Genomic DNA, 72089 nt, shown 5'->3' on the forward strand with positions numbered 1-72089 from the left:
ACAAACTGAATTTGGAAGACATGGGTCAATTGACTGTACTATTAACATACAAAAGACAATGACAAAGGCAAGGGAGTTCAAAAGGATGTCTATTTTTGCTTTATTGATTATACTGGGGTTTTTGCATATGAAAAGCGATGGGTTTTTGTCCTGTCACACCTAAATCCTAACAGGTAAGTAAGGAAAACAATAGGCAGAAACACTGGTGAAAGGAAAGATAAATATAGGGTGAATATTTCAGAAGTTTGGGTTTATTACATTGCTTGCTTGCTTGTTTATTTATTTATTTCCTTTATTTTTATAAATAGCTCAAGGTGGCAAACATACATAGTACTCCTTCCTCCTCCTCCAATTTTTCCAATAACAACAACCGTGTGAGGTGGGTTGGGCTGAGAGAGAGAGAGACCAAAGTCACCTCAGTCAGCTTTCATGTATAAGACCCAACTAGAACTCACTGTCTCCTGGTTTGTAGCCAGGTGCCTTAACTACGAGACTAAACTGGCTCTCAAATGTTACGAGCTTGACATCATCAGGCAGGAGTTATGGAAGTTGAAGTCCATATGCATCTGGTTAGGATTGATGACCTCATGGAGTCTTTTTTTTTTTTAAACAAAGTTTTATTGGTTTTTTAAAATTTACAAGGAAAAAGGTAGTGGAAAGGTATGCAAATTTTGGCAGTTGCAAAGTGTGGTAGGCGCCCCCTCCCTCCAAACTCATAGTATACATCTGAATATAGGTCATTAATACATAGTCATATATAATCAGCATATTAATTCTATTGGTACTTTCAATCAATTTAATACATAGTAATATATAATCCACATGTTAATTCCATTATTACTTTCGGTTAGTTTATATCAACAAGATTTTCTTATTCATTTTTGTGATCTGAGCTTTCTTGGTATTGCCCCTTCTCCCCCCGCCGACATAGCTCCGGCCCCTCCCGTGTCCTGCATATCCGTTGTAGGATCTTCTGTTTTTTCTAGGTGTATTTTGTTTTTTTCCATAAAGGTCTGTGCCTCTATGGGTGTGTTAATTCTAATTCTTGTCTCCTCCCAGAATATCAACATACCTTCAGGCATCAACCATCTAAACCACACACCCCTTCTGGTATAATTTATTCGCTAATTGTGAATAATTTTTCCTTTTTTCCCTAATTTTCTTGGGGATCTGCTTCAAGATAGTTATTTCCCTATCATGGTATGTCAGGGCTTGCCCCCTTTGTACACCCAGAATTTCGTCTCTTGTGCTTTTTCTAAGAAATTTAATATGTACCTCCCTGGGTACATTGTGTGTTCTAGCATAGGCTGAGTTCACTCTGTAAACCAGATCTATCTCCCATTCCATCTGTTGTTTTTCTTTGTGGGTATATTCAGCCAAGATGTTTATCATGATGTCCCTTATGTTTTCATCATCTGCTTCCATCACGTTTTGAAATCTAAGATAAAAGGACATTCTCTCAAATTCTGTTTTCATTTGTTGGGTATCAAGTTCTTTGTTTCCCTTCTGCACGGCCTCTACCCCCCCCCCTCACCTCCGCCACCCCACCCTCCACAAGGTCCAGTCTCTGTGAGTTCTTATGAATTTGGGCTTGGTTCTCTTTAATTTCTTCTTTCATTTCCTTTAATTGTTTCTTAATTTCCTCTTGTCCCTGTAAAAGTTGTTGAAGCATTTGTTGCAAATCCATCTCTGTACTTTTAGGTTGCATCAGGTCTGTTATCTTTGATTGTGTAGCAGGACTGGAAGTTGCTGATGTCGGGGCATAGGTAGCAAAACCAGGCTTTCCAGGGGGTGGTCTTTTAGGAGACATTGTTTATAGAATAAAGAGTTCAGTCAGTGTAGAGAATGGACAGCTAGAGCGGCAGAGCAGCCAGATGAGTCCAGGAGGCAGAGGATCCAAGCAGGAGAGAATTTCTCTAATCAGCCTGGCAGTAGAGTAAAGTTTTTCACCCCAGAGAGTTCAAAGAGTAGCAATCCACAAGAGATTCATCTGGGTAGCACAGAGACAAAGACCGGAAGCCTGAGTTTTTAGAGGTGGAGTCAGGTTTCACAGTTCATGAAGACAACGGAAGTGTGCCATCTTGCCCTGCCAGCTTCGGGTTTAGAGGCATAACAAAGTTTTCAAAGTTCCCAAAGTCCTCAGATCATCAGTAAAGTATGGAGTTAAGTTCAATGAAAATCACTTTAAGCAAGGGTATGGCATCATTGGTTGGCTCTCCCCCCTCCTCCTTCCCCTGGGGCTGAGAGCAAAATTGTTCCAAGCCGCTTGTCCGAGGGGGGGGGAAATCCCCCTCCCTCCAGCCGCGCCTCCCAAGTTAGCCGAAAGAGAAAGTTTTAAGCTGCTGAAAAGTTCTTCAAACCAACAAAGGGGGGTATGCGCCTCACCACACCGCCGCTGCTTCCTTCTACTTTTTCATTCTCCGTGCAGCCTGTTGTGAAGACGCTTTACGCGCCCTCCGATACTGCTCCCCGATGCCTTGAGCGCGCAGGGGACCTCCCGCCGGCCGCCGCCGATGCAGGGATCCCCTGCGATGCCACCCCTCCGGCAGGACGCCTCTTCGGGGCGTCCTGTGCCCCCCAAGGAGTGGGGAAGCCCACCGGGGAGCCGGAGCGAACAAACGAGTTGCCCGTCGCCGTCAGCCACCGGAACCGGAATGACCTCATGGAGTCTTCATGCAGTGATGGGGAGAAAATTGTGCGGAGGTTGGACTTGGCCTCTTAACTCTTGTTATGTACAAATTGTCGGTAGCCTTCAAAGATATGGGTATATAAAGTCATCTGCCAATTTCTTTGATGATAAAAAAGCAACAGTTAAGCTAGAAAATGAAATAAGTAGTTCAAAATTGGGAAAGGAATATGCAAAGATTATATGCTTCTACCTTATTTATTTAATTTACATCTGGCGTTTATCAAAAGAAATGGTGGATTAGAATAGAAATTGGAAGTAAAATTGCAGGGAGAATTACCACTGACCCTACATAGGTTGATGAAGGCAAGGGAGACATAAGGAATCCCTTCCAAGATTTAAATTGAAGAATGCAAAAGCTAGTTTGCTGTTCATTGTTAAAAACTAAACAGGCAGTGTAATGCAAATAGGTAGAGAAGAATTTGAAGCAATTACAGATTTTTATTTTCTTTGGCTCAAAAATTCACAGGGATGGTGAATTGGGAGAAAGATAACGATAAATCTAAATAAAATATTAATATACAAAAACATCACTCTTCCAATTGTGAAGGCTATAGTTTTCCCAGCTGTAACTTATCACTGTGAAAACTGGACCATTAGAAATTCTGAATGAAAAAATGGATGCTTTTGAATTTTGTTGTTTAAAAACTGTCGTGAGGGTCTTGGACTGTAAGAAAAATTATTATCAGATGAACTGTACTGCTGACTATTAAGCGCTAAGAATGAAGCTAAAATTTATTTTCAAAATCATTAGAGAAAATATTGATGTTTGAAAGGCAATTGAAAGATAAATTAGCAGGGAATGAGATGACTAAACTTAAGCTGTAACAACTCAGATATTGGCAGACAATCCTTGCAAAATGATTTCCGCCAGTTTATGGGAACAGTGAAACTGAACAACAGCCTAAGCCTATTTCTCCTTTTCCTTGGAGCCTCCTCTCATCTCTACTGCTGAAAATTTGTGAAAAGTCATGCATCCCCTAAAATAAAATCAATTGTAGTTTAAAGTAAAATAAAAATCACAAACTCCAGGAAAAATGCAAGATCTCAATTCTCCTTTTAGGTTAGCATGGTTCTGGTCACTTTGTGTCATTATCCCATACAGGTCCTTTGACCCACACATAGCCTTAGGCAAAATCATTCTTTGGATACCAAACAGTTTCCCACAGCTATCCTAGGTATTCGAGGCCCTTTGTTATAGAAAGAGGCTCAAGCAAAAGCATGATGAGCATTTTCAAACTAGTTGAACAACTATTATAAGGATATGCCAAATAATAAACAACTTGTTAAATAGCCTTTTGTTCTACAATAAATAGGCTTTAAGATGTTATGATCAAGTAGTAGATGAAGGATAACAATGATCTTTGAAGAATATTAAGAGAGATACTTTGGTTTGGTAGCTGAGATCAAAATCCTACTCCTATATTAAGACAATTATGGACTTTTATTGAAATATCTCTCTTAGTTGCTGGTGTTCCAGACTTAGGTGTCAATTAAAACTGTTAATGCCCTAAAAGGCATAGCCCACAGTTGTTTATGGGATAGCTTTACTCCTATGAGAGCCAGTTTGGAGTAGTGTTTGGGGCACCAGATTAGAAACCGGGAGACCATGAGTTTTAGTCCCACCTTAGGCACAAACGCATCTGGGGAATCTGGGAACAATCACTTCAATCTCAGGAAGCAGTCATTTCAGTTCTAGGAACCAACCACTTCCAAAGTCTTGCTAAGAAAACTGCAGGGATTTGTCCAGATAGTTGGCAAGAATCAAAACTGACTAAAAGACATAAAAAAAATTCTACTATCAGAAAAACCTATCAGGTTATTAAGGTCAGCAGGCAACACCCTTTTCATGATGCACTCACTGTCTGGGACCCTTTTGTTGGATACAAAGCAAGTCTACTCCAGTGTTGCTCCCAAACTCTGAAATGTTCTCTCTGAAGTTGCTCCAACCCTCCACCCAAAATGATCCTGAAAAATTACTCTTCAGCTAAGACTTTTCTGTTTGATTTGGTTTAAGAATGACTCTAACTCTTTTGTAAGATGTTTAATTGTTACTTTAAAAAAAGACAGGATATAATTTGTCAAAATAAATGTAATTTAACTCTTTTCTGTCTCTGGCCTTGGAAAAGGAACCCGTAATTACAGGTTGTTTACTATTTTATGACAAATGTTTCATGCCCTTCAGCCCTCTGTTTATTGTAGCTCTTAACTTCTCATCATTGAATAAAAGGGCTAGTTTTAAAAGGATGTTAAAAATGTAAGTAGAAGAGTGGGACTTTCTAGGACTTTCCTAGATTTGCTTTGTTGGCAAATTTCTCTAAAGGATGGGTGACTTTGGGACCATTCCCTGGTGTCTATAAAAATTGGATAGCTGCTCTATATGTGGACTTATTGTTTATGAATAAACAATATCCCTTTTAGTAAGAAGCAAATGATGTACAATAGTTAGTTGAAGATAGGAAAGGTACTTGCCTATATATGCTTTACCAGATAACCCAACAAGTTGTAGCCACAACTTTTTTGAAAATACGAAATACTCCAATTTGGGGAAGAGCTCCCATGGTTAGAATGGGGAATAGTTGAGCCTCCCCCTCAATCTATTTGTGTTCCCATTTCAGCTCTGTATAATATGCGGGTGGCAAACATAATTATGGAACAGGGTGGCTCAGTGGCTAAGATGCTGAGCTTGTTGATCAGAAAGGTCGGCAGTTCGAATTCCTAACGCCATGTAATAGAGTGAGCTCCCATTACTTGTCCCAGCTTCTGCCAACCTAGCAGTTCAAAAGCACGTAAAAATGCAAGTAGAAAAAATAGGAACCACCTTTGGTGGCAAGCGTTCCATGCACCTTTGGCGTTTAGTCATGCCAGCCACATGACCATGGAGATATCTTCGAACAGCGCTGGCTCTTCAGCTTTGAAACAGAGATGAGCACCACCCCCTAGAGTTGGGAACGACTAGCACATATGTGTGAGGGAACCTTTACCTAAACATAATGATGAGAACAATAGGACAACTACAAGCAGAGTGGTTCACGTCTTGAATCTCTAGACTCACTTCAAGTAGTTGGAAGAAGGATCTCACTATAAATTATTCCCTCTGGATTCTAATGTTGCCCAGAGCCATGGTTGAGATAGGAAACACTACAATGCAAATGTAAAGGTCACATTAGGTGCAACCATCTTATGGTTCAGTGTAGCCTGAAACCTGCTCTTCGTTTAATACTGAGGGATTATTTACTATTTTGACATTTACTTTTTTTTTTCAATCACCCATTTTTCCTTCATATTTAATATGAGAGATAGTTTGGTTCTCATATTGGTGAAGGCATCAGACTCGAAACCATGTGCTTGAGTTGTTCCAATCCCACCTCAGGCATGAAGCCAGCTGAATGATCTTGTGTAGTCATTCTGTCTCAACTCTAGGAAGCAGGCACTGGCCAACCACTTCCAAAATTTTGACAGGAAAATTGCAAGGATTTGTCCAGGCAGTCATCAAGAGTCAAGCCTGATTCAAAGACAAACAAACTTTTTCAGGCTTTTTTTCATGCTGAGCTGCATCCTTGTAGTATGATACCATAGCCTCCCTCTGCCTCTTAAAACTTTTTTACTGTTTACTTTTGTTTTAATTCTGTTTTAACTCTGTTTTTTGATTCTGTATTTTTTCTCTTGTCTTTTTAATATGATTGTATAATTTTATTTGGAAGCTGCCCAGTGTCACACAGATGAAATTGGCAGTATAGAAATTAGATAGGCAGGTAGACAGACAGACAGACAGACAGACAGACAAACTGAACAAAATACTGCCTCCTCTCCCCACCTTGATTAAACCATTCACACACAAAGTATAGTTCAATTTAAAATCATGCTATTAGGAGGCAGGTGCCTTCATACTAGTTACACTTAAAAAGGCCATAGTCTTCCTAATTCTGGGCCAAGAGATCACGTGACTAGAGAATTCTTTGTTTAAATAACAAAGAAAGCTTGGCTGGTTTTATGTTTATAGCAAAGGATATTTTGAGATCAGCATTCAGTTTCATTTTAGCAGACGGTCACATCGGCAACGTATACAAATGCTGTCTCAGAGGCTAACCATTGCCGGTACAGTTTTGCAAAATGAAGAGCAGTTTGACCAGATGGATGCTGTCTATACCTTGAGGTTTTTTTTTTTTTTGCTTCCCATCTGTGAGAAATTACAGCAGAGTTTTGTGATAGTTCTTCATTTCCCCATCTCTGCAAGTCTCTTATTATGCAGTTTTTAGACACAGCTGCTGCACCAGCTGTTCCTCCTACTGTCACAAAAGATGTCATTTTTGTGGTGGTGGGAATGAGGCAGCCCCCATGGCAAGTTGATCAGAAGCCCCCAGTGGAATTAAAAAGTTTAAATTACGAATTCACAGTGTACATTTATTCAGGGTTAATGAGTCTGCTTAACTATGTCCAGAATAAGCAGACAGGCAGGCCAGTGCTATTCCCTCCTGGACCACAGGGATTGAATCTTTTCTTCAGCACCATTCTGTCAATTTCAAAGGTGATGGTAAAAGATAACCCAGAGCTGTACTTGGAAGTCTTGGAAAGATTCATCCAAAGCAGAATGGGATCTTTTAAATTCCACTAAGTCCTTCCAAAGCTGCATAAATGATATTGAATCAAAAGAAAGGCAAATAGTGTGCTCCCAATGAATATATTTCTTTTCAGAAATCGATAAAAGGAAAATGGCATGAGGGAGAATATGTAGTTTGGGGTTTAACAAGACTAGCTGTCAATCCCATAATATTTTCAATTAGTGTATGGGATGAAAGGCAGGCAGGACATAGAAGTTTATCAACTTGCTTCCAATCTACGGTATTTTATGCTCTCCTAAGCAGGAAGATTAAAAAGATTTGAGTGGAAAATTGTACATATATTTCTTCTTTGTTTGCCAGTACACAAACCAATTTCTTTCCTTCCTTAATACCCTCTATATTTATTCACCATCTTATGTTACTGTGTATATTAGATGTTTTCATCTGGCCAATTTTTGCTATATGATAGTGCAATATAGCTATTTAAACTTATTTTTACATCACATTCACTCTCCCGTTCAAAGTTTGATTGTATAGATGGAATACATTTAAAAATTGGTATTAGCTGTTATGCTCTGTGTTTTACTAGGTTCTGCACCATAATATAAAGAACCCCAATCTGTGTTTTGAAAATGTTATTTGAGTTTCCTTCATTTATAGGAAACTAAAAATTTTATGATTGTGTAATAGATTGCATACATGAGCAAGATTTAGAATCCACAAACAACATATTAATAAAGCCATAAAATGACTTTGATGACACAAAAGCAACAATTTAAAAGCCTGAAGTTGTTTTTCATTTATTGTAGTTCCTAAATCCTTTCCCCCCCAAGCTCTTTATTAATTCATTGCTCTTGAAATAACTAAAAGAAGAGTCAATGCCTTTCATCTCAAATGTGCAGAATTTTAATTGTAATCATTTTGAAGCTTTGTATATTTAAAGAATATAAAAAGAATGTGTACATTATGTGCATAATACAAAAATATTTTATAAAGGAGAGAAACTTTAATTGACAAATAGCCTTGGGGAGTTACAATGTTAAGCAAGGAGTGGCAGAACTGTTTTTTTCTTTCTTTCTGGTAGCTATTCTACTTAGTATCACACAAATTACAACAAAATATTTCTTGCCATGGGGATAAAGTCAGAGAAATTATTTTAAATAGGCATACGTAATTGTTCATGTTGGTATTACCACGCAATAATATCTTCCTCAAATGAACAAACAAAACAAGGAACATGTTTCAGACAACTCTATGTAATTGCTCAATTTGGCCTTTACATTTAAGAAATTCTATAGAGATCAAGGGCTGTTCCTTTAATGGAAAATGCATGTACTTCACACAGCTCTAATATGTAAAGCACACTGTCTTATGTTTTGCTTCACATTTTCTATCTACATTGAAACATGTTTTTCCTTAAATTTTTTGCAAGATTTAAATTTCTAAAAATATTTTTCTCATAAAGCCTTTAAAGGGCTTATATGAAGACATCATAGCTGAATAATAGCAAGTAGTAAGGTATTTGCATTGCCTTTGTGCTTATACAGGTAGGCCTCAAGTTATGACTGTAATGGAGCCTGCTCATTCCATTCATAACCCAAGGATTCATAGGAGTGAATCTTGTACCTTGAACACAATCACTCCCTCCTTTCTCCCATGCATTTGCTAATTGAATGCGTGGCTCTTTAAGTGCACATGAAGTAACTCAGGATAAGGAATACCTGCTTAAGACCACTGAAGGCCTCCCCTGACCCATTGAAATACCTCCTGCTCCCCACAATTGCTTTCGCCCCTAACCTGCCGCGCTGATTCACTTACTGTGTGAAGATCTAGCAAGCTGTCTCCTCTCCAGCCTCTCAGCCGCTCACACACCTCTGTAGCTCCGTTTTGGGCTACAAAGTGCTGAACGAGGTCTGCGCACGCCGAAACGGAGTGCAGAGGGCTGCCCCTGCCCCTCCAGAGCTCTCTTTCCGGCTGCAAAGGTTTTTTTTTGCAAAGATGGCAAAAGGATTCGCAATCAGAAAGAAAGCTTTGATGTTTCAGGCCTTCCCTCCATTTGTAAAGCCTTTTGCTGCAGATCTCGTCCTAGCCTCTGTTTGCAGAGAACAGAGGCCTAAAGTACCGTGAGATCATGAGACATCAATAGTGTGAGATCTTGAGCTACTGATCTGGCGTGATCTTGTGGTACTTTAGGCCTCCATTCTCTGGGTACTCACCAAAGGCCCGAAGCACCAAAACAGGCCAAGAAAGCAAAGGATTTCTAGATCTTTGCAAGAGGAGTATCCACAGGTCTAGTTCCTATGAACATCCGGCATTGGGGGGGGGGGGGTGTTTGTCAGGGAGAATGTTGCAGAGTCTCTGTGGTTGTTCATAAGAGTGAACAACTGCATGGTGCTGCAACATTTGTAATTCTGGGGCTTGTTTGTAAACCCTAGAGAACGCGTATCGCGTAATTTTGAACATTCACTAAGGAAACCCTTGTAACCCAGGGATTACCTATACTAGCATTTGTAACTGTTCTCTTTTGTGCTATAAGATAAGCTATTATTTCATATGACTTATCCTTTCCCTCCTGTTAAGAATGTATACAAAAATAAGTTTCATACAATATTGCGTTTTTTTAAAAAGATGGCTCTTTTAGACCAGTGATGGCCAACCTTTTCGGCGCCGAGTGCCAAAAGTGCACATGCGCACACCCATAATGCAGTGCATGTGCACCCTCGTGCGCCATGCATGCATGCGTGACCCCTCGTATACATGATCCCCCCACGTGCGCCCTACCTCCCACAAATGTGCGCCTGTCTCCCATATGCACCCCACATGTGCTGCAGACACCTGAAAATCAGCTGGGAGGCGGAGGCGCATGCACAGAAGAGCAGAGCTGGGGCAACGGCTCAGGTTCCTGCAAAGAGGGCTCGGCCATCACGGGCTTAGGCTTTAAGCTCAATTCATGTCAAGCAGATAGACTGTGGCTGGCTTTGAAGGAGAGTTGGTGCCAATCTACATTAATAAAAGTTACTATGTTTTCTTTGTAATTTTATATTTCATATTTTCATTCTGGATGTTATTTTGGTAGGAGATAAAGCGTATAAAATTATACATTAAAGCAAATTTAATTGACAGCTTCAGTCATTTTGAATAGAAGTAGATAATATGGTTAGTGTGTGTGGCTATATTGCAGAGTTTTAGGCAGGACAGCTGCTTCTAATGTGGACATTCAACTGCTCTTTATACTATTTTAATGAAGGCAGCAGATGCTAAATTATAACTGATATTCACATTACAAAATTATACAATAAGGATCTTGTTCAAGTGTCTTTAATTTTAAAAGTTTAAAGTACTGTGGAATTTTTATATGCCATCCCAAAAACTTCATTTTAAAAAAATGAATCTAATCTTTTGAAATATCCTTTTCCACTCAACTTTTCTTAGTTTTCCACATTTGTAAATTCCTATAATGTGGGACAGAGTTATTGTTTTCATGTTTCTTACATTAATCTCTAAACTGCAGGTTATTCATCCTATAAAAGTACAATTAAAATATAAAAATAAACATGAATTTCACAGAATGCAACTTAAAACCATTTATATTTACTACACACCACTCTTGATATCAAACAAAGGTACCTATTTAACTTATTTTTCTATTGCACTGATTAAACCTACATGAAGTCTTTCTTCTTAAGCAAACTGAACAAGTCATTAGCCGGTTTACATATTGCATTAGACCAGTATTTCTTAACTTTTAAGATATAAATAGTCCTTGACATACAATAATTCAATTAGCAACCATTTGAAGTTACAACAGCTTATGGCCAGTCTTTACACTTATGATCGTTGCAGCATCCCCACATGATCAAAATTCAGGCGCTTGGCAACTGGCATGCATTTAGAACAGTTGCACTGTCTTGGGGTCCCATGATCACCATTTACGACCTTCACAGTTGGCTTCTGACAAATAAAGTAATGGGAGAAGCTGGATTTGTTTAACAGCAGTGTAATTCCCTTAGCAACTGCAGTGATTCACTTTCAATAGCAGAGTTGGAAGGGACCTTGGAGGTCTTCTAGTCCAACCCCCTGCTTAGGCAGAAAACCCTATACCTTTTCAGACAATGGCTATCCAACATCTTCTTAAAGACTTCCAGTGTTGGAGCATTCATAACTTCTGGAGGCAAGCTGTTCAACTGATTAATTGTTCTAACTGTCAGGAAGTTTCTCCTCAGTTCTAAGTTGCTTCTTTCCTTGATTAGTTTCCACCCATTGCGTCTTATTCTACTCTCAGGTGCTTTGGAGAATAGTTTGACTCCCTCTTCTTTGTGGCAACCCCTGAGATATTGGAACACTGCTATGTCGTCTCCCCTAGACCTTCTTTGCATTAAACTACACATACCCAGTTTCTGCAGCCGTTCTTCATGTTTTAGTCTCCAGTCCCCTAATCATCTTTGTTCCTCTTCTCTGCACTCTTTCTAGAGTCTCAGCATCGTGGCGACCAAAACTGAATGCAGTATTCCAAGTGTGGCCTTACCAAGGCATTATAAAGTGGTATTAACACTTCACGTGATCTTGATTCTAACCCTCTGTATATGCAGCCTAGAACTGTGTTGGCTTTTTTGGCAGCTGCTGCACACTTAATTGTGGCAAAAAAAGATTATAAAATTGGGTGTCACTCACTTAACAACTGCCTTGCTTGCTTGCTTTATTTACTTATTTATTAAACTTCTGTGTTGTCCATCTTGCTTAGGAGCAACTCTAGGTGGCTTACAATCAGCATGTGAAAATTCTCTTCCTAATTATGGTCTTAAGTCAAAAACTATCTGCACAAAATTCCTAAGTGAGCCATACGTTAAAATCTACCCATCTTAAAATTGCCAAGCATCAGACCATGTGCCATGCTTATAAACCACAGTGGCCATATTCACATATTGCACTAAACCAAAATCAAACAAGATTTTATATAACTTAATGTATGATATACCATGAAATTTTTTTTTAAATATACATTTCAATAAAACTAATTCAGTTAATTATCAAAATGAGCTTGACTGCATGAACTCAGCAAGCCTAATGAATGATGTTACATTTCTATATTGGTATGTAGTGCCCATGGCATTATTATTTCAGAATGAATCATTTAGATAACCCGCACAGCTTTAAAAACGTTTAGTTTGAGAGAAAAAGAGTTCAGTCCGGACTCATAATCAGTATCTTTTTACAGCCAAGATTATTTTTTTAAAATGCACTTGCTGCACAAAATATGATCAGTCTTGTTTTATTGCAAGAGAGGAAGAGAATAACTAGGTAACACCCTGGATATCCCACACACTTCAAGAAGATAATCTGTTCTGTGAACTATTTAAGGATAGATAATTTACAGGTAGTCCTTGACTTATAACAGTTCACTTAGTGACCATCCGAGATTGCAACAGCACTGAAAAAAAGTGACTTATGACCATTTTTCACACTTAGGACCATTGCAGCATTCTCATGGTCGCATGATTCACATTCAGATACTTGACAACTGACTCACTTTTATGATGGTTGCAAGGCCCAGGAGTCATGTGATCCCCTTTTGCAACTTTCTGACAAGCCAAGTCAATGGGGAAGCCAGATTCATTTAACAACCATGTTACTAATTTAAGAACTGCAGTGATTCACTTAACAAATGTGGCAAGAAAAGTTGTAAAATGGGGCAAAACTCACTTAAGCAAATTTCTCAGTTAGCAACTTCTGGGCTCAATTGTGGTTGTAGGTTGAGGACTACCTGTACTGTATAGCCATTTAACATTTCTAACATACAAAAATATGATTAGCTTACAACAGCCTGAAAAAGCTTATATTGGAAATTATATTTTAAAAATAACTTTGTAGCTATCCATATGAAAAAGGGAACAACAACAAAAAAAGAATAGAGACTTTTTCAGTGAATGGGGAAAAAACACATGGCTATTTTCCAAAATTTCTAAATTCAGCAATACATGTAAAATGGCCATTTGCTGTTGCCAATATGTAGTGTTTTTAAAAAAATCTAAGAAACTCATGATACCCACAGGAAAGCTAACAAAGAAGTACTTACACATTCTTTATACAGTTAAATGATTTGTTCCATTAGTTTATACTGTTTGAGACTCTGCACCTAACAATATCAATTAAGATCCACAAACATGTCAGGGAGCTTATGTTAAGTAGTGTTTATAAATAATTAAGTGTAAACATTGATGGGGAAAACCATATTGTGGGCTACCTTTGAATTATGTAGGACATTGTACTTTTCCAATTCAAATTTGGATAATGATTTATCTTCCTCATTTTCTATTTTATTTTTTAAAAAGCTGCCTCTAAAGCATTTCTAGATCTATTTCATTCAGTTTAAATAGTATAAATAATTCATTCAATTTATATAGTATCAATATAGCATAGATGCTTTTTATATTATTATTTTTTTGGAAACATTTTTCAGGCTTAATAAAATTATGGCATGTTAAGTAAGGATGGATATTTTCTCAGATCAGGAATCCAGATCTCCTGTTAAAATGTTCTCTGTGTAAAACCTTTGCTGAACTGCTTTTAACACAATTCACATATGCATCTGTTTTGATCTTCAGGGCTGAGATAGTTGGTACTTGGTTAATTTTGATGGGACAGGCTGCCTGGGAGCTGGATTTCCAAACGGTCGCCTTATTCTTTTTTGTGTTTCTTTCTTATTAGCATGAAAACCAAACAGAATACTTAGCTTGCTAAACAATACAATTTGAAAGAGTGAGGAATGGAACTTATGTATCCAAGAGTCTTTGGACCGACCCATTACTTCTAGTTCACTTCCCTAGCACACACTGGCATTGTTCAGTCACATTAGTGGCAGAAGGGATTCAACCTCATCTGTAAGCTATAGGAACAGTAGTGGAGTGATCACATATGATTTGCTTTACAGTCCTGTGCTTTGTGTGAGTTCAGACAGGGTCTTAAACAATATGCTTAAAAAAAAGAGCTCAGTATTGCTGTTTGATGACTGCAGCCCAAAAGAAACACAGTAAAATCTAAACTCTATTTGAAGTACTAGTTAAAAATATACTGATCCTTCAACTTTTAGAAGAAATACTGCCCATTGTTTAGGAAGAAGGCAGCAGAAAGTGTCACTGCATGAAAGCACTGATGTGAGAAGAGAAACAATAAAAGCTTAGGGCAGACGTTGCCCAAAATATCAATAATATTCTGAAGCAGATTGGTATTTATTCTTTTGAACATAAAACATGATATGATTTTGGCATAGTGGCTTTCAAACATTTGTATGAGAGGATTTCAAAAAGGAGGCAATAGATTTCCACAGATTATATGATGAGAACAGACACTTAATGGTGGAAGATGACAAATATATCAAACGTGAAATAAAGACATGCGATAAAAAAAATTAACAAGCCACAGCAATATCATAGTGCTATAAACTAAATAGAAAACTTCCTTGGTTCCCAAATATATATATATTTTCAATGATAAATAAAAACTCAGTACAACAGAATAACCAATAATTTTTAAAGCCTTATAATCAGTCTTGTTTTGTCTTTTTAACCAAGGTCCTATTAAGCATCCTATTTCAAATAAAACTCCAACACATGCAAAAGTACATTTGTTTTCTTCAATTTAAAAAAGCTGCTTCAATTTGTGTAAAGGTGTTTAAAAACCGATTCTTCACTATATTCATTGTATTGAAAGTGATTACTCTAAAATGAGATTAGGATAGCAGACATTTTAATTTATAAACCTAGCTTTTTAGCAGCAGTAATAGTAGTAGGAATGTGTGCGTGCAGTGCATGAGGCCAAGTGTAGTATTCATGACACAGAGAGCAGGTGTGTCAAACTCGTGGCGACACATCTTCGTGTGACGTGTTGCAACTTTTTTCCCCTTTGCTAAACCAGGGGTGGGCATGGCCAGTGTGTGACACATTTGGCTTGTGGGCTGTGAGTTTGATAACCTGATACAAAGGGATGAAATTACCAAAAAAAAAAACCAAAACATTTTAGGAAGATCTATGCTTGGTATGCAAATAAATTTTGCAAGATCTTCCATTTCATCTAGAAGTCCAATTTTTGTTCTTTTAAAATAAGAAATAGACTGTTTTTCTGTGCATCTGTACAAGATTGGAAAAGACACAGAAAGACTAGCTTTAGCCAGTTGACATGATTGGATGATAAATATTTGGAACATCATTCCTCCAAAGATAAGACTGACCTCTACCCTGATGTTTTCTACAAGGTCTTGAAGACATGGTTTTGTCAGAGGGCTTGAGGATCCCTTTCGGAACCAGTCAAATGGCTTGTCTGATTTTGTTGTTGCTGCTGCACTAGGTGGTTTTCTTTAAATAAAAAAATGTGGATTTTTAAAGTTTGTATAACTCACAGTCACTGTGAGAATCAGGTGATCATATAAATTTGTTTAATAATAAATAAATTTCAAAAAATGCAATACATAGTTATTTGTATTCATTAATAAAAGAATGAGGTAAAATCTAATAACCCATTTGGCACTTTTGGTGGATTTCTAAACAGAATTATACCTGTTGATTGTATGATTAAAGTATGACAACTGCAATAATAGTTCTAGCTATGTATGATTGCATCATTTTCCATCTGGTAGAGCTTCAATCAAGGAAAAGGTTTTTTAGTATTCCCCCCTCATAACACAGGATTTCATAACAAGAATAACCTATTTGACACCCTTCCTATATTCACCATACTATCTACTCTCTTCTTTCATTTTAGAAACCCAAGAAATAAAACCCCTTTTTCCTCTATTTGTTAACATTACTAAATCTTAAGCATTTTGTAAGATGGTGTACTTAAATGCACCCCAATTTTTGTGTCATTATTTATGCAACTGAATTTAAAAAGTGCATAATTTTTTTAAAGCCATCTTTAAAATTTGTTTGATCTGTTATCTGTGCTTATAATCTAGAAAAGAGGTATGGATAAACAAAACATAAGCAATAACACTTCCAACTACAGATCAAGATCATTATCAAATGATATCCATCATGCAGAAAATTTGTTTGCTGAAGAAATGCGTTTGTTGCCGCAGAAATTGTAGATGATAGATACCTAGTTGCAAAAGTTACTTGTATCATTTGATCCTTTAAACATTTAATTCATATTTCTTGATTTTAAAACAATTAAAAGATATTTTCCTCAGCTGATAGTATAGAAGGGGAAACTGGATATCTTGAAGAAAAAAGGAAGAAAACATTTTGCTTGTAAAATACTCAAACCCTAATCAGCAGAAATCAGCAATCTATACTAAACATTGTGGACAGACTTCAAGTAGAAATTCATATCCAATGTTAATATAAATAAATGCAGTATTGCAAAGGATGTTCAGATATACATCTTTTCAACTGCCATTGGAATGTGTTATTATTCAAATAGTTGTTAGGATTATTTGGTAGTAGATCTTTTATTATGTACAAGGAAGTCAGAAACATCATGCCAAACATTACTGTCGTCATATAAGTAGGTCATGGATGATTGTAGTGATGGTTGTAGAGTGTGCCGGTGATACTCAAAGAGCCAAAGAACAATCCCCCAAACCACAGCAGCAAAAAGTGGAAAGGGATCTTGTTTGGGCTGTGGGATATAACCCTTCTCTACTGCCAATCGAGACAAGCCAAACAGGATACGAGATAATAGATACATATTTATCTGTTCAGGAAAAAATACTGAATTAAAATTAGGCAATTAGCACAACAGGAAAATTAAGATTACTTGAAACAACTTTCAATTTAGGAGATCATCAAATGCTTTCATACCAAAATCAGTCTTAATTTTAACCAGCCTGCTTGCATTTTCATAAGGTTCAGCAACAATTTACATCTATTTCTAAATCTAATGCTAGAAATATTAGCTGTAAATCAATCCTTTTCCAGTTGCATGAAAACTGGTTTCAAAAGAAATGAAACTCTGTGCTAAGTACATTTCCTAAAAAGCATCCAAATTATACCAGGATTTTTTACAATGATAAATCAACATAGATAGGCATTCTTCTGCCACAATTATATACCACTGTGAAGTATCGATTGTATTTTTTTTCATCCCAGAAGAAATAATGCTCCTCTAAATGAGTTACCATTTGAATAACAATTTTGATATTTTGTTAAAATGTTCATTGAGTGTGGTTAGCAAATAGATAGCAGATGTTCTTTATAGCAGAGCCTGCCCTCTGGAATAAGATTGTCCCCAAGACCCAAAGAGACCCCAGTCTACTATTATTTATATCAGCTGAGAAGACTTGGTTCTTCACCCAAGCTTCTGGTACAGGAAAGTGAGACCACTCGCTTCATTTCACTTTCCACTTTTTATCTTTTATTAATGTTCTTTAATGTGATTATTATGATCCATCCAGAGTAGTTGAGAATTGGGTAGCATACAAGCTTAAAAATTATTACGATTACTAATTCCTTTCTTACAATTTGCTAGAGTGAAAGAAAGAAGCAAAAGAATTGTATTCAGATAAATTCACTACTACATCTGTGGCAGATATGCAAAAAATAATAATGGAAGAATGTGATGGTAGAATTTACTAAATTTCCCCAATTTCTCTTTCATTCTTCATTAGATCAGTACAACCATAAATCTAACACAAAACCACACAGTTGCTTACCTGGCTGTTAATATTATTATTTTCCCCAAACACTAACCAGCCCACAATGAAGGCTGCGAGGAAAGAATGAAATGGAATCTTCTTTCCTTGTATTCGTGACTGCATGGCCATCAAACCCTTATAAGTGAATACAAAGTAGGCCAGGTTTTTGGAATGAGTATAGGTAGCGTGAAGAATTGCTTTCAATTTTTCCTTTAGGCTGAAGGGAAGAAACAAGGAACAATTATTACACATAACGTTATTTCCCTGGAAATATTATAAATCAATTATAATATATATTGGTCATTGCTTCTGATGTACATTAAAAAGTAATAATGATCTTCATTTCACTTTCAGAAAATATTAGAAAATTAAAGCCACATAAATCAATCTGTTTCTAATAAAAGAACATGAATATGTTTTCTCATCAATGTAGAGATGTACTCAAATGTTCATAACTTTTAAAATGACACTTTTAAAAACATTTATAGTTGTATAAACTATAACATTGGAATTAAAATTGCATTAACATGCAAAAAGTGGCAGTTAAGTTAAATCTGACACGACTAAGATTGTTAAAATTATTGAAAGTTCAAAGAAGGAAATTCTATTGATATCTACTAGCTCCCTTCTATTATATTTAGCCAGGAGAACATCTATACATCAAAGAATCTTCAACTACAGAGTTACATTAACAAAGGATAAGATTGCAATGTTATTTCTACATAAGGGCTGATATGATTACAGCATAATCTGCATTGGACCTAGTGAAACTTGCTTGAGAATATATATGCAAAATTGTATTGTTAGATTGCATTCATAACACCCCCCTTGATTTCCTAGAAAATGTTGTTTCTATGGATAAATATCCATAATATTAAATATATTTATGATCTGATTTAAGTATAAAAAGGATGACAAACTCTTCTTTTTCTGTCCTAATATATTTAATTTAGTAAAAACATGCAAACAGAAATATTAAGAATGCAGAGAAGAAATCACAATTTGTATTAAAAGATTACAGATAGCCCTCGACTTAAAAACCACAATTGAGACCAGAATTTCCATTGCTAAACAGGATGTTTGTTGAGTCATGCTCAATTTAATGCCCTTTTTTGCCACAGTTGTTAAGCAAATCACTGCACTTGTTAAGTAACTCAAAGGATTGTTAAGTAAGACTTTGCTTGTTGGAAGCTGGCTTCTGCTTCCAGAAGACTGCAAATGACGATCAAATAACATAGATACATGTTGGTTGCCAAGCACCCAAATTTCGATTATGTGAGTGTGGGGATGTTGTAAGTCGCTATGATGATTGTAAGTATGAGTACCAGTTGTAAGTCACTTTTTTCAGTAATGTCACTAATGGTTGTAAGTGGAGAACTACCTATATTTTAAAAAAACATGCACACAAACATGCACACAAACAAGGTAGGCTTCTTCAACTTCTATGGGTTTATTATGTAAGATGATGTGAGGAATGTACCTTCCACTTTTGAAGAGAAATGTCATTACCAAAGCATGAGGGGCACGGACTTTGGCTCCATAACTGTCAAAAATAAAGAAAATGCATAAAATTGTCAGTAAAATAAACTTTAATGGGTATTTGAATGCAATTATTGCAAGTAAGCAATACCCTCAATTAAGAAACTGCCAAAAAGCCATCAGTAAACAGTCCTACCGAAGAATCTCTAAGACTGCCCCCACCCACACAGGCAGGCAAGACACCAGAATATACTGTAAACTGACAGCAAACAGTACTCCTTACCTGCACTGATGAAGTTGTCTAGTTAGGGTAATGAAATACCTGCAAGAAAAACAAGCCCAGAGAGCACCAAGGGCCCCTAATTTATGTAACTTGAAAACAGAATCAGCATCTTTCACAACTCCTTTGCCATGTATGTTGGGATATAAATTGCACAAACAGGTTGAGTTTGTTCTACATAAAGACTTAACGTGCTTGCCTAATTTGGCACATAAATCCTCAGATTTAGTGTCTTACTAAAACAATGTTCTTAAACCTCCTCACTTTTAACTTCTTAGAATACTTATTATCATGGGGGAAATGATAACTAATGCTTTGAAAATATAGAAACAGCCAAGGACAGGAAGATAGTCTTGTTCATTAAGAGAACCACTCTGATGAGAGCAACTTTTGCATCTCATTTGGAAACCAAGGACCCAGAGTATGGAGGAAGAATGGAGAGGCCTATCAAGCACAGTAATCCCACGATCATTGAACTGGGTTTTGGTGTTTTTGCTCTCATCAGAAAAGAGGACTTTGGACCACTGAGCAACAAGACTTTGGACCATTGTGCTTCATTAAGACCAGGATCAATGCAGCCGTCTACCAGGAGATTTTGGAGCACTTCATGCTTCCTCCACAGACGAGCTGTATGGGGATGCTGACTTCATTTTCCAGCTGCCCACACTGCCAAAAGCACCAAAACCTGATTCAATGACTGTGGGATTACTGTGCTTGATTGGCCAACAAACCCACCTAACCTGAACCACATAGAGAATCTATGGGGCATTGCCAAGAGAAAGATGAGAGACATGAGACTGAACAATGCAGAAGAGCTGAAGGCCGCTATTGAAGCATCCTGGTCTTCCATAATACCACAGCAGTGCCACAGGCTGATAGCTTCCATGAGGCAGTAATTGCTGCAAAAGGGGTCCAAACCAAGTACTGAGTACATATGCATGCTTATACTTTTCAGAGGTCCGATATTGTTCTATGTATAATCCTTGTTTTATTGATTGCATCTAATCTAATTTTCTGAGATGGTGGATTTGGGGTTTTCATGAGCTGTAAGCCATAATCATCACAATTATGACAAATCACGGCTTGAACTATCTTGCTTTGCATGTAATGAGTCTTATCTCATATATTAATTTCACCTTTTAAGTTGCATTACTGAAATAAATGAACTTTGAGTTTCACCTGTATACTGAACCAATACTGTCCTCTAAAAGGAAATGAAAGCTCAATCTAATAGCAGACATATTATCACTTGGTCAGTAATACTTCTTTGAAGTCAACCATAAGAATTTTGAAATGAAATGCAGATAAAGCATAAGAAGCAAACGTACTGATATATAAATAGCCAGGACCACTTTAAATTACCGGTATTTAAGTTACCCCAGATTGACAGTCTGATGTGTCACTCAATTTAGCTTGTGTCTATAATTTGAAACTTTTATTTACAGAAGATTGAGACAATCTGCCATTATATTAAACTCTTATAGCTGCCCACACAAAACGTCACTTACACCTATAAACAAAACATATCAGTAAAAAGGGTCCAGTTATTATTTTCTCACCAAGCAGCAGACACTACGAGGCGATCTGTATTGCAGCATCCCACAAAGTGGGGGGCTGTAAAGAAGAGCGAAAGCAAAGTTGGAGACAGCTCAGCCAAGAGCAGTCAAGTGCAAATCTGCTTCCTCCCACTCAATTCTTAGTGAAATCAGAGTAAATACTCGTCCATGATCGCCACTTCGGCGATAGTTTCGAACAGGAATGCGAAAGAAAGACGGTTTCCCAGCTCGAACTTACACCGCTCCGTTGCGGAAGCCCTTGAGCATCGCCAGCGTGGTCTGATATCTCCGCTGCTGCAAGAGAGAATTGACGGTGTAGAGCAAAGTCTTGAGAATCGTCTGATCGCCCATCGCCTCAGCGTTGACACCTGCGATCTAGCAGCCGGTCAATCCGGGGAAACAACTCGACTGAAACACAAAAGGCATAGGAGCAGAGCTCCAGGAAATAATGTCCAAGCGGAAAACCAACCCCTGGATTTTAGTTCCGCTCTAATTTTATAAACTCGCGAGAAGATTTAAGTTAATAGACAAAGAAAAGCGTACCGTACCGTAATTACAACTTTTCCTTTCCTGGCTGCTCAAGGGGAAACTATTTCTCTGTATGTCTGCACCTTTAAAAGAAAGCGTGAAGTCGGTCGTTTAAGAACCAGACCGAATTGCAACAATAGTATTACTAAAGTACAGCATTTTCAGAAGCCATGTCATCACAACTATCATGAATATTATGGGAAATTAATCTGTTTTGCAGAAATGTAACCCCTTTGTCTTACATCCCCAATTTTACAATATGGACTAATAATTATGTTCTATATTGTCAATAGAAGATTACCAAATCCCAGGGGTTCAAATTAGATTGGAAATTTAAAACACACAGAGAGAAATACATACACACTAATGCCCCAAGAAGGTAGTGATAAACCATTTTTAAACAGTGCCAAGAAAACTATATGGAACTGTCTTATGACTTTTAATAAAAAAACGTTTGTTGGAAAATGTTCTACCAGACTCCTGATCCCCCCCAGCCCCCCCTTCAATGAAGTTAACCAGAGACTTCCTTTTCTGTTTTCATATTTTCACTTGTGGCAGAGTTTGTTTTCAAAAGCTTTAAAGTATTATTTTACTACAGATAATAACATGAATGAAAAACAATACAAATTCCTCTCTTTGCTTTATAGATGGAGCCAGATCACATGACACTGAATTAATGTTTTTCTCATTATTTATGAGTATGTTTCATTCCCCCCCCCCCTTAAACAATATTGTGTTAAAAGTAAACAGGTAATTTATATGAAAATAGGACATCAGTTTTACTGCCTTTCTTGTCAATCAGTTACTTGGTCTCCCTGGTGAGCAAGTGGATTTTTTAAAATGTTGGCTTGAGAAAGATTTCAAAGCAAAATATGTTTTGACAGAGGATAGAGTGAGTCCCTAAATCCCTCCCAGTGCCCCCACCAGTGGATTAAGCACCAAGAGTGTATAAATTTGTCAATCTGATAAAAATAGTTTTTAAGTGCAATTAGTCAAAAGGCATTATAGAAAAAGGCTGGAAGAAAAAATGGAGTATAGATTGGACAAAATGCAGATCCTACACGAATTCATTGAATTTTATAGGGTCTCTTGGTTATAAGGCTGAATTACTTTATGGATTAAAAGTCAAGAGATATGGTCATGTCACCCTGCCCTCTGATAGATCACAAAGATGTTAACAGTTCCTGCTGACTCAATATGCCTTTATTAATAAATCATGCCAGATGCTACATCAAAATGTAGCCTTTGCTTTGATAGGGTGCATTTCCATTTTCTGGGAGGGATTTAAACTTTCTGATTCTCATCAGTGTTATTCACAAAGATAATTTCCCCACTGCTCTTTAACACTTGGATTTCTTTTCAGGGCTGGCTCCCTTCCCATAGAGGCCATTGCTGAGGCTACACATAGTGTAACATGAATATTGTCTTATAGCAGTTCTGAAATATCATAGCTGAAAGCTAGGGTGGTGAGCATGATTTAGAGTTGTTGAGCATATCTGAAATTTTGAGAACATGTTCTGGGTGTTTCAGAAAATTACTCCCATAATGAAAATCTCATCAGGTTTGGTTGTGGCTAAATATCTGGCAGAAAGTGGCAACGTACTGTAACTCTATTATCCTACACCCCCCCTTTGGTGGCTGAGTCTAAACATTAAACTGAATATATAAGTACCCTATATTACATTCAGCTACAGGCTGCACATAGGTCCTATTGGATCCTTAGTTGAATAATACTTTTATTGGGACCAATAAAAAGGTACAAAGTATCATAGGAACTTCTAGGTTCTCCAATGAATGAGTCATGCAAGATACAATAATACAATACAATACAATACAATAGTAGAGTTGGAAGGGACCTTGGAGATCTTCTAGTCCAACCCCCTGCCTAGGCAGGAAACCCTATACCATTTCAGACAAATGGCTATCCAACATCTTCTTAAAGACTTCCAGTGTTGGGGCATTCACAACTTCTGGAGGCAAGCTGTTCCACTGATTAATTGTTCTGTCAGGAAGTTTCTCCTCAGTTCTAAGTTGCTTCTCTCCTTGATTAGTTTCCACCCATTGCTTCTTGTTCTACCCTCAGTTGCCTGATGATGATTCAAAAAGGAGGAATGGATGAAGAAGCATGGAAACCCCCAAAATTTGGACAAAGGTTCCAGCCATGGGACTTCCTGTTCAAATTCAATCTGAAATGGAATTTGATGTTGGTAGCAATATCACGGATACAACTTTTTCCTCTTGCCAACCGGGACAAAGAACAAGATTGGCCCTAAGTTCAGATCGCAAAATGCAAAATTTTCCCTTTGCTTTCCCTTTTTGCGCTAGACACCAAGTTTCCTGAAGAAACTCTGACATTTCTTCTACATAAATTAAAAGATTTTATGTACACTGAGAGCATATGCACCAAAGACAAATTCCTTGTGTGTCCAATCACACTTGGCCAATAAGAATTCTATTCTATTCTATAAGGTCCCCTCCCTGAACATGCCGAGGGACAACGCAGCAGTAACCCCGCTGTCTAACACTACGACCGGCAGGCCCCGCCCCTTCCAGCTAGGCTATTCCCTGAGCCAGGCTCCCCCCCCCCCCGCAACCTCATCGCCTCGCGCTCCCCCTAGCGGCGGAGCGACCCTCCCTCGTCTTCCCATAATGCCCGTTTAGGTTGTTCTGCTGTGGCTGCCTCGGCTTCAAGATGGCGCAGGCGATATTCGAGGCGCTGGAAGGTATATCTCGGGGAGCCGGGCGGGTTGAGGCCTCGCGTGTGGGGAAGTCCATTTAAAAAAAAAAGCGCGGCTATTCCACGCCGGGCGCTTCCCTCCCGCCGTTGTGGATGGGACGAGGGCTGAGAAGGCGCTGGTGCCGCCCTAAGCCATCCCTGGCGCTGAGGGAGGGTTCCTGGAACAGCCAGTGTGCAGTGTCTGGGTTGGAGGAGTAACCGCACCATCCGGCGGTCTGCGTGCGCGGATAAATTTGCTTCGCCCGGTGAATCCTGGAGGAGGCAAATCTTGGCAAGGGACGGGAATTCAAGCAGGCGGCTCGGGTCCTCCTGGAAATTGTTCCCCAAGCAAGAAGGGACGGTGGCTTGCTACCTCATTGCTACCTCCTCTTCTGCAAGTTCCGTTCAAAGGGCATTCGTTGCTTTAATTTCCTCCCTGTAAGAACTCCTTTTTATCTCTAAAGGTGCCTTTGCTGGGTTCTTGAATAATGCAGCTTGTGTAACATCGCCACCATTCCCTGGAAAAAAAAATGCATCGTAGTGATTAGTGTGACATTAAAGTCTGGGCACGTACATTGGTGAAAAACGTTGCCGTTAAAGGTTATTTATTTTTTACAAATGCAAATGCAGTTGCTACCTGCGGTGGCAGTTCAAAATTAAGAATGTTCCCTGGTTGCAAATTATGTTCCTTCCCCCTAACTGTCTTAAACACCAAGATACTGTATGCTTCTGTAAAAACTGAATGCTTTAAGAAGAAGGATCCCTTAGTTGGATCAGCAATCTATTTCATGCAGCACCCTGTCTATTTTGGCCGATTGGATTTTTCTCCACAATATTATAATATAAAAGAACATCCATTGATTGTTACTTGATTTACACATCTCAGGATTCAGTTTAGGTTCAGTTTCCAATGTTGTGTGGATGCAGCCACTGGAGTTTGTGCTATAGTGAACTTGATCATGATGGCATCTACATATTAGCATAATTTATGAAATTATGTCTTATGAAAGTGCTCTAAAACATCAGTTGTATCGTGTTTATCTGGAAAAAAACCCAAGGCATTTTGTATGTTGTACTGAACAGTATTTTCCTTTAATTATTGTGTATTTACTAGGCCCTATTGCCCACGGCATTAAAACATAAGCCAGATAAATATTTAGCCTAGTCTGACAAATAAATTCAACTATTGACATGTGGTTTTTTAGTTGATGTGACGTGATATCACAGCAGTGAAACAGTTTTAGTGGGCTGTCATATCACAAGTCTCAGAAAAGTATGCTAAAATGAATTTCCTTTCAGTACTGTTTAAAAAGAAACAATTACTAGATCCCATACTCCAATCTATAAGAACTCCTTGAAAGCTGGTTGTTTTATGTTCTGTATAGCGAAATCTGACAAAACCATTGATTAAATTAATACCAAAGAATAAATCACTATCCAAACAATAATTAGGTCTGTGCAAAGCATTCTTGTTTTGGAACAGTTTGATTTTGAGCCCTGTCTCAACTTGAAAAAACATGATGTATTACCTCAATATCGACAATTTAAGAACTGAATGTGCTGCTTTATTGGAAATCTTGTCTCTTTACTAAGTGCATCTTTAAGGCTTAGCATAGCTGTGGTAATAATATTGGACACAGATATCTTCAAGCTATTTCAAAATCTACTTATGATGTTCTTAAAATTATCTTCCTTTTAAAAGAAATTTCTGAAGTAGTTTTTCTATCTAATTTTCAGGATACAAAGGCTCATTTTGATTTTCTCTCCTCTGAGTTTATTTTGTCAAACAACAATATACAAATTGGCAATTTCCTTTTGATCAAATTGACAGCCAGTTAGTAGAACTTTTCTACATGGCACTAAAATATAGCACATATGTATGATGTTTGCCCAAAGTTCTTTATTTGGTACAATGAAAAATAACTGAGGTTTCTGGAGTCTTTACCTTTTGTCACAGATAACTGACAACGGTATGTTTGATGTAGTATATTCTAGGATTTATGAAATCTTATAAAAACGCATATACTTCAAGTGATTTGTAAAGTATGATGACAAATTTTGTTATTATCTGAACATTTGCATATACATCACATAAGACTTATGTATGAATTTACAGCTCCTTTCCAACTATAGTTAACCCAAATACAATTTATTTTTGGAAAAGCATTTAGTGTATTTAAAACACATACATAATATTTATACCAATATTATAATCAATATATTTTTATTGGAAGTGATGAGAAAGAGCTTACATGACAAGAGGGATACTTTATTTTGTCTTATTTATAGATAATTACTATGGATTATGGATGGAGGAGGAAGAGTGAAGAAGTGAAATTATCATTACTAGTCTATGTGATCTTGAAGCATGATCTTATTAAGATATTGGCTTATTTTCAGTTTCAAACTATATTACAGTGGTGACTTAAATGCATGTAAGTTTTCAATTGACCCAGACAAAAGCTAAACTAATAATGATTCTTAGCTGGCTTATCTTATCAGTGAATTTGATCTTAATAAAAAAATAAAAATCCCTTCTTATTCCTTACTGAACAGGAAGAAATTCTGTCAAGGTCCAAATTCTGTTTTTAATTAAAGCTGCCAGTAGTGTCCATGGCAAACCATAGTGTTGAAATAAATTGTAGCTTTAGTGTAGCAGCGTGGACACACGTTGTCATTTGTTCCATCTGTGGATACTCACAATCATTGCCTGTTGGTTCATAAGCAATGAAACAATAGCCATCTCTACTTCATTTGTAAAAAGAAGTATATATTTAAGCGTGACTTTCTAGTTCAACCTTTCCTAATCTCCTAGTGTCATCTTGATATATTGGAACTTATTTTATCCTCAGCAATATAATAAAGATTGACTAGAGATAATCAGGAGGATGTACAGATTTGGAGATGATTGGTTTAATTCATTTTAAAAGCATTAACTATTGGAATTCCACTCGTTGACTACATATTAAGTTTTCACGTTACGTTAAGTGATATTGTTTGTTTAGTGTTGGTTCAGTATAATACATAAATCCAACAACTGTAATTTGTTTCATAAATAATGTCTTAGTTTAATATGTGAAACTGTCCATTGTATGAAGAAAGACCTAGATTTAAGGTTCTATCATTTAAATGTTGCAGAGGAGGAGAAAATCTACTTTGTATTTTTTTAAAAAGATTTTATGTTTAAGATGCACAAGACATTTAATAATTTGAGGTTATAATATTGTTAGATATTTGCATAAACTGCTGTAGTCTCCACTCAGGTCCGCCACTAGGGCGGGAACAAGGGGTTGTTCTGATTGGACGGGAGGTCTGCCAGATCCCTATAAAAGGGGAGCTACACAACCCCATAGCAAGCTGGATCACTACTACTAATAAATAAAGAGCTGTTGTCACTATCGTCTGGAGTCTGTTCTCTCGTTGCCCGAATCTAACATTGGCGACGAAGGTGGGATCGAGAGGCAGATAGGACGAAGAGCTACCACCAGAATCTATGGATCCGATCCAGCCCCGGAATTTGGCGGAAATTCCGGCAGCCATCTCAGCGCTGCAAATTCGAACGCAGGGCAAGATGGCGATGCAAGCTCCACCGACCCCATACAACCCAATCACCGAGCATTGGGAATCCTACATACTGAGATTCGAATGCTTCCTCGAGGCAAACGATCTCACGGGAGTACCAGACTCCCGGAAAAAGAATATGTTCCTGAGCTACTGCGGTCGAGAGGTCTTCGAGACGGCCAGGGATCTCTCTGAGCCAACCCCCATCCAGGCGGTAACATGGATGGCGCTACAGCAGACACTGCAGACACATTTCGCGCCAAAACCTTCCCGCCACGTTCGCCGCCAGGAATTCAACATGCGGAACCAGAAGGCGGACGAATCCATCAATCAGTACGTTGCAGCACTTCGAAAGGCAGCAATGCATTGCGAGTTCAGGGACCTGGACGAGCAAATCCTGGCACGCCTCATATGCGGGTTAAAGGACATTTCGTTACAAAAACGATTGTTGGCCAAATCCAACCTAAACCTGCAGATTGCGCTAGATGAGGCAAGAGCTTCTGAATCAGCGGACAGATCTACGGAAACGCTACAACGCGGGTACAGCGCAATCCAGTCCGGAGCCAGACAAGCCCGGGTGCATCACGAGGCCACCGATCAAGAAACCGAGGACAGCGAGTACGAAGACAGCCATCGCATGCGCAGCAGTCACACAAAACCGGCGCGAAAATCCAAATTCCGTTTGCCGCCCTGCGCAAGCTGCGGAGGGAATCACCCCCGGTCTACCTGCCGTTTCAGGAAAGTTGTTTGCTCGCATTGCGACAAACTTGGGCACATTGCAAGAGTGTGTCGGAGCGAAGTCCCTGTCACACAATGGCAGCCTCCAATGTGTCGCCGACAGAAGCCCAACCCAGGGGCTTGGCGGGAAAACAAAGGGCGCCCAGAGAGAGACCCGAGGGAGTCAGCCGAGAGAGAGTATTCCCAGAGAGCTGAGCGAGAGTATTCCCAGAGAGCCGAGAGAGAGTATACCCAGAGAGAACCACTGAGAACCTATCTCACAACGATAGGTCAGGTCCGCACAAAGCGGCCTAAAAAGCTGAAACTCACTGTCCTCCTGGAGGACTCCCCTTGCGAGCTTGAAGTCGACACGGGATCATCCCTGACGATCATCTCGTGGTCAGCAATGAAAAAGGCGATCCCGAGCCTAAAGAAGCGCCAACTACGAACACCAGACATACTGCTTTGAGACTACCAGGGGAACAGGGTCCCCATCGTGGGTCAAGGCACGTTTCGAGTTCAGTTCAAAGACATCACAGCCTAGCTGCCTGTGACCGTCGCCAGCGCGCCATTACAGAGCCTCCTGGGACTGGATTGGTTCGAAGCCCTGGGGCTAGAAGTTACCGGAATCAACGCCGTGGGTAACAGCAGCACTGAAGGGATTTTTAAGGAGTTCGAGGATGTGTTCAGCCCCGGCCTTGGTAAGTATGTGGGAAAGCCAATTTCATTCAATTTGGATCCAAATGTGGCGCCAATCCGGCTCAAACCTAGAAGAGTGCCTTTTGCGCTCCGTCTCAAAATTGAAAAGGAAATCGATAAGCTCGTAGAACAAGGGATCCTTGAACCGGTGGATCACGCTCACTGGGAAACCCCAATCGTTACCCCTGTTAAGCCGGACGGGTCAGTCCGTATCTGCGCGGACTATAAATGCACAATTAATGTCGCCCTACAACAAAGCGCATATCCTGTTCAACACCTATTGCACTTGTTGGGGCCAGGAATTTTTTTTTGCAAAATTAGACATGGCACAAGCGTATCAGCAGCTGCCAGTGGATAGCGCCACGGCAGAGGCCCAAACTATAGTGACGCACAGGGGTGCTTTTAAATGCAACCGGTTACAATTCGGCGTGAGCATCGCTCCGGGATTTTTCCAAAGCGTCATGGAACGGCTTTTGCAGGGCATACCAGGAGTCGTCCCCTATTTCGACGACATCTTGGTGTCGGCTGCAAACGAGGAGCAATTATTGAAATGTGTTAGGACTGTTTTGGCTAGAATTCGAGAAAAGGGTCTCCGCCTTAAAAAGGAAAAATGCCAAATTAACGTGCCCAGCATAGAATTCCTGGGTTACAGAATCGATGGACTGGAAATACACCCGACATCGAAGAAAATTAAGGCGATCCAGGATGCCCCCACACCACGGAATCATACCGAGTTGCAGGCCTTCCTCGGACTTCTTAACTTCTACAGCGTCTTTCTCAGACAGAAAGCCACCGTCGCTGAGCCGTTACACCGACTTCTAGCCAAGAACGCGAAATGGACCTGAGGACGTTCCGAGGCGGCCGCCTTCGCCGCAGTCAAGCACCTGCTGACGACCGACTCTACTCATCCAGTACAGCCAAACCCTACCACTGGTATTGACCTGCGATGCATCACCTTTCGGCGTCGGCGCAGTACTCAGCCACATAATGCCAAACGGGAACGAAGCCCCCATCGCGTTCTACTCAAGAACTTTGTCTTCAGCGGAACGCAACTACAGCCAACTGGACAGGGAAGCGTTAGCCGCTGTGGCTGGAGTCAAGCGTTTCCACGAATACCTCTACGGCCGCGATTTCGAACTTATCACAGACCACAAACCATTGCTGGGTCTTCTGGCGGGAAACCGCCCCACACCGGTCTCCCTCTCCCCGCGCATGACCAGGTGGACTGTTTTCCTGGCTGCGTATTCCTACAAACTGGTACATCGACCAGGTTCCACATTGGGGCATGCAGACGCGCTCAGCCGCTGCCCGCTACCGGAACTGTTAACCGACCCCACTCCAGAAATACCAGTCCTTTTGATTGACTGTTTGGACACAGGGCCAGTTTCTTCTGTGGACGTTGCTAGGTTTTCTGCTAAGGACAACGTAATCAGACAAGTGCAAACTTGGGTATGGAGGGGGTGGCCCAAAGGGATTGTGGGACCCGAATTCAAACTGTTTTGGTCTAAGCGTGATGAACTGTCGGTTTTAAAAGGTTGTTTATTGTGGGGGGATCGAGTTGTTGTACCGTACAAACTGCGGAGAAATGTATTAGAGGCTTTGCATGTTGGGCATCCAGGGATCGTAAGGATGAAAGCATTAGCTAGGAGTTACGTTTGGTGGCCAAACATGGACAAGGAGATAGAGGAATGGGTAGCCACTTGCAATCCGTGCCAAGAGTCCAGACCAGCCCCCCCTGAAGCGCCCGCTACGGAGTGGGACAAACCGAAAGCACCCTGGTCGCGAATACACATCGATTTCGCAGGGCCAGTGCAAGGGCAAACGTTCTTAATAGTTGTGGACACATACTCCAAATGGTTAGAAGTAGTCCTGATGACTTCAATCACGGCAGAGGCGGTCATCAAGGTACTACGGCAACTTTTCGCCATTCATGGCCTGCCCGACCTCCTGGTCTCCGATAACGGGCCCCAGTTCACGGCCATGCAATTCGAAGCATACTTAGCAAGTCAGGGAATTTGGCATGCCCTCGTCGCGCCATTCCATCCGGCATCGAATGGACAGGCAGAAAGAATGGTGCGCTCTGCAAAAGAGGCTCTCGCTAGGATGGGCCCGGGTGATTGGCAAACACGGATCAATCATTATCTTTTAATCCAACACATTACCCCTAGTGCCACGACGGGAAGAAGCCCCGCTGAACTCCTCATGGGTCGCCGGTTAAGGTCTCACCTAGACCGACTACACCCAAATTACTCTGCCACATCGCCCCCAGACTCTACAAGCAAAATTCGGAACTTTAGCATTGGGGATTCAGTATACACCCACAACTATGCAGAGGGGACACTGTGGATTCCGGCAAAGGTAATAGGTATCACCGGTCCTCGTTCCTACTTGTTAGAATTGGAGGACGGCAGGAATTGGAAAAGACACATCGACCAAATCCGAGGTCGCCTAACGCCCTCCAGCCTACGATCATCGAATGAAGAACTCATCCCGTCAGAAAGACAGCCGATGCAACAACCCGAATCTCCCAGCACAGACGACTACGGCACCGCAGAGCCTGGAGTGGAACCTGAGACCAACGAAAGAGCGGAGTAGCCTCCCAGCGAGGGGAACCTAGCATCCCCAGCCAGGGCAACGGAACAAAAAGGACACTCCGATCTCACGCCCGCTCCGGCACAACCCGAACTTCGCAGGTCCACCCGAGCAAGGCAGAAACCGGCATACTTACAGGACTTTGTCACTAACTGGAACACTCCATCTAAGAGGGGAGGGGTGTTAGATATTTGCATAAACTGCTGTAGTCTCCACTCAGGTCCGCCACTAGGGCGAGAACAAGGGGTTGTTCTGATTGGACGGGAGGTCTGCCAGATCCCTATAAAAGGGGAGCTACACGACCCCATAGCAAGCTGGATCACTACTACTAATAAATAAAGAGCTGTTGTCACTATCGTCTGGAGTCTGTTCTCTCGTTGCCCGAATCTAACAAATATCTTATAGATATTTACTTAGAAGAAGTGGTTGGCAATTTAATTTCTGCCTTTGTGTTGGTGTTTGTCCTTTTCTAGCTTCCTAACCTTTTTGACAAGGAAGCTAGATAGTCGTACCAACTGTTCCACAAATTACAGAATGGTGTTTCACTCTTCATAGCAAGGACAGACAGAAAGTAATTTATATTTATTTAAATTAGTACTTTCTCTTTCTGTAAGTAGATCCATATGTGGAGAATGTTGGAAAATGATCTGATGAAAGGATTCCAATACCCTTGATTGAATATGGTATCAAAACCAAATGCCTAAGGAGACTTGTCCTCTGTGTAATAATTTAGGAATGCCCCCCGTTGTGGTCAACTATCTTTAACATGATGGTGCTGTAGGCATCGGAAAACATGCTGTGTAATGATACTGAGTCATACACGGAATGTTCCTAAATGCTATGGTGAGAAGGAGTATCTGCCATAAGGATGTTATTTTCAACAGCAGTCCTGTGGATAGTATAACATTAACTCTGTTCTTTTGTATTTTACCCTCCTCCAGTGACATATGCTTAATGTAATCAATCTGTAGAATTAATACCTAACAATTTTTGAGCTAACAAAAGAATATGAAGTTTGTTTTTAATTTATTTATTTTATAGTATTTAAACAAAGCCTTCTGCATGTAGATAACTAGGCTTCCTACATTGGAATACTATGAAATCTACTGTAAGCAGTTGCGTCTCCCCTATGACTTTTACCCTCCATAGTAATCTGTCAGGCTAGCATTTTTAGAAAGGGATGGAAGATGTAGGAGGGAAGATCGTCTTATTGCAATAATAATTTGCTTGTTTATGAATATCAAGCTATTTTAATGCAAAATTATATTCATATTTGTATATTGTTGTGCTCATTATCCTTGAAGAGATATTTGGATTAATTTCTACATCAGCTGGTATTCCATTATTTTTGGAGTTGCTGAAGGTAATATTGGTCTTTTCACCTAGAAAAATCATGGTATAGGATACTAATAAATGGATTTTTCTAACAGCTGCTTCTTCAACCATAAACAAAATGCAAGCTCCTCTAACTCCTCTTTGTTTTTCTCCCAAATGGATTTTTTCTAGTAATAAATATTATGAAAGTTGTATTGGAAAAACTTGTGTTGGTTTCCAGTCGAAAAAAGTAATTGGCAGACCAGTCAAAGAGCCTTCTGAATGCTTATTAAGGAACCTAATGTTTTGTAATTAAAGGCGTACAGGAACAGGAAATAAATAATATAATAATAATAATAAATTTGGATTTATTAGCCGCTCCCTTTCCAAGTAGGACTCGGGGCGGCGTACAATGGAGCATAAAACATAAAAAATATATAACAACACCAAACGTACATACATACACAACATACCTACATACATACACGGAGGAGGAAACAAATTACATCAATAGACAGTTAAAAATCAACTTTAAAATACCCCAATTGTAAAAACCCAATAAAATTAATATTTAAGGACAATTTAAAACAGTTTGGAGGAATGGGAAAATTACGATTGCGATTGAGCCAGGCCGGATAATTGAAAGAGGTGGGTCTTCAGCTGTACACGGAAGGAGCGGAGATCGGAAGTAATCCTGATGTCACGGGGGAGGTCATTCCACAGGGCTGGGCCCATCACAGAGAAGGCTCTGCTCCTGGGTGTCGCCCCCCGACACTGTTTGGCGGACGGCACCCGGAGAAGTCCCTCTCTGTGTGCGCGAATTGGTCGTAGGGATGTGTTGGGCAGGATGCGATCCTGCATATAACTAGGCCCTGTGCCATGGAGCGCTTTAAAGATCATAATCAAAACCTTGAAACGCACTCGGTAGACCACAGGCAGCCAGTGCAGCTCGCGCAGGAGAGGTGTTACAGGGGAGTATCTAGTCCTCCCCATAATCACCCGCGCGGCCGCGTTCTGGACCAACTGTAGTCTCCGAGTGCATCTCAAGGGAAGCCCCATGTAGAGAGCATTGCAGTAATCCAGGCGAGACGTCACTAGCGCATGGGTGACTGTGCGTAGGGCATCCCGGTCCAATAAGGGGCGCAATTGGCGCATCAGGCGAACCTGATGGAACGCCCCCCTTGCCACGGCTGTTACATGGTTGTCCATGGACAGCCGGGCATCCAGGAGGACGCCCAAATTGCGCACCTGTTCCATGGGGGCTAGTTGGACGCCCCCGATGGCCAGAGATGGAAGCACCTGGTTGAACCGGGAGGCCGGAAGCCACAGCCACTCCGTCTTGGAAGGGTTGAGTTTTAGTCGGTTGCCATCCATCCAGACCCGTACGGCCTCCAGACACCGGGACATCATTTCGACGGCCTCATTGGGGTGGTTCGGAGTGGAAATGTATAGCTGAGTATCATCAGCATACAGATGATATCCCACTCCAAAACCACGGATGATCTCGCCCAGCGGTTTCATATATGTGTTGAACAGGAGAGGCGAGAGCACCGATCCCTGTGGCACTCCACATGTGAGTGGCCTCCGGGTCGAACTCTGCTCCCCTGTCAACACACGTTGCGTCCGACCAGAGAGGTAGGAGCCAAACCACCGTAAAACGGTGCCCCTGACTCCCAGCCCCTCTAGCCGGTGCAACAGGATACCATGGTCGATGGTATCGAACGCCGCCGAGAGATCTAATAGGACCAGGATAGAGGAACAACCCCTATCTCTGGCCCTCCAGAGATCATCAACCAATGCGACCAAGGCCGTCTCCGTGCTGTGCCCGGGTCGGAAGCCGGACTGGCGCGGGTCTAGATAATCATTTTCCTCCAGGTGACGTGGGAACTGCTGTGCTACCACACTCTCTACAACCTTCGCTAAAAAAGGAAGGTTGGAGACTGGACGATAATTGACTAGGTCCGTTGGGTCCAGGGAAGGCTTCTTGAGCAGGGGCCTCACCACCGCCTCTTTCAAGGCGGCCGGTAGAGACCCCTCACCCAACGAGGCGTTCACCAGGCCCAGGAGCCAGTCGCGCGTAACCTCCCAGGATGCCAGTACAAGCCAGGAGGGACACGGGTCCAATAAACATGTGGTGGGTCGCAGACGTCCACGCAACCTGTCCAAATCCTCGATGGCAACCGAGTCAAACTCCTCCCAAAGCGGTCCCTCAAGACTCGCAACGGGCGTCTCTACTGAACCACTGAAAGGGGTCCATCCCATCCGGATTTGAGCGACTTTGTCCTGTAGATAATTCCCAAACTCCTCTGCTCTGCCCTGTAGTGGGGCTTCCCGTGGTCTCTCAAACAAGAGGGAACGGGTCACCCGAAACAGGGCGGCAGGGCGGTTATCTGCAGACGCAATAAGAGCGGCACAATGTTGACGTTTGGCCGCTCTTAATGCCACAAGGTACGTCTTCAAATAGGCTCGTGCCTGTGCTCGGTCAAATTCGGAGCGGGAGGATCTCCAACGACTCTCTAGGCGTCTCTTGTGGCGTTTCATCACCCTTAGCTCCTCGGTAAACCAAGGTGCCAGGGTGGTTCGTCGCCGCAGGAGAGGCCGCAAAGGCGCCACCCGGTCTAGGGCCCCGGTAGTCGCACTATTCCATGCGACTACCAGGTCCTCCACTCGGGGGCGGGTCAGGTCCACAGGAGGTGGCCCAAGTTCCGTCTGGAACCTATCCGGTTCCATCAGGCGCTTGGGGCGGAACCATCTAATACCTTCCAGTTCCGCCTCCTCGCGGCGGGGGGTAGCACCAGGGAAGTCCAGCCGGAGAAGTGTAGACTAGATTACTCTAGTCGCTAAATCCAGATAGTGAGATTCTGATATTGAAATTAATCACAGCATAAAGTACCATGCCTTGTAGTCATACATACACACACACACACACACACAAACACACACCCTGGTTCCCTAACAATAATCCTTCCATTCTTATTGATGGACTCTCCTTGAGAATGTTTTACTCTGGTGGATATCAGGTTCCGAAGGGTTAATGAAAACAGCCAAACACAGAAACGGTTTGTAAATGCAGTTTGTATTCTTCCTCCGGCACAAACTGACCAACAAAACACTAAGGCAATGAATAAATTGTTAGAGCTGCCACCCAGTGCTCTCCACCACCTTTTATAGTTACTTAGTAATTAGGATAACCTGCACCCTGTGCGTGTGCACACCCATCCCCCTCGTAACCCAGAATGAAAACCACCTGGCAATTAATCATGGATTGTTGTCAGTCAGTTATCAATAGCTTTGTAGATTACTCAGCTGCTTGTGTAGGAGGGAAGCCTGGTGAGTCTTGGCAGCTGGCCTGGTTTTCTCCCCTGAATGGCAGGTCCATGCCACTGGGTGGACAGAGCTGACATGCGGCCCCCTGCCGTGGAGACAGCATTTGGGGAGCTAAAAATTACAGTCAGTTAGGAGTTGAAGGACCCCTTCCCCCGGTTTTGTGGGATGTCTGCGGTGGAATCTCGCTATTAGGTGGGGCGCCCTATAGTCCTTGCTATGAATCCACAATGCCTCTAACAGGGGATAACCTTTCCATAAAACAAGGTATTGTAACCGTCCCCTCTGCCACCTGGTATCTAGTACATCTTGCACTACATAGTGCTGTTCCCCATCTACAGTAACCGGGGCTGGTGGCCATAGCGGGTCTCCTCTGATATCAGATGCCTGAACTGATCAGAGCAGGGTGCAGTGGAAGACTGGATGTGTTTTCCCCAGTAGAGGGGGAGACTTAGCTGCATTGTGACTGGGTTAATAACTTGCACGATTGGGAAAGGCCCAATGAATTTGGGCCCGAGTTTCTTACATGGCAATGGCAGCTTCAGATATTTAGTGGAGAGGTGTACCCTCTGGCCTATGTGGAAAAGTCCTTGCGCCTTCCGCCTTTTTTCGGCACTCTTTCTATATGTGGCAAAAGAGTGACATAACGCATCCCTCACCACTTTCTAAACTTTTTGCATCCGGGCTATCCACTCCTGGGAGGTCGTGTCATCTGGGTGCATCTGAGGACACTCCGGAATTGGGACGAACTCCTGCCTTGTAGCTACATGAAATGGGGTAAACCCCGTACTTTTGTGCACTGCATTGTTATATGCAACCTCTGCAAAGGGAAGGAGTTCAGCCCAATCGGTCTGTTGGCACTGGACGTAACATCTTAAGTAGCACTCCACCATCACATTTGCCCTCTTAGCAGCACCATTGGTCATGGGGTGGAAGGCTGTACTAAGTCCCTGTGAAGACCCCATCATTGCCATGAATCTGCACCAGAACCGGGCAGTGAATTGCACTCCCCTGTCTGAAATTATCCTTTTGGGGATACCGTGGAGTCTATACACATGGGTAATAAACAGTTTGGTCAGTGTCCTAGCAGATGGAAGGCCGGTGCATGCTACAAAATATGCCTGCTTGGAGAACAGGTCTATTATCGTCCAAATGACCTTGTTCCCTTGTTGGAAATCCACGATGAAGTCCATGACTATCTGTTCCCATGGCCGAATTGGATCTGCCACCTGCGGTAAAAGTCCAGGAGGCCACCCAGGCTGGGCCTTCATGATAGTGCAAAGAACACAACTCCTTACATATTCCTCTATGTTCCTCCTCATGTGGGGCCACCAGAACTGGCGATTTACTAAATGCAGAGTCTTGAGGAACCTAAAATGTCCAGCTGAGCAAACGTGACAGTGCCGCAGCGCCCAGCTGCTGGGCTGACCGGAACTGACAGTGGATATATTAACCCATAATATACTGTAATAGAGGCTTGATATTTGAAAATTGTAAATATATGTGGTTGTGATAGTAGTATTCATTTGGTAAGAACTTTTAACATGATATGGAATAGTTCAAGAGAAAAAAAATACAATTACATTTAAGAAAACTAATTCGTAGGTTAACATGCAACCAGTAAAGATATTTGCAATTACAGCAAATGCAACCACCATATATATTTAAAGTCACAACAACAACAAATGTGGTCAAATGACCAGGACAAATTTATAACCTTTTCCCCCCATGATTGTTCAACCAATCACATGATCCTTAAGCAAATCTGACTTCCCAAATTCACTTTGCTTTTCAAACCCCAGCTGGGAAAATTGCAAATCATGATCACATGACCGCAAAATGCTGCAATCATTGTAAATGTAAGCCAGTTGCCAATACCCGAATTGTGATCACCTGATTGTGGGAATGGTTGTAACTTTGAAGACAGGTCATACTAGGCCTTAAACTAACCCACTAATTCAAAAAAACTTTTTTTAAAAAGCCCAGAGTCTGGGGATTGCCACATTGGAACCAGAAAAAGAAAGAAGAACTTAACCTAGTGGAAGGAAAGAAGTGGCAGTTTTGAGGGAGAAAAAAAGTGTCAAGTAATGGTGTTTGTGTGAAATTAATGTGCTGAAATAGGATTTATTGCAGTCGTTTTTTTCATATTTTTGTTCCTGGAAGTAATACAGGTTTTCTGACTGCTATTTCTATTCCCTCCAGGAATGGATAATCAGACAGTGCTAGCTGTTCAGTCCTTGTTAGATGGCCAAGGAGGTGTTACAGATCCATCATCACAGACAGTGAACACATCGTCCTCCATCCAGTCCATGGGTGAGTCTTTCATTGGGATTTCTTTGTTGCTTCTCCATGTGATGGGCAGTCACATAGTAATTGGTTCTAGTGTGTGTGACTCTATGCATGCACTACTGCTTTGTTATTTTACCCCAGGTATTCAAAGAGCTATATGATCCCGAAACAATATTAATGAAACGATTTTATGTTCACTAGCAATGGGCTAGGGCAGTGAATTTGCTATGTATTGTCACCTTGCTGCCATTAACATAAATTCATTTAGCATGAGATAGCACTTTATTTGGTTTCGTTTACCTTTCTTTTTTTAACAGATACATGTGCTGATTCAGGATAGCGTTTTCCCAGGACAGTTAGCAATTAAGGTGATATTTTAAAAACAAACACAAAGACATAATATAAAAACACAATAACAAATACATTACTAAATAATTTCTATGTAGCGCATCCAATTCAAATTTATTTATTTCTGCAATTTATATGCTGCTCAATTCCAGAAAGGCTCTGAGTAGTTTCCTGTATTATAATATGTTATCACGAATATATTAAAAGACCTGTGACAATTAGAAACATTTACTACATAGTGTTGATAATAAGAAAGGTTCCAAGCATTTCAGATTTGGTGGGTTACAATTGAGAAGGCCCACATTTGAGAAATTATCTGCCATACTCAGGCATTCTGCATGGCTAAAATCATACTAGTTGGAATTTTGTTCAAATACGATGGTGTTATACCATGCAGGACCTTAAGAGGTTAATATTTATCTCATCAACTGCAATCAGAAATATATATATATATGAATGACCAGGTAAAGATCGCATAAAACTGGCATGATATGGTTATAACCTCCAATTCAGTCAGTACTCTTACTGCCAAATTTGGTGAGAACTGAAGTTTCTGGATGGTTCTCAGAGACAATCCAATATATAATGGATTATGGCAATCTAGAAGACAGATTAACCAAGCATGGTTTATTGATATGAGACTATTTTTAGTAGCATCATAGCTGTTGTTGCAATGTTGGTCAATGAAAGGCGTTATGTATGCCTGAACCTATAGAGAGGAATCTAAAAGCATGTCCAGTGTACAAATTGGACCACTTAGGGGAGTGTAGCTTTTTCTGAAACAGGTTGAGTCTTATGATCCACCTACTATCTCCAGCCTTTTCATACTATAGTCGAATCACCATGGTAGTTAAGTGAGACATCACATCAGAGATGGATCCTACCAGTTCGCACCGGTTTGGTGGAACCAGTAGTGGAAATGGCGACTGGGTCTCCGAACCAGTAGGAACGGCATGCTCACCACGCCCCCAAACGGTTTCCCGGTCGCCGCGACATCTTTTAAAAACCTTTTGAAATGTTCTGCGCATGTGCAGATCTATTTATAGGCAACTATGCACGCGTTCAGAGCAAAATCACACGTGCGCCAAACTGGTAGTATTGCCGGCAGAAACCCACCCCTGCACAACATGATTGCCATTTGCAACTTTCCCTGCTGACTCCTCTGGATGCTGCGACTGTCACTAATGTATGTTTGTTGCCAAGTGTCTGAATTGCAGTCATGTGACGGTGGGGACACGGCAGCAGTTGCAAGTGCAAGGAATGGATTGTAAGCCACTTCTTTTCAGCACCGTCATAACTTTGAACAGTTTTTAAGTGAATAGTCATGTGTTGGGGACTTCAGATGTGGCTTGCTGTGAGAAAGCTAAGCATTCTCCCTAACTAGAACTTGACAATTTTAGTTAATAATTTCTTATCACTTTGTTTGGCTGAAACTCTGTGTCTTTTTGGGAGGAAGTCTTTCAGATTATTTTTTTTTCTTTCTCTAATTTCAGATGATGAAGATGTATTTCTCTGTGGGAAATGTAAGAAGCAATTCAACTCATTGCCAGGATTCATGACTCATAAGCGGGAACAGTGTCAAGGCAATGCCCCCTCACTGGCTACAGTCTCCCTAGCTACTAACAGTGTGTATACCCCGTCCATTACCTCAGTGCAGCAGGCTCAGACCACCAATCGTCAGGTAGAGATGCTGAATGTTGGAACTTTTTGTGGTTGGGTCACCAATTGTACCTTAGCATACTAAACATACCAGTGTTTCCTCTTATATTCCAAAGTCAGTCTCAACATGTGTAAAACCTGCTAGTGGTTGTCATCCATTACCTTAGAGCAGCAATTCCCAATATTTCTGGCTTGACAGACTGGGGGGGGAGGGGACTGTTCTCTGTGAGTGGCAGCCGTGTGTGTACATGCTCACTCACCCACCGCTTGTACGTCTGGGTTCCGAACAGTGTTCTGTCCCGTGATTCCAATGAATATGCAGACCCAGGCTTGAGACTGCCGCGACTAATTACATAGATAAAGCCACCCCTTGGCTGGGAGCCTAGAAAGTTATCTTCACGAACACAAGGTATAACTTACAGAAGGCTTTCGCAACGGCTCAAATATGGACTGTTGTTTCTTGCAAAGATTCCCCTCCCGTCACTCCACTTACAAACTCTTTGGGAGGGGCCACACCCTTAACCAGCTGTCCCTACTTCCTTCTATGACGTCGTCTCCACAGCTGTTCCTTTCTCCTATCAATTCGACGCCTACGCACATCAGGGACAACCTCCCTCAGTTCCTCCTCACTGCTCCCTGACTCAGATGCCACCTGGTGGCCAACAGGCTTCTCTAGTTCCTGCTCTGACTCCAAACATCCTCCAGAGTCTTCCTCATCCTCCAGAGCAGTCCCATAATGGTCTGAGCTGTCAGAGTCCACCAACAGCTCAGCCGGACTCTGCTGGGCCACAATAAACAGTTTGTGGCCTCATAATGGGCTGCAGCCCGGGGTTGGGGACCTCTGCCTTAGAGAGAAGTTGGTGACTGTAGTGTTGTGAAACAGAGGCAGTGGACTCAGTATGAGAATTAGTAGTGGAGATAGCTGATTTTAATCTGCTGCAACTTCTAGGATGGGTGGGCTTATGGCAGTGTTGGCTAACCTTTTCGGCACTGAGTGTGCACGCGTGCTGGAAACGAGCTGCCTGGTCATCTGGTTTCTGGCATGCATGTGTGCGTGAAAACAGCCAGCTGGTGCGCATGCGCGTGCCAGGAAGATAATCTTCCAATTTCTGGCACGCACATGCATACCAGAGGCCTGGTCTTCCGGTTTCTGGCACTCCCGCATGCGTGAAAACCAGGTGGCCGGCACGCTGGAACCAGGAAGAGCAACGGGTGACAGCTCGTGTGCTCGGAAAAATGGGTCTGTGTGCCACTTCTGGCACGTATGCCATAGGTTCGCCACCATGGGCTTAGAGTTTAAGTTTGGGAAGGCTGCAATACAAAATCTTAAATAAGAACCTGATTTCTTCCTGTTTAATGACTAATTGCCAGCTTAACAATGTTTTACCCTTTGTACCATGCTACATAATTTAATTGGAGAGGCTTATTTACAAAATTTTGATTTTTACTTCTTCATTTCTTATAGCGAGTAGTTGCACTGAATGAGTTGTTTTACTTCGTTTCTATGTGTTACTGAATAATTTTCTGAAAAGTGTCGGCTAATATCCATTGCAAGGTTTTTGTTTTATCCATTTTGCTCAACAGATCTCTACGTATATTACTGTCCCACCCTCTCCTTTGATCCAAACACTAGTCCAAGGGAACATCTTAGTGAGTGATGAGGTTTTGATGTCAGCCATGTCTGCTTTCACAACCCTGGACCAGCCAATGTCCACAGTACAACCCTCTGTGCAGGTAAATATTCTTTTTCCTGCCATTTATTATTATTATTATTTATTTATTATTATTATTATTTATTCGACTTATCAGTCGCCCCTCTCCGCAAAGGGACTCGGGGCGACGTACAATCAAATCAAATATACAAGTGTGGCATGGAGGAGGTAACATCAATGTTTAACAATACAGATGCAAGTGCAAGCCACTAAGTTAAAATAAATAGCCATAAGTTAAGACAGTTAAAACAATTTAAAAACCCAAAATTTACATTTACAATATTAAAATTGCCAGGGAGGTTAGAGGTTCTAGTTAAGCCAGGCCGGCTAGTTGGAACAGGTGGGTCTTGAGTTTCGTGCGGAAGGAGCGGAGATCGGTCGTTATCCTGATATCTGGGGGGAGGTCATTCCAGAGGGCTGGGCCCATCACAGAGAAGGCCCTACTCTTTAAAACACACATAAGCACTGACAAATGGAATGTGCTATAAAAACAAAAATTAATACATGTATGTTGGAAAAGAATGTTTGATGTCTGATGAACACATACTGTATGCATAATGTTGTGTAGTAGGGCCGGGCAGCAATCTGAAGGACAAAATGCAATTTGAAGCGCAGGGTGCTTCACGTGCATAAAATATATTGGAAATACCTTAAACCAGGGGTGTCCAAACTTGGGAACTTTAAGACTTGTGGACTTCAATTCCCAGAATTCCCCAGCCAGCTCCAGCTGGGGAATTCTGGGAGTTGAAGTCCACAAGTCTTAAAGTTCCCAAGTTTGGACACCCCTGGTTTAAACCATCCATTCCAAACCATTCATCATTCATAGAATTGTATTAATGTTGCTACCTAAATAATCTAGAAACATATGTGTATGAACCAGGGATTGACCTTGACTTGAGGCATTTTTTATCTTTTGCGGTCCGTGATTCAGTTTCTTTGATGTAATAATATTGTTATGTTGAGAATGTAAGCTGACACGTTTATTCCTTAGAAAAGACCCCTTCATTATTAAATAAATGTAAATAGATTTATAGATTTATTTTGCTAGTATGCAGTATTGGGTATTGATACTGATCTTGGTTAAAGAAAGAAGGTTAAAATCTTCTTGCAAATATTGTTCCTATTTATGGACCAAAAAGGGGAGGGAGGGAGGAAGGAAGGAAGACTAATTTCTCATTCTTTGTTTTTTAGAGCAGCTTGAATATGCATCCTGGAGCAGGATACCTCTCTCAGCCTCCCCCACCCCCTCCACCCCCTCAGCCACCCCCTCCACCCCCTCGAGCCCTTGGAGTGCCAGGCCCAGCCAATGCAGGTAGCAGGGGAGTGGCAGAAGTCTACAGTACATCTACCTCCATGCCTGGGAATGGAACGGTAGAAATACAGAATCTGGGGATGCAGCCGTATCCACCTTTGGAGGTAAAAATGGCTGGCAGTGATTATTAGTGATTATATTCTCAGTTGTGATTATTACATGGTCTAATTGGCCTTTGTAAAATAATCCTGGCTCTGATTTTACTCAGCCTCAAAATGCCATTTTTGTTGGTTTACAGAGAGTGGCATAACTAAATCCACAAAGTTATAATAGGTGATGATTTTCTTCCTAAGGAAAATGGTTGTGAAATAGTTCCCAGTCTCCAAAAGAAGGAAATTAACTATGTTTTATACAGATTGTCCAAATTGAGAGATAAGTATTACTTATGAGGGCCGCACATGACCAGAAAGAGGAATATCATATATTAACCTACAGGTATAGTAGAAATTTGTCCATGGATTGTTGAATAGAAAAGTAACATAAATAATACTTAACACAAATAAATTTAACAATGTGTCATAAAATGCTAAAGCTAAGTCAGGTGTTAAAAGAATCTGACTTTCAAGACATAGAGCTTACAGATTTACTGTATAGACTCAGTATTGAGATTGAATAAGATGTTTCAGAAGGCTGTTATTCAGAAATTGCATTTACGTGGTCATTAGACTGTAGATTAGAACTACCATATTTTTCAGAGTATAAGACCACCTTTCCCCCCCCAAAAAAGAGGATGAAAATCTGGGTGCGTCTTATACACTGAATACATTTTTGGCTTCCTGAAACCCCACCCCTTCACAAAAATGGATGTCCAGAGGGTTTGGGAGGCCTGCAAAGTACTCTTGGGGGCTGAGGAGGGCAAAAATGAGTGAAAAACAGGGCGTTTTTTGCTTGTTTTTGCCTCCCCAGCCCCCAGGAGCACTTTGCAGGCCTCTCAAACTCTGCATGCCCATTTTTCACAAAGAAATGAGGTGTGCCGAGGATTTGGGAGGCCTGCAGAGTGCAAAAACTTTTGCTTTAAATTTACCTCTTCAAAATCTTGGTGCGCCTTATACTTTGAAAAATACAGTAGATTATTAGAAAATCTATCATGTTTCCCACTACCTATTTTCTTTTGACCCCCAAAATAAGCGTTTGACCTTATTTTCAGGGAGGTCTTATTATTTTTGAGGTGCAGGAAGCGGCGAACGTGGTTACCTCATGGCTGCTGCTGTGTTGCAATATTTTCAGGGAGGGCTTATTTTCGGGGGATGGCTTATTTTAGAGCATGCGCTCAAAAGCCCGATTGGGCTTATTATCCGGGGAGGTCTTATTTTCAGGGAAACAGGGTAGATTGTGCACGATTAGAAAAAAAACAATACATTATAGAAGAAATGAAAGTAATGTAACCACAGAGAAAGATCTCCACATTTGGCAAGATTGGTTTAGGTTTTCTGAAACCTAACTGCGGTTAAATTGAATAAGCAACTGGTACTAATTTATGTTAACTGCTGTAACTATATTTCAAGCTAACTATATTTAGGTTTTGTCAATGTTTATCCAACATAGCAAATTATAGTCAGTTAAAAATATGGATTAGCACCAGATTCTCCATGGCCATACTAGAAGATAATGCAAATGTGTAAGCAATGCAGGAGTTTGTAGTTTTCAGCTGTAAGCCACAGAACTTTGCTATGCTTCTGATTTCCAAACTTCGAGCTGACAATAGAAGTCAAAGTAGCCTATTTCTCTTCTGTGTGATGGTTGGGAAGTCATGGTTGTCAGAAATGATGTAGCTTTGAATTATTTATATTTTTCCTGTCAGATGTGTTATCATGTTATCACTGATTTCTGTTTTAGGTGTCAAGCCAATGTGTGGAAAACCCAGTGTATCCTTCCCCTCCAGTATATAGTCCAAGCAAACAAAGCTTTAAGTCTAAAAATGCTAATGCTGCTGCTTCCTTGAATAATACATGTGGAGGAAATCTGACCAATTTTGATTCTGCTTCCAAGAACCGTCGTTCCAAACCAGACAATAACTTGCTTGAAGGTATGTCTTCTTGCTACTCATTAGATTAATTAGATTTAAGTAAGACAGATTGTGGAGTCCATGACACTGGAAGACTTGGGTGACATACTGTAAAGGAAAATCTATGATCCTCCATATAGTCCTGAACTGTGATTCTTGTACCCCAAAGCTAACATGGCCAATAATAATCCTCTGGAAGAACAGATAACCCAAATACTGGTTATTAGAATCCCTATAACCCATTATTTTATATCTATATAAAATTGTTGTTGTTGCGAAGTTGTGTCCGACCCATCGCGACCCTATGGACAACATTCCTCCAGGCCTTATATGAAATTGCTAATATACTATTTCCTATTCAATGCTGAAACATGTGAAGTAGAAGATTCACATCATTAGCTTCTAATAGATGCACAAGATGTATTTACGGTATTTGGAAGATATAATAAAATATGTAAAATAATATTTTGGATGATATAGGAATGTGAAACTTTGGTTTGTTACATATTTCATAAAATTCAGAAACATTATGTAGCTACTGTGTTCTCATTTTAAAGAAGGAACTAACAGCCATATGGTTGAATGGGCTCATTTTGTTTTTACATTCAGGTTATTTTTAAGACTTGGTTTTTGTTTTTGATTAACAAATCAGGTTGAATACATGTTGCTATATATTTACAAAGTAGAAGTCTGTGTCCTGTACATAGGAAATCACATTTAAACCTCATGGAATTTATATGTTTTACGTTGTCATTTTGTATTGAAATTATTGGAATATTAGTTCAGCGTTAACCTTTTCAGGAAACCAAATATGCTCATTGTAATCACAAATATGGACACACTACAACATTTCAACCCATGAGAGCCGAGTTATTGTTCTGATGTTGTGGGAAATGTTGCAGTGCCATTCCTTCCCATGACATCAGAAAATATGAAAAATTCAGTGTAGGTAGGAGAAGTCAATGCTGCAGCTCTTTCCCTTGCCAAGATTAATGCAATCTGAATTAATGTGGTATAAGCACGAGATGTAAACCAGAAAGTAACATGATAACAGAAAATGCAAATAGTGGTTTTACATTCCTCTCACATAAAGACATTTCATTGGATTTTCATTCTATTCTTCCCATAAGGCAATGTACTCAAAATCTCTGCTGCGCTTCCATTCCTCAAACTTCATTCTAGTTTGGTGGGTAGTAGACAAGCAAGAATCCATATAGCAGGAATGGCCTTTCCAACATAAATTCTTGCTTGTTTTTTGCTGTTTGCATTTCAGGAAAACCCAAGTCACCAAAACTGAAATGTACATACTGTGACAAAGCCTTCACCAAGAATTTTGATCTGCAGCAACATATCAGGAGGTAGTGTTGAGCTTCCAAAATCGGACAGAAGCAGTGTCTATTTGGACAGGCCAAGGACTTGATTGGATATTCTGAGCAACAATTGGAGCCATTCTTACTTGCTGGCAAGAGCTATGGAAAATAAAGCCATCTCTCTGCTTGGTCAGTGTGATCCCCCAAATGTTGAACACTGGTCTCTGTATGGTGTATGTGTGACACTTAATCTTGGTCCTGATTGCTGAACAACCAGGTCTCCCAGAGCCTCAAGGGATAACAACATTTTGCGCGTATTATTAAGACAGGATTTGTTTTATTATTATTGAATAAATTTATTATTTATTATTTATTTATTTCTTCACATTTTTAGACCGCCCCCTCTCCCAAAAAGGACTCGGGGCGGTGTACAGTCCACACAACAAGCAATAAGTATCAAATACAAATATAAATACAGATATAAATACACATAAGGAGGAGGTTACAAATTTAAAAGAACTGTACGGAAGAATATAAATATGGTTCTAAAAACCCTAAAATCAGTTAAATTTAAAACCGTACCCTATAAATAACCAGGTAAGAATATGTTTCCAGGATCATTATGGCCTGATTGACCCATAACTCTAAACTACAATAGGAGAGAGAGAAAGATAGAGTTGTACCACATTAGGCTACAGAGAAGCGTTTGTATGATTTCATGTCTCCCCAGGCAGATTCTTGTCACATGGAAAAATACATCTCAAAACAATGTATTTTATCTGTTCTCCCTGAAGTGGGTATGGTTTTTATGTGTAAGAAAAGTTGCTTGTGAAGGAGCTTTCCAATCATGTATATTCCTATCTACATGCAATATGGAATGCAACTTAATTGTAGTTATGAGCCAGCTGGAAAAAGTGTTCAGTATTAAAAGGATAGAGGAAGTTAAAGTAAATGAAATACATAGATGGTGGATTAATTTGCTCGCTTAGAAGATTGTGTCTTCTCCTTGAATGCTGAGAAACATCCTAAAAAAAGACGAAACCACAACAGGGAAGATTGTAGTCGAGTTCCCTAGTAATATGTTGCCCTCTCTATTGAGATATTATGATTCCTGTTCTCTGATGTAGTGTCTATTTTTCCTTCAGTCATACCGGAGAGAAGCCATTCCAGTGCATTGTGTGTGGTCGAGCTTTTGCCCAAAAATCCAACGTGAAGAAGCACATGCAAACGCATAAAGTGTGGCCACCAGGAATTGGGTGTACCATCTCTCGGAGCTCAGTCACTGTGCAAGTCATGCAACTCAACCCCAACCAGCAGGAGGATGAGGAAAATGCAGGTGCATTATTAACTGCTTGAATGGCCAATCACATGGACCTGCTTCACCAAACTTCTGAACAATAGTGCTTCTGCTATTCTGTTTTGTAGATTTATAGATGGAAGGAGTAGAAAAAAAAACTATGGTGTACTGGTGGTTTAAGTATGTATTAGCATATGAATCTAAAAATCAGATACACAGATGTTACAATCTTGCTCAATCATAGTCCTTCGTTTAATATTGTTTCATACTCTTGATATTCTTAATCCTTTTTCAAATGTTTTCGCTTGCGGAACCTGTAATACTGATTTTTCCTCTTCTATGGACTAAACTTAAAATTAGATGTATACTGAACATCTATCATCTATCCTCAGGAAGAGAATATCTGAATAAACCTTTAGGTATAATTGCTTTGCATTAGACAGGCCTTCTCCAATCGAAGATGATGCTGGCTAGTAATTATGAGAATTGGAGTTTGGACAGCAACAGATTGCAAAGCCTGCATGAGATGTAATCCTGAAACAGAAGCTGTTCATCTAGTGTTTGGGTGTGTGGTATCACTAACTTCCTAAATATATCTACTATTGGCTCTGGATGATCATAAAAAATTACAGTCAATGATCCATGCATATCAAGCCCTTTTGCATATTGTGTGAATGTAACTGCTTGGGCTGAGATTGTTTCCTGGGTTGTACATACCAACTGGTTGATAGCCAATAAGAAGATTGGTAGGGGCCAAACTGTTTTAAGTTATAATTGGGCTCATCAAGGCAAAAGTTGGAACTCATGTAACAAAATAAGCCTGACAGTGCGGAATGAATCTTACGTGTTAGGGAATATTTGTTTTACTTTAGTCTCCTCTGCCCACATAACAAGTCTACTATTCACCAAGGACTAAGCTGTTCATTGCTTGAGACTATGAGAGGAGCACTTTAAAATCCTATCATTCGGTTCCTAATTTATTCCCACAGCAATGAAATAGATATCACTGGGCCACCTGAAAGGACTTCACAAGTACAATAAAGTCCTTATCTAGTGTTCTTTAGCAACTGCTGTTGTCAAGCATATCCTTCCAATACTAGAGATAATATGTAACACTGGTGACAGGATTTCTTCTGACTTTAAAGTGAAATTGAGCATGGGCTTTATCCTCAGTCATAATAAAGAGTAAAAAACAAAGACACACGAAAGGAAATCTAATTTCCACAGTTTTGCATCTTGGAAAAAATGATTTATATTCATTCTATTTTGCTGATCTTGTTTGTAATTGTTTCGGAAGGCTTATTTCCCTTGAAATGCTTGAAACTAAAACTAGTATTTCTGTGTTCTATGTTTTTTTTCCCCTTTAGGCTTAAGCCATGCTCCAAGAAGCAGCCCTCCACAGCCTCAAGCCCTGCCTCCTGGGGAAGAACATGACACGGCAAAGTTAGAAGCCAAGCAAGTAGTCTTGATAGACAGTTCTTATCAGTGCCAGTTCTGTCCCAAGAAATTCAATACGTATTTCCAGCTGAAATCACACATGACTCAGCATAAACATGAACAGGTAGATAGTTTATCATGAGATGGCTTCGTTCTGTCATACCTAGCTTTTTATCACTTTTCCATGAGCTGCAGACCAATGCATGCGTACTTCCAAATTTGCACAATATAGGTTACAAAACTCATATGCGAAATGTTGGCTGTTTTGCCAACTATTTTATCTTTAGCCTATACAGTTTAAAACATAAAATTATGCTCTATGACAGAGTAATGTTCTGTTTAATTTATTTGGCTACTCACTGATTGACAAAGGCTCTTTGATGCTAGGTAGGGGAATTGTAATTTATACATATGCAAACTGTGTTCTTGACATATTGTTCTTTGGATCCAGCATAGGAATTTCCTCCTATGCATATTTTAATTTAGCGTTAGAAGTATGTGTTTGAATAGATAACAATGTAGATAATAACACAAGTGATTCCACGGAATCTAAATCACAGATGTCTAATAGTTGAAATACATTTTGCAGTTATATTACCTTCATTTTATTTTCACCGTTTAAAACCATATAATTTTTGCGTGCATGAATTATTATTCTGGGCATATTCATAAGTCATTGCTCAGAGCCTATACTTTGATTGCAGGACATCCCTGTTTTCATTCTTGCAATTTCTAAAAAGATAGAGAACAAAAATTCTGCTCAAAATTCTAGAGAGCTATTGCTAGTGTAGAAACTATTCTAAGCTAGATTGCATCAGCCCATATCAGGCAATGTCCTAGGTTTCTTACTGGCAGGAAGCAAATCTAGAGGCAAATCTCATGCACTGACATAATGTGTAACCTCCCGCAGGGAAATAACTTTATATTTTTCTCCATAAGGCAGAATTTGAATGGTTCATTGCTAACTTTCAGGAGAGGCTGACTGGAAGAAGAGAGGTTAAGAGTAATTCATTGTCTAGGGACATAATACATAGCTTTCACTGTGAGTGGGCACATCAGTCTCCTTCAATTACATGTATACATTTAATGCTGAGAGTACAGTACAGTTTGTTTGCTTTTGGTGGCACAGAATAATGCGGATTCAAATTCTCTTTTCTTACCATTACTGTGCAGGTGTACAAATGTGTTGTGAAAAGTTGTGCCCAGACATTTCAAAAGCTGGACTCTTTCTTAGAGCATATCAAGAACCACCAGGAAGAGCTGAGCTATCGCTGCCACCTCTGCAGCAAGGACTATCCTTCTCTGTATGAATTGGGTGTCCATCAATATTCCCACAACTTGCTCCCTCAACACAGCCCCAAGAAGGACATGGCAGTTTACAAGTAGGGTACCACTGCAAATAGCAATATTTCTAATCTGTTTGGGAGGGGGAAAAATGAATGAAAATAATGAAAAATGATGTGATTCAAACTTGATGTTAATATATCAGGCAATCATTTAAACTGCAGCTAGGAGAGCAGTCAGTGGTGTGGATTTGCTGTTGAATGATTTAGTATTTTCCTTTAAAAAAGTAACAAAATCAAACCCCACCTTGAGAGCATAATAACCTGCTAGAGTTAAGAAAATATATTTCATAGATATTGATGTAGAGATTATTTTTTTCTATTTAAGTCATACCAGAGGTGTATAAAATGAATTAAGTTTTTAATCCATTCCATAACTTTTCATTCTTTTGCTGGCAAATCTGGCAATTTTAAACCCAGACTTTAGGCAATTACTTATTTATTTTGAGCTTTTATTTCCTTCAAGGCTCTCTGTTTCCCCCCTTGACAATGCTTTTTGCAAATGCATATGGATAAGGAAACTACTGCAGACTTCAGCCATACTAATGCATTCTTTCTTTCTTTAGGTGTGTCAAATGTGTAAATAAATATTCCACACCAGAAGCCCTGGAGCATCACTTACAGACAGCAACACACAACTTCCCCTGTCCTCATTGTCAGAAGGTAGGCAGATATCTTAACAGTAAATGATGAGATGAAGTGGAACAGTTGCTTTCATGGTGTGGAGACAATAACTTGGTCCTTAACACCAATAAAACCAAGGAGCTTATAGTGGATTATAGAAGGAATAGATCAGACATCCAGCCCTTGCTTATCAATGGAGACTGAGTGGAGCAAGTGACCAGTTTTAAGTTTCTGGGTGCTATCATAAAAGAGGACTGACCTGGGCACTCACATTGCAGCACTGGTCAAAAGAGCCCAGCAAAGATTATACTACCTGAGACTTCTCAGGAAACAACAACTGAATGGAAAACTGCTGGTGACCTTCTATCACTGCCCCACAGAGGGTATCTTAACTTACTGCATCTGTGTATGGTTTGCCAATTGCACAGTGGCAGACAGTACAGCACTCCAGAGGGTTAATGTAATTGCCCAGAGGATCATTGGTTGCCTTTTCCACTCTTTGGAAGAGCTTTATAGCTCCCGCTACCTTAAGAAAGTTCAAAACATTCTTAAAGATCCATCTCATCCTGGACACCCTTTTTTTGGACTATTACCATCTGGCAGATGGATAATAAAAACAAGGACAAATAGGCTGAAAAAGAGCTTCTATCCCAGGGCAGTAACTATATTGAATTCTATGGTATAGTGCAATATCAGGATTTCAATTATATAGACAGTAAAGGATGTATGTTTGTGTTTTTATTTTTATAGTTCTAATGTACACCGAAGACGGCATTTAATTTCGTTGTACCATGTGCAACGATAATAAAGTAAAGTAAACTAAACTAAATTGACTTTCTGGAAAAATAAGTGATTCTATGATTCAGTATAGCAAAATTTTGTCTCTTTTTTTCTTTCATATTTGTTTCATAGTTTGTTTCTCGGGTTTTAGAATGAGAAAAGGGAATGCCCAAGGTTGCTTATATAGTCACACTTTTGTATAGTGGATGCACACTTACATCCAATTGTATTGTGCTATCTGTATTGCAAAGGATGACACTGGAGTGCCAGCACCTGGGTTCTCACAATTATCTTCTTCCATGCACAGTATACTTTCTGTCCTGTGGCTCATTCCCTAAGGCAGGAACTATCCATGTGGGGATGTTTTTTTAAAAAAAGCTTACTTGATTTATGTTAGTAAAGTCTTTGTCTCATCTACTTTAGAATTTTACTGTATAGATTTGTTATACATACCCATTTTCTTGGGGAAAGAGTAGGTAATCTGTAAGGCCCTGGATCAAAAAGAGTCCTTGTGGGCCTCAGAGTGTCCATCTAATCATAACTGTTGAAAAGTGATGAAGGTATTCAGCTGCCAGTTAGTGTCTATTCCTTGAGTCAAGAAATAAATGAAAACTGTAAAATAAGCCCCTAAGATAAAGTTTTCCCTGTTGAAAAGTGAAGGCAATCATGAAACTTTCTAAAATGCAACTGTGTCCGCATTTGAGATATGCCCTACGCATTCACTTTTTAGGGCCAGTTTCTCAAAAAATATTAGGAGCAAACTGTAGCCACAAAATAGCGGCCCCTCCTGGTCTGACTGGTATCACTACCATTTTAAATGCCCTTGATCTTAACCAGAGTTTTAATGACATTGCCTTCTTTTTACAGGTGTTTCCCTGTGAGAGGTATTTGCGAAGGCATCTCCCTACACATGGAGGAGGTGGCAAATTTAAGTGCCAGATCTGCAAAAAGTTCTTCCGCCGAGAACACTACCTCAAATTACACGCACACATTCATTCGGGTAAGAAATGGCAGAAATTGGTTTCCAATCTGTTGAACCTATTCATGTTCTAAGATTCTCCTGTCATCAACTTCCGTGGTGGCTGATACCTTAACACATGTTGGGTTTTGCCTCCCTATTTGAAAAATTGTGTTCACTTAGCAAGCTTCTTAATTTCTGTCTGATGGATCACTACTTTGATTGGAACCATTTGAATGTATGTTAAGTATACAAGCATCTACTGGAAGCAATATATTACATCAGAAACAAGAAAGGTCTTGGGGAACTAATGCCAGTTCTGTTTAGTCATGTTTCTGTTACCCAGGAATAGAAAATGACTTATTAGAATGCTTTTTAACCAAACCCATGTATGTCTTTGTTGCTGAATTCATACCTCTTTCCTCTGCAGGTGAAAAACCTTTTAAGTGTTCAGTCTGTGACTCAGCTTTCAACAGGAAGGATAAACTCAAACGGCATATGCTGATCCATGAACCTTTCAAGAAATACAAATGCCCATTCTCGTAAGTATCAGAGGGCCCAGAGCAACGCTAGCTTCATAGTCTATGGAGATTCTCAGTCATTCAGGTCATGGTTGTCCCAAAGGTACTTTTTCAAGAGGCAACTGGACTTTGTGGTTTTTCTTTGAAGATGTTTCACTTCTCAGCTAAAGAAGCTTCTTGGTTGAGAAGCAAAATTTGGGACTAGTTTCATAGACAACAGTGGATTGCTTAGGTATTAGAAAATAGAATGACGCAGATAACTAGCAGTTTTTTGAAAAATGCACATAAAGGAGATGGAATTGTCTTATTTTTAGTGACTCTGAGGTTGGCTAAATCAGAAGTTCCCAAACTTTCTCAATTCATAACAGCCCCCGAGGTATCCAACGTGGGCTGTGACATTCTCACTAACAGCTCCATTTCTTAAATAGTGAAGTATCCCATGATACATCTGTGCATAGTTTGGGTACAACAGGGTTAAGTGTTTTATACCAAGGTTACTTATTTTAAAAAGCTCTGGCTACACATTGAGTTGTTATACTGAAAACCAGTTTTGAGATGAAAGAAAGACAAAGTTGAGAAAAATTGTGGTTTATGCAGATGATCCATCCTTTTGTAAGGTGCTTCCAGATGGCACTATTGCACATCATCTCATAGTTGATTGTAGACCTGACAGATTGTCAGTAGTCTCATGTAGACCCTACCATCCCAATATTTTATATTGAAAATATTGTTTCCATTAAATATTGCTTTATCGGACTTCTCTACCTCTTCCCATTCTTGGCTTGATAGAGTGACTTTGACTTTCTTAAATGGTGCAAAAAACTAGCATAGTAGAAACAATCTCGCTTGGAAGTACCGTATTTTTTGCTCCATAAGACGCACCAGATCGTAAGACGCACCTAGGTTTCAAGGAGGAGAACAAGCAAAAATTTTTTGGAGCAGCAGTATAGTGAGGGCAGGAGCAGAGCCTGAGTGGACTACAGGTAGGTGTCCTCTCATGTGCCAGCTCTGCCTGTTGACTCCTGCACTGTGGAAAAGAGACAGAAGAGGCGGGCAATGACAAAGACAGAAGAGGTGGGATTCAGCACTGTAAAAGGACCCCACCGCCGCGGCTCGGCTGCTATTCACCAAAGGACCGCTAAGGTCTTTTTTGGTGTGTGTGTGTGTGTGTCTTATCAAGCGAAAAATACAGTAGATTGTTCACTGTGATAGTCTTTTATTCTTTCTGCCTCTTTAATTAAAGATCAATGTGCTGTTCCTTTTTTTGTTTTGTTGTTTGTTTCATAGGGTAATGAAGGAGAAACAGAACAAAATTATTTCCATCACTGTGTAGGGACTTCATTCTTGCAAGCAGAAGATAATATAAGTAACTCAGGGTAGAACTGCAGGGTGCTTGGTGCTCTCTTTCTGTACCAGACTAGGTAACATTATCATTGTGAGGGAAAGTAGCAAGCTACTATATAAAGTCCTTGTTTAACAATCCATTGCAGTTATGATGGTGATGAAAAAATAACTTTACAACCAGTCCTCATATTTACGACCTTTGGAGGTCTGTAAAGCAAAATAAAGCTAAAGCAAGATCATAAGCAGAGTCATGATTTCACTTAGCGATCACTCAATGACTGAGTTGCCAGTCCTAATTGTGGTTGCTAAACAAGGACTATCTGTATATATAAAACAACCAGTAAATCTTACTGTTGTGCTGATGATGTTACATAGCATGAAAATAAAATGTGTGCAAGGAAACAACCAAGCTCAGAAAGCACCAAGAACTCAATACTTCTGGCTATCAAAGAGTTTGATAATTTAAACTTGTAACTTGCTTCTGTAAGATGACTATCGTTGTGCTCGTGAAACAGAATTATCTATTCAAAGGACGACCGTACAGATATTTTAATAAATACATAATCTTAGAAGTTCATCTCTGCATTGCTTATTTTTATTTTGTTATTCAGAAATCACACCGGCTGTGGTAAAGAGTTCAATAGACCGGACAAACTGAAAGCTCATATTTTATCCCATTCAGGTATGTGGAATGATTGCTTAGATTTGGATCAGAACTGGAAATAATTATAATTAATGTATTGAATGTTAATAAAGCATTTAGATTTTGTTTCTTAACTTCAGTGAAGAGTAGAAGCAGTGCAACTTCACCCTAACTATTTATTGAGCTTTGAATCAAAATATCTAATTTTAGCTACCATTGGGATTGAATTAACCATTCCACGTTGACTTGTTATGCCGGACTCTATTTCCAAAAGCCAACATTATATGGTAGCAAAACCCTCAATAAATACCTATTCAATGTAGCTGAGTTTTCATGGCTCTCTATACAAAATATGATTTATTTCACCAGTATATTTATATAGAGTTGATGTAGAGTTGCTAAGAAAGTGTTGCATAAAGTTTTAGGTTCAAATCTTGCTTCATCCACAAAAGTGTTAATTGGATTTAGATGAGGCCTACATAAATTTTTTATATCTAAGCTGTTTATTGCATTCTCTTTTTTAAGGTATGAAGATCCATAAGTGCCAGTATTGTAACAAAGCCTTCAGCCGGCGAGCTCATATGATGGAACATCAACGTTCTCACACTGGCAACTACAAGTACCGTTGCCCTACATGTAGCCAAGGCTTTACTCGTCAGAAGTACATGAAGGACCACAAATGTAGGCTGAACTCATCAAAGGATAAAGAATTACCAGTCAGAAAATCCCAGAAGAAGTGGGGGGCACGTGGGCGGAAAGTGGGACTTCCTCTTTCAGCCCAGTTGGCTTTCACGGAACTCAAAGACACTACAGGTGGAGAGAGCCTTCAAAAAAGTGGTCCCAATAAAGAACAATTTTCTGAACCTGACACTGTTCTCTCCATTGTGGTTGGCAGATCAGCAGCAAATTCAGACACTGGCAACTCTGGCCAGCATTCTGGCATCTCCCCCAACCTTGCTCTGACAGAATTGCAACCTGGCTCTGAGAGTCCATGTGCCATGCTGGCAGTCCCTGTTTACATCCACACTACTGACTAATGGACAAATGCTATACCACGTCCATTTAGTAGGAGGGAGAATCTCTGTGTTTACTGATACAAAAGAACTGCTGCAGAGAGTGAGAAATGAATGGTGGTGTATGTGTATATGTTTGGCTTCACCCATGCAGAGAACAGCATTCTTTTAAAGAAACGTGTTACAAAGTGAAGTCATTCCTCTCCTTATCTGGATGAATTCATTTGAAGAAGCTGTTAAAAACAGATGAGGATAGTTTATATTCTTCTTATTTAAAGATACCCGGTGTTTTAATATTCTTTCAAGTTCTTGAACTCCGAATCTAGATCACCGCAACATTTTTTTCACATTTCTTGATTTAATTTTATTGTTTCATTATGGAGCACTTAGAGCAAACGGTAATGACCCCAAAATGACAAAACGTGCAAGAAAATGTTATTGTGCAAATATTACACCCAGATCTCTGACATAAGTTTGCAAGTTGTGGAATTTCCATGATCATGCCATCACCCATATGGTACTTGCTCCCCTGTGCACTCCTAGGATCACATTTATGAGTTCTGTCCTAAACTATACGTTGCACTTTCAAGATGGAAGTTTTTTCATAACAGGATCCTTTGAAAACTTCAGACACTTATTCACTAAAGTATTTTTTTTTAACCATTTCCTTTTCTCAGGGTATATCAGAATAGGAAAATTGTATACAAACACAGTAGACAAGTTGAAGCTGGATTCCCCACCCCTCCCCTGAAAAAAATCCTCAGATTTGCTGATACTGAACAGCAGCTTTGGAAGGAAATCCAACTCTTGACTCTTTCAAGAGTTGAGGGTTGGTAAATTTGTACCTGCTAAGAAAGAACTGGGAAAAGGGACAAAAGGGAGGAAAGACCAGCAAAGACTATAATGGTGCTCATTCTCTCTTCCATCCATTTGTAACACCACAGTTATTCATTACCTTTAAGAAGAGAGCTTTCTAAGGCAGTTTTTCTCAACCTCATGCTGGCTGGGGAATTCTGGGAGTTGAAATCCATATGTCTTAAAAATTGTTGAGGTTGAGAAACGGTACTCTAAGGTACTTCAACATTAGGCTCAGTGACAATGCACTTGTGGAGCATTGTAGCTTGATCTTGTGCCTCCCAACCACTTATTTGATAGAGGGAAACAACTGGTAGTGAAAGATAGCCTCCTAGAATGGGGACCATCTTCTTGGCCCTGAGCAAGTAGTTGCTTCGGGTTTATTAAAGACCAGATTGAGATAAGTATGGATGATATTAATTTAATCAATGAATTATATTAGTACCAATGAATTACTTGTGCTAATGTTATGTTATTTTTTCCCAAGATGTCTTGCGGTTATGCTATCCAATGGCAATTGTTCTTGAGTATGCTGTCCACAAGCCTCTGGAAAACATGCATTATGTGACACTACAGATCGTTAAATCTTTGAATCAGAATTTTTGGCCTTTTGTGTACTTTTTTAATCTGAAATTCTAGAGTTGCTGTTATATCCACAGGAAACGAGAGAACTTGATTTGACTTCAAGAGAGGTAACTCAAAAACCATGGGCATGTATGGTCTCTTATTTAAGCAGCTGCAGCTTTTTAAATCTGCCTAATGGCATTAGTGTGACTCCTAGCTGTTTCTACGTATGTGTACATATATTCCACGTGTGGGAATAATTGGGAACAGTTTCCAGAGAAACCTATGTTTAGCAAAACACATTTACTTTAATTATTCAAAAATAGGTGCTTCATGCACACTTGTGTGCATTCTGAAACAGTTTTGCACTTTTAGTTTTTAACTAAAGTACTAAACTGGTCTCAGTAATGTGTCAGACTACAGTCCTTGATTAGTGACTGCCTCAGTCAATGACTGTTCGCAGTTACAATGGTACTGAAAAGGTAACTTTGGGACCATTGCCCATATTTACAAACTGCTGTCTCTCTCTCTCATATTTGCCATTATAGTTGGTTCGCATTGTCCTGTATAAAATTAAAAGTACAATTGCAGTCACATGCTTTTTCACTTAGTGACTACATAATGACCAAGTTGGGGGTCCCAACTAGCTTGATAACACACTAAGCCAAAACAAAACAATCTATGATATGGTACACAATTTAGTGTGATGTGTGGGTCCAGCTTACATCTATATACTCAGATGTAAGTCCCTTTAAATTTAGTAGAATGCTATAGTTCCATTTAAAGATATATAGAATTGTAACCTCTGAGTTTCATGCACATGCAAACCTAATACCCAACCCTTGCTTCACATTGTCTACAAGTCACATTTCAAGAGGGTACCATATCCGTCTGTTAAAAAGTGAATCCTTATTTCCAATTATTGCCCATAAGAACACCATGAACATAAGGGGCTGGTATCTTCATTAGGCATCTTCATTGATCTGGTTTCCATATGCCCATTGCTGTTTGCACAAGGACTGAAGAAAATACAGAGAAGTGATATGTTGCCTAAAGGTTGAAACCACTTATAAGTGATTTCAAAGTTTTACCTGCAGTAATTTGCCTCTAGATTTCTAAAAAAAACCAAGGTTGTACTTCCAGCACAGGTGATAAGTCTATGTCAACATTTTTCTCAACAAAATTAATTATGTCACAGAATAAAAACTAGAAATACACTAAATTATCTCTATTCCAGTATTACAGATTTTCAGATATTGTATAATTCTTGTCAGTTGTATAGTTACTTGGAGCTTCCTTTAAGGAAAATATTCTAAGATTTACCCCCTTCCCCATACATTTGAGTGGCATTTTTGAGGGGGCAGGATTCCTAAATATATTTTTCTCAATTACCTTGCTCCCAAAAGTAACACTGTAATTTTGTTCTTACCACATCCTGTTGTCTGCAGTTGCCTTTTGATGAAGTGATGTATATAAATCAAGGCTAGTCTGCCTGGCCATGGAGTGTTCTTTTTTTACATTAGGTCTTTTTGAAATGACATTTTCAATCCTTTGTCATGGTAGGATGTCCACTCATCACCATAAGGGAAATATTAAGAGCAAATTATCCTGTTATTGGCCAACACCTGACCCCAAAAAATATACAATCTCTTGGAATTAAAATTGTGTAAACTATCAATGAATAGTATATCCTGAGACGATTTTGTTTTGGCAGAAGCATTACATCTGTTTCTCTGAAATTGGTTGCAAATCTTTAAGTCTTCCTGTCCTTTGAAAGCGCTATTGGAATATTCTCAGTTTTCTCCATATTGTAGACAATTGTCTTCCATCATTTGCTATATTAATCCCCTGCCCCCAAGTCTCAGCTACTACTTATTATTGGAAAGATGCTCCAATCCTCCTCACTGTTTTAATATCCATAGTTGGCAATTGTGTTATTAGGACTGACCAAAATGATCCAAAAGAGTATATATCCTTTTAAATTCTCCAGATTCAGTATTACAAAAATGAGATTGAGAAGAACAAGCAATCCAAAATCAAGAGAAACATTTAAGCCATCAGCACAAGATCTATAGGTCAATGTGAGCCCCAAGATGGAGATTGAAGACCAAACACATTCAACCTAAATTATTATTAGTATCAGATTATGTCCAATCTGAATCTGTTATGAGTTAATTCATTCTTTGCACCACTCTTCACCCAAAAATAAACTATAGCCCAATATACCAAAAACATAACCGTATCTAGGAACATCTTGAAATAAATAATTATAACTAGAAACCAGCACAGGTTTGTTAAAAACAAATCATGCCAAACCAATCTTATTTCATTCTTTGACAAAGTGACTAAATTAGTAGACCAGTGAAATGCTGTGGACGTAGTATAATTAGACTTTAGTAAGGCATTCAACAAAGTACACCACAACCTACTTCTTGGTAAGTGAGAAAAATGTGGCATAGACAACATCACCACCAGATGGATTTGTAACTGGCTGATAAACCGTAATCAATAAGTAGTTCTTAATAGTACTACGTCTACATGGAAGGAAGCAATGGGATACCACAAGGTTCTGTCTTAGGCCCAGTACTCTTCAATATCGTCATAAATGACTTAGTTGAGGGAATGGAAGGGGAACTCATCAAATTTACGGATGACACTAAACTGGCAGGAATAGCCAGCACCTGGGAAGACAAGCTCAGAATCAAAAAAATATTTTGATAGACTTGAACAATGGGTCCTATCCAACCAAATGAAATTTAATGTGGAAAAAAGCAAGCTTCACACTTTAGCCAGGAAAAACCAAGGTACAAGTAAAGATTAGGCAAAATCTGGCTCAAAAACAGTAACTTAGATAGTGGTCAATCACTTAAACAGGAGCCGACAGTGCGGCAGTAGCCAAAAAAGCTAATATATTCTTGGTGGTATAAACATGGAATCAAAATCACTTGAAGTATTAGTACCACTTTATAAACAATACAATACAATACAATAGTAGAGTTGGAAGGGACCTTGGAGGTCTTTTAGTCCAACCCCCTGCCTAAGCAGGAAACCCTGTACCGTTTCAGACAGATGGCTATCCAACATCTTCTTAAAGACTTCCAGTGTTGGGGCATTCACAACTTCTGGAGGCAAGCTGTTCCACTGATTAATTGTTCTAACTGTCAGGAAGTTTCTCCTCAGTTCTAAGTTGCTTCTCTCCTTGATTAGTTTCCACCCATTACTTCTTGTTCTACCCTCAGGTGCCTTGGAGAATAGTTTGACTCCCTCTTCTTTGTGGCAACCCCTGAGATATTGGAACACTGCTATCATGTCTCCCCTAGTCCTTCTTTCTCTTAAGCTAGACATACCTAGTTCCTGCAACCGTTCTTCATATGTTTTAGCCTCCAGTCCCCTAATCATCTTTGTTGCTCTTCTCTGCACTCTTTCTAGAGTCTCCACATCTTTTTTACACCGTGGCGACCAAAACTGAATGCAGTATTCCAAGTGTGGCCTTACCAAGGCATTATAAAGTGGTATTAACACTTCACGTGATCTTGATTCTATCCCTCTGTTGATGCAGCCTAGAACTGTATTGGCTTTTTTGGCAGCTGCTGCACACTGCTGGCTCATATTTAAATGGCTGTCCACTAGAACTCCAAGATCCCTCTCACAGTTACTACTATTGAGCATGGTACCACCTATACTGTACCTGTGCATTCCGTTTTTGTTGCACAGGTACAGTATAGGTGCTACCATGCTCAATAGTAGTAACAAGAAACAATGGATGGAAACCTTTCAAGGAGAGAAGCAACCTGGAATAGAGGAGAAACTTCCTAACAGTGAGGACAATTAACCAGTGGAACAGATGGCCATCAGACGTTGTGAGTGCTTTATCACTGGACGTTTTTAAGAAGAGACTGGACACCCACTTGTCTAAAATGGTATAGGGTCTCCTGCTTGAGCAGAGGGTTGGACCAGAAGACCTCCAAGGTCGCTTCCAGTTCTATTCTGAATTGAAAAAATGCAATCTTTTATAAAATGTTATAAAACATTATAGTTTAAAACATTTTAAAATACAATGAGCATTTCAGTATTTGATCCTTTGTATCATTCCCCTTAATCAATCCAAGAAGAAAAGAACCAATTCCACTTGGCATCAATTTTTCTTTTCCTCACATTGAAAAGAACAGGCTCGTCAGCCATTTCAAGCTTGCTTTGTATGAGGTGAATCTGTTGTTTGGCTTTGTGGAAACAATTTAGGCTGGTGCTTTCTATGTATTTTAGACTTTAACACTAACCAGCATACTAGTGATTGTGAGAGTTGATGAAAACATCTGGAAAACAGTGAGTTACATATTGCTAACTTAGTCTATGGACATGGCACCTCTGCCTATCGGATTTGTAGCAAAGCAGCTTTGTCAGTTGAATAATAGGAAGTCAGCAAAGAACATTTGTGGTCATTGTTCTCTTTCACAACTACTTCTGTCTGCAAGTCTTGCAGTTATTAAGAATGATGTTACAATAACTATTTTTCAGTGATGGTTTTGATGCCAAATTCAAAGTTACAGACAATTGAATGTCTGTCATAATGATGAATTTCTCATGATTTGATTGATATTCACCTTCTCATGGCCTAAAGTCAGCACAACGACAGATATAGAGACCACAGCCAAAATAACTTAAAATCAGCAGGCTATTTTGCAAACATTGATAAATAGAGCACACAATGTACCGTAACTAGCAATTTGTTTAATTACAGTACTTGTTGATGAGTGGTAGGAAGGAATGGTTGAAAACCTAGCTAATTTTCCACTGGTGTCTGGTTTGACAGAACAAAAAACATACATGCATGAAAAATATACATAATATTCATCAGATCTTCCTGATAGATTTACACAGCATAGATATTAATGGATAAAGGGTGTCAGTGGATTATCATTTTACATTTCAATTGAACTATACAGTAATATAGTACAGTAAACTCAATAAAGATAATCTTGATCTCTGAAGCAGAGTGAATGAAATGGGCAAGGCATCATGTTCGGAAACCCTTGCATTAAAACCAATGAAATAGTCCACAAAACATGCATAGGAAGCAAAGGCACCAAGACATAAGCAGCAAGACTAGAGCATCAGTTTTCTTTTCTTTCTTTTTAAAATAGCATTCAAGGCTCAGGAAAAAACAAACGATAGAAGTCTTTTAAACAAACACTGTTTAAAAAAACCTCTTTGAAGCATGTTACTTATGTTGTGATATCTGGCTGCGGCATGCATTTATTTTTATTTTTATTTTGTTAGTTAATCAAACATGTACGAGATAACAGGTACAAGTACAAACATGGACATGAACACAGGAAATGGGTACTAATAAATGGGGACAATAGGACAGAGATGGTAGTCACGCTGGTGCACTTATGCACACTCCCTTACAGACCTCTTAGGAAAGAGGTGAGGTCCACGCTAGATAGTTTAAGGTTGAAGCTGTGGGGGTTTGAGGGTGTAACAACAGAGTCAGGTACTGCATTTCAGGCATTGACCACTCTGTTGCTGAAGTCATATTTTCTGCAATCGAGTTTGGAGGGGTTCACCTTGGGTTTGTATCTATTGCTTGCCCGCGAATTATTGCGGTGGAAGCTGAAGTAGTCGTTAACAGTTAGGATGTTGTAGCAGACAATTTTGTGTACTACGCTTAGGTCAGACCTTAATCGGCGTAGTTCTAGGTCAGGGGTGTCCAAACTTGGCAACTTTAAGACTTGTGGACTTCAACTCCCAGAATTCCCCAGCCAGCAGAGCTGGGGAGTTGAAGTCCACAAGTCTTAAAGTTGCCAAGTTTGGACACCCCTGTTCTAGGTTGTCCAAGCCCAAAATTCCAAGCCGGATTTTGAATTGAGAGTTTTAAAATTATACATAAAAAACGAGGCTGCTAATCAACGATCTTTATGGATGAAACTATTCCCACGACCCAGGATCTGACCAAACTGTATGTCTAAGCCAGAGGTCTTCAAACATGGCCACTTTAAGACTTGTGGACTGACGTCCACAAGTCTTAAAGTGGCCAAGTTTGGGGACCCCTGTTCTAAGCACATTTACGCAGCAGCGTTTTTTTTTTTCCCGAGCAACACTACAACTCCCGGCAGTCTTTGCTGCTTATTTACAGCCGAGAGGGGGGGGGGGAGACGGAGATGGGCGGGGTTACCTCTGTTGCCATAGCTCTACGAGTGACGTTTGGGATCGTGGGCGGTTCTACTCCGGGCCGTGAGTCAGTCGTGGGGGTGGGGGAGGGGGGGCGCTCGGGGCTGGTGCGCTGCCGAGGACCGGTGTAAGAGACGGGTCAGTGTGGGGCCTTTGGCCTGTGCGGCCAACTAACCCGGTTGACGGTTTGAGGGGACCGCAGGGATCGCCTTTCGCCGCCACGTCCATCTTTGCACCTCGGGAGCGACGAGCATCAATCGGGAGAGCCTCCTTCCTCCTCCTCCTCCCTCTTTTCCTTCCTCCGGGCTGGGGCTTCTCGGTCGGTGCCTCTCCTCGCGCGAGGTCCAGCCATGTCGGGGCTGCTGGGGAAGTTGTTCGGCATCGGCCCGGGGGAGAAAGGCGGCGGGAAGGGCCCTTCCCCCCAGGAGGCCATCCAGAGGCTTAAAGAGACCGAGGACATGCTGAGTAAGAAGCAGGAGTTCCTGGAAGAGAAGATCGAACAGGAGCTCTTGGCGGCCCGCAAACACGGCACCAAGAACAAGCGCGGTGAGTCCGGCTGATCGGAGCCACGGAGGAAATCCCCATCTCGCGTTGGTGGGTGGACTCGGATGAGGTGAATTTGAACGCCCTCCTTGGATGGTCAAGCGGGCGGGGAGGGTGGTAGAAGGCGGATCGTGTTCTGTGTGTTTCACTCGGGAGTAAACCTGTACATCTTATAGTTAGGAGAGTAAATCTGGGCATCTTATAGATAGATGAGTAAGCCTGTGCTTCTATAGGTGGATGAGTAAGCCTGTGCTTCTATAGGTAGGAGAGTAAACCTATGCTTCTATAGGTAGGAGAGTAAGCCTGTGCTTCTATAGGTAGGAGAGTAAACCTATGCTTCTATAGGTAGGAGAGTAAGCCTGTGCTTCTATAGATAGGAGAGTAAGCCTGTGCTTCTATAGGTGGATGAGTAAGCCTGTGCTTCTACAGGTTGGTGAGTAAACCTGTGCTATAGGTGAATGAGTAAACCTATGCTTCTATAGGTAGGTGAGTAAACCTGAGCTTCTATAGGTGGGTGAGTAAATCTGTGCTATAGGTGAATGAGAAAACCTATGCTTCTATAGGTAGGTGAGTAAACCTGAGCTTCTATAGGTGGGTGAGTAAATCTGTGCTATAGGTAGGTGAGTAAACCTGTGCTATAGGTGAATGAGTAAACCTGTGATTCTATAGGTAGGTTCATAATTCTGGACATTGTGGATTTTCTCCAGTTGCCCCTTTGTCCTCAAAAGTTATGTGATGGAATGGGTGCGATCGAGAATGATTGCAGAAGCAAAATGTACCAATATCAGTTAGCACAGAAGAGCAAACTTTTTGAGAGAAGTTTCTACTGTTTCTGAAATCCGTGATTTTGAGGGAGCAACCTTTGATTGTAAGGTGCAAATCTCTTAATGAAAAGCACCCTACTGGGAATGGTTCCTTTATTTACATCTCAATAGTATCATGAGTTTTAGATGTTCAAATAATTTTGAAGGGACCTTTCTCCCACTCTAATAGCATCCAGGGCACAACAGGGGAATATTGTGTGGAGCTGTAATAGTCTCACTTTCACTCACTCACTCACTCTTTGTATTTTTAGAATCTTTTGGATGTAATCAACCATTTTATAATGCTTTTAGTTCATTTGTCTCTTATATTGGCATTAGTGGCATCTCATTTTGGACCATATTAATTCCCAAGTATTAAGCTGGTTAAGCTGGTTGGATACTGTGAGTTGTAGTTTTGCTTTAGGCATGAAAGCCAGCTGGGTGCCTTTGGGTCAGTCACTTTCTCTCAACCCAATCTACCTCACAAGGTTGTTGCTGTGGGAAAACAGGAGGAGGAAGGAGTGTTAGGTATATTCATCATTTTGAGTTAATTATAAAAAATAAATGCATGATATAAAATAAATAATAGGTGCACATGCAAATTGAAATTACTAATTTATCTATTCCAATTCTTTCCAATAATATACCTCTCCCTCCTCTCCCTCCCAAATTAAATTCTGCTATGATATGGAGGTCAGGTATTGAAATGGCCTGAGTGGGAAACTAAGGCAGCGGTCCCCAACCTGTCTGGCTTTGTGGACCAGCAGTGGTGGTGGTGGAGAGGAGATGGTACTGCAGTGAGCGTGCTTACGCAGCCTGGGGTTTGGGTACCCCTGTACTAAGGGAATACTTTGGATTCATGTAAGATTATATTATATTTTGTATGTCTCTGCTCAACTTAGGTTCCTTCCTTGTTCCTATTTGAGGCCTATATGGATTCTGTGGCTTTGACCTGCAATTTAATTTCATGTTGCTACGTTAAAGTTGAATCCTGTAATAGGTAAAGGTAAAAGTTTCCCCTATACAGTTATGTACTACTCTAGTGGGGGGTGCTCATCTCCGTTTCTTAGCTGAGGGAGCCAGCGTTGGCCAACATGACTCTATGCTGAGAACACTGTTACCTTCCCACCAAAGTGATACTTATTTATCTATTTGCATTTGCATGCTATCAGACTGCTTAGGTTGGCAGGAGCGGGGAAAGTAATGGAAATTCATCCCATTACATGGTGCTCGGATCTTGAACCCGGAAAGGGCAGTTGTGTTGTAGGAGGTTCACGCTTATTCTCATAAACTCCACAAGGTAAGACTAGAACTAATAGGATGAAACCTCAAGGATATGGACATTAGAAAGAACATTTTGATGGTAAGAACTCCAGTCAATAGAATAAGTCACTACATAGACTTCTTCCCTTTCACTTCCCAATCATTTACAAGATTGATATAGTGCATCTTGCAGTGTAGAGTAGTGTGGATATGATAATGATAATGTCCCTTCCACTCTATGATTCTATGAAAGTACACATCTAGGGAACAAATTAGATATCTGGACTTCTTGCTGGTTCTGGTTCCCTGAAGCCTTCGGAATGCTTAAAACAACCCTCCGAGCAAACAGGAAGTCACTTCCAGTTTGCTCGGAGGGTCGTTTTAAGCATTCCGAAAGCTTCAGGGACCATCCGGAGGCTTCCCTGACGTCTTTGGAGTGCTTAAAACGACCATCCGAGCAAACCGGAAGTCACTTCCGGTTTGCTCGGAGGGTGGTTCTAAGCGTTCCGAAGGCTTCAGGGACCGTCCGGAGGCTTCCCTGGCGCCTTCAGAGCGCTTAAAACCAGCCTCCGAGCAAACCGGAAGTCACTTCCGGTTTGCTCGGAGGATCCTTTTGAGCACTCCGAAGGCTTCAGGGAAGCCTCCGGACGGACCCTTAAGCCTCCGGAGGGCCTCCGGGGGGGGGCGGGGGAGGCTCTTTTCGCCCTCCCCAGGCTCCTATAAAGCCTCTGGAGCCTGGGGAAGGCGAAAAAAGCATGTAAAAATGGGGGGTTGCGTGTTGTGCACGCATGCGCACTGGGGTTGCGCATTGCATTATGGGTGCGGCACGGCCGCACACGACCCCCCATGCGCTCCCCCCACTTGTGGTACGCGAGCCAAAAAAGGTTCGCCATCGCTGCCCTATACCGTTCCAGACAAATGGCTATCCAACATCTTCTTAAAGACTTCCAGTGTTGGGGCATTCACAACTTCTGGAGGCAAGCTGTTCCACTGATCAATTGTTCTAACTGTCAGGAAGTTTCTCCTCAGTTCTAGGTTGCTTCTCTCCTTGATTAGTTTCCACCCATTGCTTCTTGTTCTACCCTCAGGTGCCTTGGAGAATAGTTTGACTCCCTTTTCTTTGTGGTAACTCCTGAGATATTGGAACAGTGCTATCATGTCTCCCCTAGTCCTTCTTTCTCTTAAGCAAAACATACCCAGTTCCTGCAACTGCTCTTCATATGTTTTAGTCTCCAGTCCCCTAATCCTCTTTGTTGCTCTTCTCTGCACTCTTTCTAGAGTCTCCACATCTTTTCTACATCGTGGCGACCAAAACTGAATACAGTATTCCAAGTGTGGCCTTACCAAGGCATTATAAAGTGGTATTAACACTTCACGTGATTTTGATTCTATTCCTCTGTTGATGCAGCCTAGAACTGTGTTGGGTTTTTTGGCAGCTGCTGCACACTGCTGGCTCATATTTAAATGGTTGTCCACTAGGACTCCAAGATCCCTTTCACAGTTAAATGCAAGCATGGGCTGTCACTCAATGGCTGAAAAAGTGCAGTATCATTTGGATAGCATGGGTTGCTTATTAATAATGTGCTTGAATGGCTTTAACTGTGAGTTGTGACAACTGATGATCTATTCTAGATTTTTTTTTACTCTCATTTAATATGCCTTTCCTGGGAATTGAGGTGATTTAATCGATTGCTTACTGATTTGATTGGGTAACTCAGTCTCCCAAAAGCCTGGCTTAATTTCATCAGTTGAGCATCTCAGAGCAGATGCATAGATTCTACTGGTAAATAATACTTGCTTGTTTTCTCAATGGAAGCTAGAATCATGTGGCTGTGCATATGAGCTATAGGTTTCCTGTATAACATGGTGTTTATTATCTATTGTGTAATTTTGTGGATGTCAAGAAAGTGAACTTGTTCTATAAATAGGTCAGAACCAAGGTTGATGGTGCAATGTAAGTTAAGATTATGATGGAATTTAATGAGAGATTCAAGTAAATCATAGCCTACTCCCAGCCATCCGTAAGTCCATTAGATAGAATTCTAATCCCTGTTTTCTTCTAGTCTCATTGCCTCTTGTCTAGAAGTTCTTTTCATCTTTGTCCAAGGCCATTTGTGCTTTCCATAAACACCAGTAAATCTTTTGATCTGATGCATTTTTATTCTGGAGTTAGATTTAGAGATAATAAGTAAATTTTGTTTGTCTAAGAGACAGTATCTGTTGGTAATAATGTTAATTTTGAAGTTTGGAGCAAAATAAAGAGAAGTAATTGTGGGCACACATTTGAAGTGGTTTTATATTCTGGGTAGCATTCTAGCAGAGACAGTTGTATAGATACATTATATATCAATCATGCTTTGTATTATTTTTATCCAGCTGCACTCCAAGCTCTAAAACGAAAGAAGAGATACGAAAAGCAACTTGCTCAAATAGATGGCACACTCTCCACAATTGAATTCCAGAGGGAAGCCTTGGAAAATGCTAACACCAACACTGAAGTGCTCAAGAATATGGGTTTTGCTGCAAAAGCAATGAAAGCTGCTCATGATAATATGTAAGATATCCTTCTCATTGGTTTCTTTCTGGAGGGATGAGTACAAAGCAATGATTAGGATCTGTAGTGTTTGGGGTTTAATTAGTGCAAGCCATTTTTACCATTGTCTAAACAATCAGCTTTTTAAAAATTTCACAATTGATCCAGGGCACAAGTCTTAGAATTCAGATCTCCCACCCCCCAAAGCATCTGAGTACTATAAAGCTTTGTGAAATTATTAACATGCAGCATTATTGAATAAGGTAAAGAAATGCCAATTTTGCTTAATAATTAGCAATCTGTTTGTTTTGGAAACATTGAAACACTTATTATAGCTCATTTCTGTGATTATTTATTCATAAATACATTCTACTTCATATACGGAAATCATTTTTTGTGTAGCATAAAAGGCATTTCACTTCTTTGTTCTCAGTTTAAATTCTAACTGGAATAAATCTTTATTGTGTTCAAAATAATTATAGTAACTTATCTTCATAAATTGTTAAGTCTAATGTTAAAAGAGTTTAAATTAAATAAAAAAAGAACTTAATTTAAATCAGTGATGAAATGATTTCAATATGGGTTTCCAGAAATGCCTGATAGTTTTAATTGATCTCCAAGATATTTTACCTGAAAGGATGAACCTTATCAAATTGGTCTCTTACAGGGATATTGACAAAGTAGATGAACTCATGCAAGATATTGCAGAACAGCAAGAGTTAGCTGATGAGATTTCAACTGCTATCTCCAAGCCTGTAGGAATTGGTGAAGAATTTGATGACGTAAGAATAAATAATTAAAAACAATTTCATTCTGTGTCAGACATACAGTGGTTAGGAAGCTCAGTGATTTAAGATACTGTGATAGATGGCTAATTACTCAGGAGTAATGCATTATGATGGTTTAGAAAACATTGGACAAGATGATGTGTTCACCTGTTAAGAACTATGGCTGTTAAACCATCCTTAACATTTCAGTAGTCTTCAGTAGTCTTCAATACCATCCAACATGGTATCATTTTGGGTTGGTTACAGGGCCTGGGGCTGGGCAGCACAGTTTTGTGCTGATTTGTCTCCTTTCTCCATAGCTGGTGTCACTTGGAGTTAATAGGGAGTGAGAAGTCCAGCCCTCGGCAGTTATCCTTGTATGCCACAGGACTTGGTACTTTCTCCACTCCTTTTTAAGATCTTTGTGAAGCTGCTGAGAGAGATAATCCATGGGTTGAGATATCAGCAGTATGCTGACAATACCCAACTTCCACACTTGGTGACAAATATGATGCTGTTGCTGCCTTCTCGCTGTGCCTGGAGCCTGTGAGGACCTGGATGGGGGACAAGAAACTTTGACTGAACTATAGCAAGACTAAGTGGCTTTGGGTGCATGGGTCCCCGAGATCCGGTACTTTGTCACCCCACTCTGGATGGGGTGGCACTGCCCTAAATGGTCTGCAACTTGAAGGTTGCAACAACTCTTCGAAGAGCAGGTGGCAATCACAGCTAGGAGAGCCTTTGCACAACTTCAGGTTGTGCACCAGCTGCAACCTTTGCTGGATCAGGACTCCCTGAACTCAATCATTTAGGACCTAATTATCTCACAATGTACAACTATTATAACATACTGTATATGGGACTATTCTTGAAGAACATTTGGAAGCTTCAGCTGGCACAGAGTGCGGCAGAACGAATAGTTCTTGGGGCCCAAACAGTAACCCATGTAACACCAGAGCTTCACAAGCTGCATTGCAAGCATGCAACAGCCGAGGTGGCGCAGTGGTTAGAGTGCAGTACTGCAGGCTACTTCAGCTGACTGCTAGCTGCAGTTCAAATATCACCAGGCTCAAGGTTGACCCAGCCTTCCATTCTTCTGAGGTGGGTAAAATGAGGAGCCAGGTTGTTGGGGGCAATCTGCTGACTCTGTAAACTGCTTAGAGGGGGCTGTATAAGCACTATGAAGCGGTATATAAGTGTAATTGCTATTGCGTTGACTGCCTGTCAGCTTCTGAGTGCAATTCAAAGTGTTGGTAATCATCTTTAAAGCCCTTTATAGCATGGGTCCAGCCTACTTGAGGGACTGTCTCATCCCTCTGGGATCAGCCCATCCCATCCATGCCAGCAGAGGAAG

The 72089-nt window shown here is 40.3% G+C and overlaps 3 protein-coding genes across 4 annotated transcripts in view; 2 read left to right on the forward strand and 1 right to left on the reverse strand.

The window, feature by feature from the left end:
• Positions 1–14453: 14453 nt before the first annotated feature.
• Positions 14454–21593, reverse strand: PXMP4 (peroxisomal membrane protein 4). The gene is made up of 4 exons (XM_081948693.1): positions 21429–21593; positions 19356–19418; positions 17894–18092; positions 14454–16935 (listed from the first exon to the last, which is right to left on the reverse strand). The coding sequence occupies exons 1-4, from the start codon at positions 21539–21541 to the stop codon at positions 16672–16674; spliced, it is 639 nt and encodes a 212-aa protein (XP_081804819.1). The 5' UTR covers positions 21542–21593; the 3' UTR covers positions 14454–16671.
• A 2752-nt stretch (positions 21594–24345) lies between these two features.
• ZNF341 (zinc finger protein 341) lies at positions 24346–59112 on the forward strand. Of its 2 annotated transcripts, XM_081948349.1 has the most exons (15): positions 24346–24441; positions 38844–38954; positions 40772–40959; positions 42522–42671; positions 43841–44065; positions 45798–45987; positions 47240–47324; positions 48422–48612; positions 49941–50134; positions 51184–51392; positions 51920–52016; positions 53625–53757; positions 54146–54257; positions 56192–56262; positions 56749–59112. In XM_081948349.1, the coding sequence occupies exons 1-15, from the start codon at positions 24411–24413 to the stop codon at positions 57258–57260; spliced, it is 2499 nt and encodes an 832-aa protein (XP_081804475.1). In that variant the 5' UTR covers positions 24346–24410; the 3' UTR covers positions 57261–59112. The 2 variants fall into 2 exon arrangements, with proteins under 2 accessions (XP_081804475.1, XP_081804476.1); XM_081948350.1 differs by lacking the exons at positions 24346–24441; positions 38844–38954; positions 40772–40959 and having other exon boundaries at positions 42548–42671; positions 43846–44065.
• A 5746-nt stretch (positions 59113–64858) lies between these two features.
• Positions 64859–72089, forward strand: part of CHMP4B (charged multivesicular body protein 4B) — a 10091-nt gene continuing 2860 nt past the window's right edge. Inside the window, exons 1-3 of the mRNA XM_081947551.1 lie at positions 64859–65372; positions 69812–69989; positions 70636–70750. Of these exons, the coding sequence (XP_081803677.1) occupies positions 65177–65372; positions 69812–69989; positions 70636–70750 (489 nt within the window). The 5' untranslated portion in view covers positions 64859–65176. The remainder of the gene's footprint in view (positions 65373–69811; positions 69990–70635; positions 70751–72089) is intronic.

Source organism: Natrix helvetica, assembly GCF_964273705.1.
Source record: "Natrix helvetica genome assembly, chromosome: 3".
In the NCBI taxonomy this organism is placed as follows: Eukaryota; Metazoa; Chordata; class Lepidosauria; order Squamata; family Natricidae; genus Natrix; species Natrix helvetica.

Bases quoted from the DNA above. Each gene is read 5' to 3' on its own strand.
- PXMP4 (XM_081948693.1), bottom strand. From the start codon at position 21,541: ATGGGCGATCAGACGATTCTCAAGACTTTGCTCTACACCGTCAATTCT. The intron at 19,419-21,428 runs GTAAGTTCGAGC...TATTTTTGACAG, and splicing joins GGCTTCCGCAACGGAGCGGT to TTATGGAGCCAAAGTCCGTG. The intron at 18,093-19,355 runs GTACATTCCTCA...TCTTCCCTTCAG, and splicing joins TTTCTCTTCAAAAGTGGAAG to CCTAAAGGAAAAATTGAAAG.
- ZNF341 (XM_081948349.1), top strand. From the start codon at position 24,411: ATGGCGCAGGCGATATTCGAGGCGCTGGAAG. The intron at 24,442-38,843 runs GTATATCTCGGG...TATTCCCTCCAG, and splicing joins GATATTCGAGGCGCTGGAAG to GAATGGATAATCAGACAGTG. The intron at 50,135-51,183 runs GTAGATAGTTTA...ATTACTGTGCAG, and splicing joins CTCAGCATAAACATGAACAG to GTGTACAAATGTGTTGTGAA.